The sequence below is a fragment of the Pagrus major genome, chromosome 11 (assembly GCF_040436345.1).
Source record: "Pagrus major chromosome 11, Pma_NU_1.0".
In the NCBI taxonomy this organism is placed as follows: domain Eukaryota; kingdom Metazoa; phylum Chordata; class Actinopteri; order Spariformes; family Sparidae; genus Pagrus; species Pagrus major.
The window spans coordinates 11,895,786-11,956,965 of record NC_133225.1 but is presented as its reverse complement, the minus strand read 5'-3'; the positions used below and the strand labels follow the sequence as shown (position 1 = coordinate 11,956,965).

General features: G+C 39.3%; 10 protein-coding genes across 11 annotated transcripts; 1 reads left to right on the top strand and 9 right to left on the bottom strand.

The window, feature by feature from the left end:
• Positions 1-10,477: 10,477 nt before the first annotated feature.
• Positions 10,478-16,860, bottom strand: hsd11b1la (hydroxysteroid (11-beta) dehydrogenase 1-like a). The gene is made up of 6 exons (XM_073476860.1): positions 16,720-16,860; positions 13,204-13,334; positions 12,884-13,087; positions 12,635-12,728; positions 11,661-11,826; positions 10,478-11,504 (listed from the first exon to the last, which is right to left on the bottom strand). The coding sequence occupies exons 1-6, from the start codon at positions 16,826-16,828 to the stop codon at positions 11,321-11,323; spliced, it is 888 nt and encodes a 295-aa protein (XP_073332961.1). The 5' UTR covers positions 16,829-16,860; the 3' UTR covers positions 10,478-11,320.
• A 398-nt stretch (positions 16,861-17,258) lies between these two features.
• On the top strand, positions 17,259-19,667 carry micos13 (mitochondrial contact site and cristae organizing system subunit 13). The gene is made up of 4 exons (XM_073476093.1): positions 17,259-17,413; positions 17,878-18,034; positions 18,912-18,969; positions 19,150-19,667. Exons 1-4 carry the CDS (start codon positions 17,385-17,387, stop codon positions 19,245-19,247), a joined length of 342 nt encoding a protein of 113 aa, XP_073332194.1. The 5' UTR covers positions 17,259-17,384; the 3' UTR covers positions 19,248-19,667.
• Positions 19,668-19,917: 250 nt separating this feature from the next.
• LOC141004540 (spindlin-Z-like) lies at positions 19,918-25,523 on the bottom strand. 2 transcript variants are annotated; one of them, XM_073476091.1, is made up of 5 exons: positions 25,429-25,523; positions 24,685-24,723; positions 23,765-24,012; positions 23,415-23,648; positions 19,918-21,773 (listed from the first exon to the last, which is right to left on the bottom strand). In XM_073476091.1, exons 2-5 carry the CDS (start codon positions 24,702-24,704, stop codon positions 21,568-21,570), a joined length of 708 nt encoding a protein of 235 aa, XP_073332192.1. In that variant the 5' UTR covers positions 24,705-24,723; positions 25,429-25,523; the 3' UTR covers positions 19,918-21,567. The 2 variants fall into 2 exon arrangements, with proteins under 2 accessions (XP_073332192.1, XP_073332193.1); XM_073476092.1 differs by lacking the exon at positions 24,685-24,723 and having other exon boundaries at positions 25,429-25,516.
• An 805-nt stretch (positions 25,524-26,328) lies between these two features.
• Positions 26,329-30,011, bottom strand: LOC141005179 (mast cell protease 1A-like). Its single transcript, XM_073476961.1, has 5 exons — positions 29,915-30,011; positions 29,673-29,826; positions 27,661-27,790; positions 27,287-27,541; positions 26,329-27,062 (listed from the first exon to the last, which is right to left on the bottom strand). Exons 1-5 carry the CDS (start codon positions 29,955-29,957, stop codon positions 26,910-26,912), a joined length of 735 nt encoding a protein of 244 aa, XP_073333062.1. The 5' UTR covers positions 29,958-30,011; the 3' UTR covers positions 26,329-26,909.
• A 1,722-nt stretch (positions 30,012-31,733) lies between these two features.
• LOC141004764 (granzyme B-like) lies at positions 31,734-33,147 on the bottom strand. Its single transcript, XM_073476423.1, has 5 exons — positions 33,090-33,147; positions 32,851-33,001; positions 32,561-32,690; positions 31,978-32,241; positions 31,734-31,892 (listed from the first exon to the last, which is right to left on the bottom strand). The coding sequence occupies exons 1-5, from the start codon at positions 33,145-33,147 to the stop codon at positions 31,734-31,736; spliced, it is 762 nt and encodes a 253-aa protein (XP_073332524.1).
• A 3,621-nt stretch (positions 33,148-36,768) lies between these two features.
• LOC141004763 (mast cell protease 1A-like) lies at positions 36,769-37,678 on the bottom strand. The gene is made up of 3 exons (XM_073476422.1): positions 37,568-37,678; positions 37,014-37,289; positions 36,769-36,927 (listed from the first exon to the last, which is right to left on the bottom strand). Exons 1-3 carry the CDS (start codon positions 37,676-37,678, stop codon positions 36,769-36,771), a joined length of 546 nt encoding a protein of 181 aa, XP_073332523.1.
• A 4,001-nt stretch (positions 37,679-41,679) lies between these two features.
• LOC141004761 (granzyme B-like) lies at positions 41,680-43,094 on the bottom strand. The gene is made up of 5 exons (XM_073476421.1): positions 43,037-43,094; positions 42,798-42,948; positions 42,507-42,636; positions 41,924-42,187; positions 41,680-41,838 (listed from the first exon to the last, which is right to left on the bottom strand). The coding sequence occupies exons 1-5, from the start codon at positions 43,092-43,094 to the stop codon at positions 41,680-41,682; spliced, it is 762 nt and encodes a 253-aa protein (XP_073332522.1).
• Positions 43,095-46,745: 3,651 nt separating this feature from the next.
• On the bottom strand, positions 46,746-48,157 carry LOC141004760 (complement factor D-like). The gene is given in 5 exon segments (XM_073476420.1): positions 46,746-46,904; positions 46,990-47,241; positions 47,561-47,690; positions 47,849-48,008; positions 48,100-48,157. Coding segments are annotated over 5 exon segments (759 nt in total).
• A 4,728-nt stretch (positions 48,158-52,885) lies between these two features.
• On the bottom strand, positions 52,886-54,386 carry LOC141005410 (cathepsin G-like). The gene is made up of 5 exons (XM_073477256.1): positions 54,329-54,386; positions 54,087-54,237; positions 53,797-53,926; positions 53,211-53,474; positions 52,886-53,124 (listed from the first exon to the last, which is right to left on the bottom strand). The coding sequence occupies exons 1-5, from the start codon at positions 54,384-54,386 to the stop codon at positions 52,966-52,968; spliced, it is 762 nt and encodes a 253-aa protein (XP_073333357.1). The 3' UTR covers positions 52,886-52,965.
• Positions 54,387-58,912: 4,526 nt separating this feature from the next.
• On the bottom strand, positions 58,913-60,446 carry LOC141005407 (mast cell protease 1A-like). Its single transcript, XM_073477254.1, has 5 exons — positions 60,378-60,446; positions 60,150-60,300; positions 59,830-59,959; positions 59,246-59,509; positions 58,913-59,157 (listed from the first exon to the last, which is right to left on the bottom strand). The coding sequence occupies exons 1-5, from the start codon at positions 60,433-60,435 to the stop codon at positions 58,999-59,001; spliced, it is 762 nt and encodes a 253-aa protein (XP_073333355.1). The 5' UTR covers positions 60,436-60,446; the 3' UTR covers positions 58,913-58,998.
• Positions 60,447-61,180: the final 734 nt, after the last annotated feature.

Below are 61,180 nucleotides of genomic sequence, written 5' to 3'. Positions count from 1 at the left end.
AAGGGGGAGAAAAATCTCTTCTAGAGTCCCAATCTTCATTTTCCCGTCTTCTCTGTGAAGTCAGAAACGTCGGCGGACCACCTCGGCTCATCTGGCCTCCTGCTCTCATCATGAAGATCTCTCTCGCTTTGCACTTTGCCAATTTCCCATGATTGAATGTAATTGGGACCAGATAACCCTCTCGCTCTCTCCCCCCTCCCTCTCTCTCTCTTCTCAGCAGTCTTTGATCACTTCTGACCTGGCTCCAGCTCAACTCTGACACACTGGCAACGATTTCTTGGGTGGTTTGTGATTGCTCACAGACAGACAGCGAGATATATTGAGTATTGATGTGAGAGCCTCGAAACATGCCGCAGTGAATATTACAACTATATTCTCTGGGAGTTTGTGCTACGAGCTCTCTTGCGAGCATAAATACTGTGCGATAGAATAGTGCGAGTTGTTTATGCATGCGTGCGTGCATTTCATGAGTGATTGTCTTGGGGGAATAGAACAAGATGTGCACATAGATTCCCAAATTCGATTCAGAAGATTTGTAAATCCTGTGCAAATTACTGTTGCCTCTTTCTTTTCTCCCCGCCATACTCTCCTCTTTGAAACTCGTCTTCTGAGGCAATCACTCCCAGATGGAGAATATTAGATGTAATCACTTCCATTTGCCGACTCTTTTACTCTCACTGCGAGGTGACATGCTGCCTCCCTCTGACATCTCCTCACAATGGACAATTACAGAGCACTCATCAATCACTTTCAGCGAAGAACTTTGACACCCCAGATCTGGTAGAAATCATTTGATAACTTAGTGAAACTCTACAAATCTGTGTTTGAAAGGTTCATATTCTCTGCTTTGAGTGTGACTGCCCCTATCAGTGCTTTCCTGTGCAGCACTTCAAAACTGTCAAGTGCACTCAGTACAACTTTCATAAGCCCTTTACTTATAGTCAAGAGCACATACATACTGGGAGAGTTGCTTTTGATCTACCGTTTGATAAAAATACTGTACCGGGAGTATTGGCTCAGCTATAAAGATAGCCATTCTGCTCAGGGGAAACTGTCTTCGAGCCATATGGAAGAGCTGAAAATCACATATGAGGGAGACTGACTTGTGGAATTACAGGTTTCCACCTCGCTACCTTCAGACCTTATACATTTTTTCCTCCATCTACCTACATGTCAAAACCTCTTCTTCTATCTGATTTTTTGAATACATTCCTCTTCTCCCTCTTCTTCTCCCCTCTTGCCCAACCTCCCTCCTCTCCCATCCGCCCTCACCTCCTACCATCTCTCTCTCTCTGTCTCTCTCTCTCTCCCTCTCTTCCCTCTATCCTTCATTCTCCGAGACAGACAATAAAGCAAGCTTTTCCATGGCTGACCTGCATTTCACCCCTACCTCCACACCATCCCAAACCACAGACAGAGGGTGAGTTACAACCCCATATCCAATGTGGTGCAGAACGGTCCTGGATTCTGAGCCAGATTTGGGTCCCACAGGGCTTTCGGCCCCCGTGGCCGGTCTGCTCGGCTCTGCTCAGCGCCGACGGGGTCACACAGAACTCACATCGCGGTCCCATCGAAGGAAATTCCTCCCGGTTCGGGAGGAATAGGGGATGCAGGATTGAGGGAAAAAAGAGAAGAATGTTGAAATGAAGGAGAGGGGAAATCCTGTTTCACAGAGAGAGACCTGCGATTGCACTTAGGCCGGAGTGAGTCCTCTCACATGTGTCCATTCTTGAGAAAGAAGCATAGTGAATTTTGACATTCGTCTAATTTGAGGCACGTGCTCCTTTCTGCTTTTCTCACGACCCTCATTTGACACAGCCACATCACTGACCTTTGGATCTGTCATTTGGCAAGCAGAAATTATAGTTCATGTGAATCAGATGTTACAGAGAGGAAACTGAGTGCTCCTACGCTGCCTGGCAGTTCAGCCAGAGGAGGAGCACCTGTTCCTAAATAAATCTTCAGATAAAAATGATATACTGTAGCTCGATCATATGTCTGGAAATGTGGAAATCTGATTCCTTGCGCATACATACTGTTTCTTCACTCCCACGTGAATTCTTCATCTATTGCCCCAAGTTACAAGTTCCCATTTAGCGCTAGCCTTATCCTAACTAAATCCCAGAATTCAGTATTAGAGTGAAAGTAGAGGCCGGAGTCACATGCCTTCTCCAGTCGCCTTCATCCCAGAGAGGCTACAGAGCATTTTGACCCCGGGGTCTCAGGGTTTGAGGTGGAGGCCCAGCCTGCTCTCACTGGTGGAACCATGAACCGTGTCAGGTCATGTCAGCTCTCTGCTCAGCTCCCCTTTCTTGAATGTAAATAAAGCCAGTCTGGCTTGGTTCCACACCACAAGTACCACTCACCCTCTATTATAGGGCCAACGGATGATCTCCTGAAAAATAATAATGGAGCGTAGCTTATGTCCTTTCTAAACAAAGCCACTGTTGCCATTAATGCTTATTTTGTGATCACGTTAATTGCTCAAATGTTTGTTAAAAAAAGTTTAACATATTAAACATACTGCATGCACGAAAACTATGCTGAAAGTATAACATGGCAAACTCAAGCACTTCAGCATAGTTTTCGTGCATGCAGTACCTGTATTTGATGTGTTGGGAGTAAGAATGGGCTGACTCGCTCTGTAACGTAAAAGTATGTTTTGCTTATAGATACAACCATTAAAAAGCGCTATTTAGCATTGCTCTCCTATAATATTCAGGTAAGTAGTGGCTAATGTAGACTTGAGCTGCTACAGGCTTACAGAGGTCTGGTAAGCTCTCTTCATTTCTAACTTTCAGGCACTGTCAGAATTTTTTTCGTTTTCAAACTCGTAGTCTTCAGCCTCAACCCAATCACTTCGGGCAGATGATCAGACTTAAGATAAAGCTTTAGATAACTTTTGTGTTCAGTGGTACTCCCCTGGACCTGTAAACAGACTAAGATGTGTACAATATGTACAGTTTTGAATTGATCTCACAGGATCCAAAATAAGCAATATCCAGTTCGAGCTGTGCTCCATACCCGAGAATCGCCCATTTCAACGGGGCACCTCAGCCCAAAGTAAAGAAAGAGAAGAGAGACCTGGTCCCAGGAGGTCATAAATTGTCGAGGCAGGCCCCGTTTGAGCAGGGAATTGAGTGCAGGCAGAAGCTCCCTTAAAGAGTCTAGTGGTCTCTGTTTCTCCCAGAGTTTAACCCTCTCACCTCTTCTCATTGGCCGCTCTTTTATTCAGTAGGCTGATTTATTGGAGTTCACGAGGGAGAAAAACAAGCACAGCACAGCCATCAGCCCTGCCTGTGATAAATGACCCACGCTGCTATCTTCATCTCAAGTGGGACCTACAGTTCCAGTGGGAGAGAGAGAGGGTGTGTGTGTGTGTGTACATATATGTGTGTATGTTCACTAGGGTAATGTTTGCTTTATATTTTTTGCGTACAATGTCCCGATGATGTAAGAAGAAAGAGCAAACAAAGCCTGGAGGAAGAACCCATAGAAATGTCATCTTTAGTGACAGAAATTAGAGTGAATTATTATTTCATGGGACAAAAGAATGACCAGCACACAATACAAATATATTGATTCAAATCTTTTCGCTGTCTTTAACTTCTTATTTATGGTTGTCTCTCTTTCTCTGCCTCACCAGGGTCCCCCCCACCCCCCCTCTTATCCTTGGTCCTGCCCCTGGCTGCCCCAATGCAACACAGCCCCACTTCTCCCCAAATGAAATTCTTTGGAAAGTCATTTTATATCACCCTTTGACTGTGCATTGAACTGTAAAACCACCCCATTGGAAACAAAATAAAAGGATAGGAGAGGGAGAGAAGGGGGGATGGGGCAAGGAGGAGAATTATAATTCTTTGCAGGCCTTTGGTATTAACCCAAACACCAGAGCTGTCAGCAGTTCAGAGAGGGAGGTGCGAGGGGCAAACATTCAGTGTTAATTGGCACTTTGTAAGCTCTGAGCCTTCCTTTTGTGAGGGAAGTGGAAGAGAGAGTGAGCGAGCAAGAGGGGGGAGGAGGTGGGGGAGAGGAGTGGTCAGCAGAGGGGGGTGAGAGAGAGAGAGAGAGAGAGAGAGAGAGAGAGCTCTTGTTCTTGTAGGTTTGTTGGGCCTTGTTGAGGGTGTTTTCGGTTCACTTCTTATCCTTTGTTAATTGGGCTTTCTCTCACCCAATGAAAAAAAAAAAAGAAGAATTCATGTAACCCCCAGCCTGCCACCCATGCTCCCTGTGACTCTCCCCACCAGCCTGATCAGCAAGGGAGGGATAAATGACAAGAACATAACGAAAGGATTGTCCTGCGAGCGTCATTAAACTCATACATGCGCTCAAATCACGCAGCGCGCTGTTTTTAAGCACTTCAGACGCCACTGAAAGTGTTTGGGTCGTGCTAGCTGCCGCTTTTGATGTTAGTTCGGCAAAAGTGACGGCTTTTAATTGGGTTGAATTCATCTCACTTGCTTCCACAGGTGCCAAATTATCTGCAGCAACCACTTTTGCATGAGTCAAAAGTGTGTTTCTGCATTGACATTTCAACCTTTTATCCCCTTTGCTCTGTGCTAATGGTGATACAGAGGAGCACACCATTAAGTACAGGATGTAAAAACACCTCGTCTCCCCTCGTTGTGGATCCTCTGCTTCCGCCGATGTGTTTGGAGTTATCTGAAATAATTAAAGAGGAAGAGATTGGCAGAGAGAGAGAGAGGGAGGGAGAGAGAGATAGGAAGGCACCTGTCTTTGAAAGAGAGCGGGGAAGCGGGGGTGTTGTTGGCATGAGGCTGGTGCACTCTGCTTCACAGCACCTCTGGCCTCTTTCTGTCTTTCCCTCTCTCTCCCACTGACTGATGTAAATAATAATAGTGCCAGTACTGAAAGGACACAGGTGTCAACCATTGTGCTGCTCTGAATGGACCTGGGGGAAGCAGGTCAGGGGTCACAGGGCCACCTCAGCCACCTCTCACACCCACAGTTTTTATTCACACTGACGCTCCCTTTCATAGGTTTTCATCTTGTCCCCCCCTCACTCTCTCTCTCTCTCTCTCTCTCTCTCTCTCTGTCTCTCTTGCTCACTCTCTCCTTTTGTTATCATAGCTCAATGTTTTGTGAAAACTTTTCAGAGGTCATGCACAAGCCCGGTGTTCGGGAAGATTAACATTCTTTTCGTAATTAATCGGCTCACACAACTACGCCGATCAACGGCTGGTTTCAACTAGAAGAGCCGACAAATGAAGGAAATCTGATTTTAGATAATATTGACACCACAGATGACTGGCTAAATATTTATGGGACTCTTCTATCAGTACCAGGACTAGCCTACTCGCATTCAGCAGCTAGTAAACTTACACATATGCTTCACTACTATGTCAAAATAATTCATATTTCCAAACAGTGAAAGCCTTTAAACAAACATTTGTGATTTGGGGAAATGCACTTACTCCCTTCACTGCAGAGAGAAGAAATGATCTTTTCTTTCTACCAAGTTAAACCCACCAAACGTATTACTGCTCACTAGAAGCGTGCATCTACTGATTGGCGAGAGACTCGTGCTAGTGACAGCGCGGGATGTGAACATTAATGGCGTTCTACTGGGCTGAGTCGTAATGTTGGCTAGCTTCGTTAGCTACTGTGCTAGCCTCTCGTACATGATTCGATGCACGCTTCCTACTGTGCTGTGACACAGTTAGTGGTTGCAGTTTGGTAGAAAGAAAGTAGTTCTTACGCCAAACCACTCACAACAAGGTCTCTAGATTACCTGGAGTGATTCGGTCATGATTTCTGTAAAGAGACATTGCCGATGAGTTTTTCAAACGTATTTTCATGTTGCTTTGAGCACCACAAGCCAAGTGCCATCTAGTTCTATAATATGGAGAGAAGGCAGACTTCTTTATGGCAGACACCTCCAAAACAATCTAGAAGGATAAATGGCACTACAAATATGTGTAATGTCCCTTTGAATCTGCAGGTTAGCTTAGCTTAGCGTAATGACTGTGTGAGAACGTTAAATTCAGCCATTTTACATAGGGCTAAGTGTTGGGGATTCTTAGCTGGGACCAGTTACCAGGCAACCAGTGGAGACTCAAGGAAGCTAGTAGTCTTTATGCTAAGCTAAGCTAAATGGCTGCTGCCTGTAGCTACATATTTACTGTGCAGAAGTGAGAGTGTTGGCAAGCAATCTCATGAAAGTGTCAGCTGAAAGTGTTTTATTGACCACACTGTTATAAAAGAGGATTTTATGTATTGTATATGAATGCATAATTGATTAAAACTAAAGCCTGACCGATATATCGGTTTACCAATATTAGCGACTGATATCGGCCTGTCACAGATATATCGGTATGTCCGTCTCAACTAAAAACAGTACAGTTTAGTGATCAATAAAATTACAGTGTGTTTTTAAAATCATATGTCTTCTTTGTGTGCAGTTCCTCTCAGTAATTACGTTCAGTTGCTTCTTCCATCTTCTTCGCCACACAGTAGACTTACACCAACATACACATACAACACACCTGTGTGTTACCTCTTGGTCACAGTTTCTTCCGCAGTCCCCGCCTCCACTTTCACACTGGAGGCTCCTGAGTCCCATTCTCACCAGTTGGTCACTCATTCCCAAGCCAGTTGGTGTTAAATATCACACACACACACACACACACACACACACACACACGACAACAACAGGCCATTGAACACGAATGACACGATGCATGTGACTGTACATCAAGGCCGTTCTTTCTGTTGCGCTCAAAGCAGCTGATGGATGAAGCTGGACGGAGACTTGTGGAGCGGCGTCCTTTGTGCTCAGAGAAGCAGGACGAGAAAGAATCATAAATTGGGACTGATGTATGATGGTTGAGGTGCGCCATACTATTGCCATGGATAGGTGACTATTTATGGTCTGTAACATGACATTTCTGCTGCATCAGCAAACATTGTGCGCAATTATAAAACCGAGGACATGCTGTATGCTATCTGGAAAAAGATTATAGACTTATTTTACATGTCATTTGATTTTACTACTGTAGCACATGGACAGATTGTCTCACTTTATCTGTCGACACAGAGATGAAATAATAAGCAGTATCACGGATATTAAAGCAGAATTCAACCTCCATTACAAACCTCTGTGAGTAAGAGTCCAATTGGCAAGTCACTCTGACACCTTTCAAGTTTTACAGTCAGTAAAGCAGCCAGCCTCAGCTTTGGTCTTGGCCTTGGCTGTTTATAATCATAATGAAAATGTTTGATCTTGATATAGAGCTCAGTCTAAAACGCTGAGGAAAACCTCCAAGATACCGAACCAACAGGACAGCGATTATGTAAGTGTAGTTTAATTTGCAGCGTGCATGGCAGTGGATGCAAACTGATAAAGACTAAATAAATACATCCACGAATGCATCAAGGTTTAAGTGTTCGAGACTATTTTGTGTTTGAGTGATGTGGGTGGATGCTCCTCAGCCTATGAGATCAATGCTTGGTGGAGATGGAGATGCTCGAGAAGGGTGAGAGGATTTATTACCTAGCATTAGGAACACTAATCTGTTGCAGGTGTTTCTGGCTGTTCTCCCAGGCCATGCCTGCTCTCCTCCCCGGGAGGCCCCTTCATATTTGTGTGTGTGTGTGTGTGTGTGTGTGTGACAGAGAGAGAGAGAGAGAGAGAGAGAGAGACAGAAGGAGCGAGAGGAGAGTTTTTTTTCTTTCCACGGCATCTGCAGGAAGATTATACCATCGCCACAATCCTCTCAAATCATGTCAAGTGATAAGGACACAGAGAACATGTATTCCAATGATGTCTTCCCATCAGTCATATAAAAAAAAAAACCCACAAAGGGCAAGAGAAGTGTGCAAACCTTTACAGAGCAGATTCAAGGCCACTCGGTCTAGCTCTGGGAAAGTCATTTCTGCGCTCTTCTTTTTGTTTCTCAACTTTTCAAATCACTTTTAGCGAGGCACTTGTTTTTGACCATGACATCTCACTCTGGGTATACAGTAGAAAACCACTCTATCAGCAGGATACAACCTCTAGGGTGTATTACAATAAAGACCACCAGGATGGATTGAGCCAACAGCTTCACAGGAAGCCTGCTGTGCTTTTGGGGGGGATGATGAACAAAGACACAAAAGAACCCAGTGAGAAAGTCCTGCTCCGTAGGAAGTCTGCAACGCCTACTGTGGCCGGCTTTGGAAAGAAGGAACTCAATGAAATAGAGGAGAATGGAGATGGAGAGGAATCCAGGGGAGGAGAACAGTGAAGACAGGAAGAGGAACAGGGAGGGTGAGGATTGATATGGTGATAGAGGTTTAAGAAAATTCAGACGGTTCAATCAGGACCTCATCAGTTCTTTTGTCAACCGAGGACTTCAGCATTTAAGATGAAACTATTTCAAACCAAAAAAGCCACATCACCGTCAAAAACATGGTGACCTGCTATTAAGGATTGGGATGGACTCCACTGGTTAGTGTAGATGGGATGAAGTAACCTTGCTACACAACTTTGGCACTACTGCCCTCATGTGGACATGGGAAGTACTACATTCAGATTGCTTCTATTAAACGTGTATGATTGAATGTTTTAATTAGAAAATCAGCTTTAAAAACACTTTCTGGATGTTCCAATCAGTTGTAAGACACTTTGAACCATAATGCGTTAGTAACCAGTAAATGCAGAGTTTATACTAGCTATACTATACTAGCTGTGAATCTGTTTATGGGGCGTAGCCTTTCAGTGTTACCATCCTTTTTTCATCCCCTCTTCTTATCAATGCAAATATCATAATAACATAACATACATTATAGATCGACTCATCAGTAAGTTTAGTCTGTATACTCGCTACACTATTATTGTGCTATTATTACTATTATATTGGTACAGGCCTGTTCAACTACTTTTTAAGACGGGACATGTTTTTAAAAAAGTCAAGTGCCAAGACACCTGACTTGCACACTCCCCATGTCTGACCTGTACATATTGAAATGTGTTAAAACAAGGTACTTATTTTCTCCACTTTGTTTATTAGTTTTCGCTAATAATAGAATAAATATCATGTCTACAAAAGTACAGGAAGATTCAGCCTGGGTTATTATTTTCTTTAATGGAAGAACAATATTTTTGTGCTTAGCAACAGACATAGCTAACAAATAGGCTAATTAGACTACTAACAAAACAATCAATGGGCCGGAATGAGGTCGTTTAAGGGCCGTATTTGGCCCACAGGCCGCCAGTTGATTACTTCTGTATTAGTGTAACAATGTGTAAAGTCTTTTTTGCACTGTATGTGACATAATGCGTAACTCTAAAACAGCAATGCGGCACATGGTGTGTATTTCTATTTTTACATATTTTTAAATTTTTCTGTAGTGAGTTGAATTGAATTCTTTCCTGACACCTCAACTATCCCGTATCTAATAAGGGCAAAAACACCCCTCAAGACAAACGTTTTACAAATAAGAGAAATACAATGTTAATGGGTAAGGTCCTTTATTTGTTGTTTTCTTTCACCAGGTGTCTCTCACTTTTACCACAGAATTACAGTGATGTCCAAATGTTGGTGTTCTAACCACCACATTTCCATCAAAACTGGGCTACCTGCTTGAAGGTTTGGCTTAAAACAATGACGCGCTTGTCCCAATCCCCTCAGTACTATCGAGGAATCATCACTAACAAAGTGGCTCTGCTAATTCAGTTACAGATACATTTCATTTACTATAACTTCTTCACAATAAAATCCCCTTGTTATTTAGTCATTTAAAAGCTTTTATTATTTTCTGGAGAGCAGCAACATCCTTCTTCTGACATGTCTCTCAAGCAGCTTGTTCTTCTACTGTGAACCACTGCTGCATGGTGCATTTATTTTATTTGCACCTAATGGCACTAAAGCTGTACTGTGCAGATACTGATAACCCCCTTTTAAAGGAGACCTAATATGCTTTTAGTTTTTTTCCTTTCCTTCAGAGTGTCATGTCGGTTCATGTGCATGTAAAAGATCTTGAAAGTTGAAAAGGTGAAAGCCCTCACCAACAGAAGCTCCTCTCTCCCGCAAAAAACACTGCTCCTGAAATGCCTCAACAGTCGTCTCATCTTTTCTTTTGTGACATCACACAAAGCCAAACATATTTTATGCCTAGCAGCTAGCTTGGCATGTAAAAATTGATTTAGCACAACTGCTGCGGTGCTGGGTCAGGCATGTGTGAGCTGGCCAATCAGAGCAGACTGGGTATTCAGGAGCTAATGCTGTTTTTCCATTACATCTGCCGGCCTGGCTCTACTCAGTTTGACTCAGCGTGGCAGCCAGGCACGGCCGGGGTTGTGCATTTCCATCACAACTGGGCTACCTGCTTGAAGGTTTGTCTTAAAGCAATGACGTGCTTGTTCCGATCCCCTCAGTAGCCTACTACGGAAGAATCACCGCAAACAAAGTGGCACTGCTAATTCAGTTACAAACACGTTTCATTTACTATAACTTTTTCACAATAAAAGCCCCTCGTTATTTAGTCATTTATTATGAAGCAGCATTACAGGAAACGTTATGTTTTCACAAACAGTAACTAAACATGACTCCTGAAACAGCTGAAAGTGAACACGACGAAACAGTAAAGTACAGCAGATGTGTCTGAAAGTACAAACAGGACGAGAGAAACTAAACAGATTCAGTTAGAAGATACAAAAGTACTGAGAGCTTTTAAAACAGACAGACTTTTAAAAACATCCTTCCTTCAGGTTTCCGGCACAGACATGAATTTAGGATACATTTTAAGGGGAGATGGTGATGGTAACAGTTTGGCTGCAGTCGTGAGACATCACGCGGCTTGGCCCTACTCCGGAGCAGCTCGGTTTGACCTGTCACGGCCCAAGGTGCTAGTGGAAAAACTAGTGTGCTGCACTGGTCAGAATGAGTAAACTGATGTGTTCTTTGAGCACTAAAGCATCAACAACCTATTTCAGTAATAACCCAAAATAAAATGATGAACCTGAAAATGAGCATAATATGTCTCCTTTAATCTTTTCAAGGTAGGCCAAAATGAAACAAAAAAGCCACAAGCTTTTCTCCCGTGTGGGCATTTTTTTTAACTGGACCTCACCCAAAAGCAAAATGAGGACAGGAGGACGAGATTCAGTTTGTTATTTATAGTAACCTGATCCATTTGTCTGTAAGGAAAGAAAGTTAAATATAAGGGCAAAATGTGTACTAAAATTTTAAGGCTAAATTTGGGTAGTGGAATACATTAATATCCACAGCATCATCATGCCCAGTGTGTATAAATGTATGATTAATAACCCATGTATTAAAGATACAGTATGCACAATGGTACTACAGTTGGTTTTTTTTCATGGGCTATAGTTGTAGGAGTTCTGGATAATATAGTTTGTGAGAGAAGGGAACCAGTCCTCGCTAAGAGCCACTCCGCGGGTGAACCAAGGGTAGAAGAGCTCCTGCTGTCTCGTCGCTCCTGTCATGATGATGTTCAAGGCTGCATCTGAAGCAGGGTAGGCTGGTACCTTAGTGACACCCCTAGGAGAAAGAAAATACTGCTCTTAACTACTGTGGATGGCAGTAGTCAAATAAATATGCCCAATAAGGTGCAGAATTTCAATTTGAGAGTATCCCTGATTATTTTGGTGGAGTTGTGAGACACTGGTTAAATAATTAACTGTATCATTGACTCACCTGACTTTCTCCATAGCTGATTCTGTATCAATGAGCCCCAGTGTACATATAGAGATGGACACATTGCTCTTCTTCATAGCCAGCTCATGATGGAGGGCCCCGAAGAAACCATTCAAGGCAAATTTAGTTGAGGTATATGGTGCCACGAAGGGACTGGGCATTTTACCTGTGAAGCATCAGTAAGAGTCAGATTTTCTAACTTCACTTTCACTGTATTGTTTAGCCAATATTTCTTGGAACAATATAAGGAACTAGTAAAAAAACTAAAAACATCTACATCAACATCTACAATCCTATGACTGCTGATGAAGATCATGTGATCAAATGTATGGGTCGACTGATATGGCTTTTTCATGGCAGATACTGATTATTGGAAATCAAGAAGACAGATATTTGTTTGCAGGAAAATGTCAAAATTTAGAACAACCAGTGATGAAATGAACAAAAGTACAATTTACTCGAGTACTGTTGTTAAGTACAATTATGAGTTACTTTACTTGAGTATTTCCTTTTTCTCTACTTTTCGACTTTAGCTGCATTTATTTGCTAAATTTAGTTATTAGTTACTTTACAGTCATATTATGTTATTGTTTATAGGCTATTAATTGTGATGTGTTACCAATCAGATAGTGTTTTGGGTGCAACATTGTGTGAGAGGATGTTGCATCAGAGCCAAAGTAGCACATTTTTATTTTATCGGCAGTCTGAAATCACTGATACTGATAATCGGAAAAATGCTGAATATCGGCCCAGATAATCAGTGCATTCGAACTTCGGGCTGTAGTCTGTAACATTGCATTTTTATTATTTCTTTATCTGAAAAATAATGAGGTCAAACACAATATCATTTGTCACATAATGAGGGAATACATTTGCAAGTAATAATGTATACAGTATATACATATATGTTTCACAGTTTGCTGTCATCAACATGCGTATGGAATTAGGTTTCTATATATGTGTGTTAAACCTACCTAAGAGTGATGAAACAATCACCAGTGATCCTTGATTTTGTTCAAGGGAGGCCATAGCTTTCCAGGCCATCTGAATATAGCTGAAGAAATTGACCTTTGGAAAGCACACACACACACACACACACACACACACACACACACACACACACACACACAGAGAGAGAGGGAGTGAGAAAGAGAGAGAGAGAGAGATCAGTGCATTACCCTCATTTAATGTGTTGATAGACCTAAATCTAAATGCTGCACTACCTTCATCAGCCATCTGGTGTGCTCCACATCTCCCTCCCACATGCTGAAGGGACTCGGGCCAATGTGGTTGAGAACCACATAATCCAACCCTCCGAGCTTTTCTAGAGCAAAATCTATCACTTTGTCTGGGTCTGACTCATTGCTCATGTCTGCTGCTATGTAGAGAGCTCTCTCGGCTCCCAGACTCAGGCACTTCTCTGCCACCTGTGAAGCAAAGATCAGAAAGCGTGCATTAACTGTCCCATGTAGCTGCAGAAAAGAGAGATAGAGAACGCTAGGTTGAGCTTTGAGACCATTTATACGTTTTCAAGTTCACTGACCTGCTGTAACACTTTCTCTCTCCGGGCTGTAATTACTATCTGGGCTCCAAAGCTGGCGTAGTGATATGCCATTTGTTCACCAATACCTGTGCTGGCCCCAGTCACCAGCACCCTGGCGCCTCTGAGAGATTCTGAGGGACACACAGAAAAAGACTTACTTGTGTACCTTACCAGCAGTTGTGTTGATGGTTGAGAATGATGTTGCAGGTTTATACTTTTGGTTTTGAAGCAGAATTTGTTTACGCAGAACTGTTATTTTACTACTATGAAACCACAATCCCTGTTTTTGTTGGAATCAGCACCAAGACCTTTGCCATAAGAAGATAACCCAATCAAAGTCCTCAACGTGTTGTTTGTATTTAACCTCTTTGCTTACGACTTACTGCTCATTGGACTCTTAGTATACCAAACCTCTGACCCTGAGGTCGAAGGAGCTGGTACAAAATACAAACAGCCATAAAATCCTCTTTTCCCTCTTTGCACACGGTGGTAAAATGGTCCGATATTGTGTTTATCATTTAACCTAACTCTTTTATGTCCAGGAAACCTTTGGAGTCCACAGGCACAACAACACTTCCAAGATATTTAACCTTTGAACAGTCCGTCTATAGATCTAGAGTGCATCTGAAATTATCCGTATGTAAAATGCAGCCATAAAATGTTAAAACATTATCTTTAACAAGCTATAAAATCAGCTGTGGTAGCAGCTTTATAATGCTACAGTTGTTGAAAAAACCATTCATGGGGCTGTCCTATTACATGACCACTAACCAACTGACTCAAACCGAATCATTTCATTACTTGTGAAGCCTCAGCTGTACACAGCCTCCTCACAATATGGATAAATGCTGCATTCTCTCTCTTGTAAGGCCTCCGTCACAAGCAAAAGATTATCAGCAATTGGTCGCGGAAGTTTGTGTGTCTTTTCCCCAGGGGAGCATTAAACTTTCATGATCATTATACACATTTTGTGCAATGCAGAGCAGAAAGCATGTCCAGCATCACGTCACCTAAATAGTCACATTAGATGAGTTGACATGGTCCATATTAAAGTCTGGAACATGCAGTTGATGAAAGGAAAGGAGGGAGGTAAAGGAAACTTAAGAAGGCGAAATTCCTGTGCCAAGTTCTTTTACAGAGGAGTCAAAGAAAGCATTTAGACTGGAAACAACACAAATTGACCGTATTCACACAGTGTGTTGATATTTTAGGCTTAATGTAAGCCGCACCTTACTGTTAAAGCTAGGAAGTGGTTTGATGCTAACGTTAGCTGTTGGCTAAGGGTAAGTAACAGGTTATCAAATCTGTCGTTGATCAATATGAAAGTGGTGAAATGATCACTATTTGTCAGATGTTCTACATTTGTATGAGTTGCAACCTGAAAAAAACAGTATAACATTTGAGCCTCCCACCCTGAGTGTGTTGTCAGAAGAAAATGGCAGCCATGTGAATATGGTCTACTGACATGGTTCGTGAGTGGCCGAGGACATACACAGGTTACTAAAAGTGCCCTGAACATTACTGGTACCATCTACCGAGCATCGGTGATATCGGTGAGGTGAGGTGTCTGCACAGAGCCCAAAGGATACTACAGGACAACATTGCCGTCTGGCAAGAGATACGGGCTACGGAGCGACTTCTGTCTTCGGGGTGGGGCGGCTTCTCAACTCATCGTCCACGTTTCACCATAAAAATATATGTTTATGACTTGCTGATTATTTATCCATGTGTTTAATTTTTGTTTTGCGAGTAGCACAAAGGGACTACAACTTGCATTTTGTTGCAAAAACCTGTGTGTGTGTGTAGGGTGATAAATAATTAACTTTTTGCTGTAACTACAGTATCTCACTAACACAATCTCCTGTGTCACATTTCAGCAATATACCAATTTTGGTTTATGGTCTTGATGGCTGCTTATCAGTGAGGAGGTAATCCTATCTGAACTTATCTAAATTAGCTGGATCAACAAAATGAACAGTGCGCATGTAATCGTTTCGTCATCATATCCTACTTCAAAAATGCTTTCATTCATTCAGTCATTTGTTTTTCATGATGTCATCATATCTTGACAAAAAAGACATTGAACATACCATAATGTAAGTCATCACATATAAATCCGATTTAAATCATTTTGAGTATAAACAAAAAAGTCAAGAAAATAATCATAATCACAATGAAGGGAAGTCAGTTATACATAAGTACTAATAGATTAAACAATAGATGAAAAGCTGATTGTGAAAAAGTAGAACAATTGAACTATGTAGTGTTATCTCTATAATTCCCCTTCCTCATCTTAATAATAAGACACACTTCCTCAGAACAAAGAACAAAAAAAAAGAGAAGAATCAAACCAAAACAAGAATAAGCAAATCGTCACAACATAAGCTATATATGAAATGTCAGTTTAGTTCACATATTTGCAGTTTTCAGTCCATTTTCTCCATCTGTTATAGGCTATGTTGTCTTTATTTATCCTTTTCCCTTGCATGTACTTGGTTGCTCAGCTCCCTCCATGTCTGTATTTGTGGCTTCTATGTTTGACACAAATAGTGTCTTCTTCTACTACAGTATCACGTGGTCTCATACCAAGAAGATAGTTGATGCGTAATAAGAAAATTACCTTTCGGTGTCATTCCTTCATTATCCACTACCTCCCAAAATGAAATATGAAAAAAGTTGACTTTGTCCCCACAGTTCCATCAGCACTTTGAGGTGATCTAATCTTATCTTTTGTCTGTTGAATTAGTGTCACAAAGTAATGGAGTTCTGTTACATTAATTTCTTAATCCCCCTTCCATTTTTTCTTTGCCCTTGTTTCATTTTGGCTTTTTTTAATTAAACACATACTATGGTTTTCAAAAACAAGCTTAACACAGGCATGTATGTCTTTAATATATTACTATATATCTCATCTCATGAGATGAGAGATGAGATGAGACTATATATATATTATTATATATATATATGTATATATATTATATATACATATTTTCTAATATTGTCTGATTAAGTATAAAACACAGTAATGCAATATTTTCACAAATGTTCATTTGAAATCATAAATGCCTAATGCATTAAATAGACACATTAATGTTATTTTGCATTGACAACACACGAAAAATGTTGCTAATTATGGAGAATTGGCCAGTCACTGTACTTAACCACATTACAGTAAGTAGAAAAAAAAACAAAAAAAACGTCCATTAGCTTTTTTTATGATCATGACTTTATCACTTGACATTTATACTCTTTATTGGGCTATCCTATTTCAAGATTGCAATTTTTTTTATTATTATTATCTCACTGAATTATCACAGGTCATCTTCACCTATAAGCCTTTAAGTGTGTGTTTCACACCGTCCTGTCACTTATGACATGACCACCTGTACATCTGTCATCACACTGAGCAAACATGAAAATAGAGTTCTGGATATTAACAGCTACAGGAGTCTAAGTATCTGCACTTTACACTGGCACAAACCACAACACTTTATCTTGCAGGAGCGTCTCTCTTACCTGCATTAAAACTTGGTGCGGTCCACTTGACAGCTAGGTAAGCAACAAATAAACTACCTAAAAGGATTTTTGTTGAAGTTCTCATGTTGTAATGTTTTTGGTAGTACATTCTATGCACTGACTGATTAGGAGTGAGCCCAGGACAGCCTGTCACGAAGATATGAAGAAACAGCATTCCAATTATATAACGTAACCCCTCCTCTCTTTCTCTTGACATGTATGAGCGGGGTGCGTTGATTAGATAACAGGTTTATTGATCTCGAATCTGCAGCAGCGCCAAGATCGAAAAGTGGCCGAAGGTATGTAAATTGCTGGACTGGTGAACCGATAACAAATTATATGTATTGGTATTTGAACACTTATTCTAAAATAACTTTTTAAAAAATATATATTATTTTATAATTATAAAAAAATGATTTACATGGCTACAAATATAAATGTATGCCTTTAAATGTAAAAAAAAAAATAGTAATAATAACGAGTCTGACGTACCTAAATGACGCAGGTACTACGTTTTGAACGCGCAACTTTATTGACACAACTCTCGTGTACATGGCTGAAGCAGGGTTGTCCTTCAGTGGAGCTAACTAGACAGCCTGAACCCCAGCTCATTCCTGGCGTAGTTAAAATACCAGCACGTAAAAGGAAACTACACGCTGTGGAACATGGCGGCAAGGATTTTGCCCGTAGTGAAGTTAGTATTTTTAATTTCATTCGCAATTCCTTTTAAATTAACCCTGCTGTAGGTGCTAGCTGCCCGATTAGCCAGTTAGCTAACTGTCGCTACGTTAGCTTAGCTAACTGTCAGTGTGCCCGAGAGCACTCCAGTTGTCATTGTTCCCCACTTTGCTTCGTAGTTTAACGAAATTTAGTTTACTGAAGAAATCGGCAGCAACGTATTTATTCAAAATCTGTTAGATTTGGACGTCGGTTCAAGTTAAACGAATTTTCTCAGTTAACTATCGCTAGCTAATGTAATGTAAACAGCTCACTAAAGTCCCTAGCCAACCCTAATGTAAGTGATCATGTCTTTGCATTAGAGGACACTCGTTAAGTACTATAACGTTACTTCAGTAATCGTAAAATGTTTTCAGCCATGGATTCAGGGGTGGCTAAACCTGGTTCATAGCCTGACTGTCTCTGTTCTTTCATTATCAGACTGGCCACCAAGGTGACCATTGCAGGAGGAGCCCTTTACGTTGCCTGTGACTCTGGTCTGTTGGGAAGCAGTGAGCAGGGCTCAGAGGCCCTGGGGAAGGCCAAGGCTGCTATACCCCCCGCCATAGAGGAATGGATGAAGTACTTTGGCCTGGAGGTACAGATAACATGTGTTGCTTAAACATAGTTATGATCCAGGCAGCCCTGGATGTAGGCTAGCAGGCATGATAATACAACATAAGGAAGGAGAATATGTAGATCAGTTTTGTACACAGTCCTGATGATGCTTTTGATGATTCATACATTAAATGATTGAATTAATTGAATTTCATTCAAGTGTCCTGCCATCTCATGGCCTGTTTCCTTATGGGACTGGAAGACACCTTCACAAAACGGAAATATTGTATTCACAGCTCAACTCTGAACAGCTTTACTGGCCAGGAAAACAAAATGTGCCTGTTCATTATTTCTCCCTGATGACAAACTGGATACATTTGTCTTTGTTCTTTCAAAACAGCATAGGGACCCATTTCAGTAGGAACAGGCAGTACGCCAGCTCGAAATCTGAGTGCAAATACTGGTGGACCTTTTAATCTTTGGTTTTAAGAAAAAAAAATTAAGAAAGAGAACACTATTATTGGTGAAATGTTATTGTTGACATAAATTATGCAGCTTTGATTTACTCCAGATCTCATTTTGCCAGTTGTGTGTGTGTTTCAGAAATGACAGTAAACATTAGATATTGTAGTTAAAACTAGTCAATAACTAGGTGTCAGTTAAACATTTCTATGAGAGATCACACTGATTTTCATCATATGATTCATATACCTATTCTGGTGTAATTCTGGAGTGATATGCCTATTCCACGTTTTAGTGAAACGCCACACTACCACTACTACTCAATCGCTATTACCACTGGTGGACATGGTGCACAATTCAGCTGCAAGATGTTCAGTGTAAATACAATATAATATTCATAACTACAAAGCCTTGTACAATCTGTTTCAAACTAACAGCCCTCCCCCTCTCCTCAGGCTCAGCTTCCAACCATGCCTCACATTGAATTCTCTCCTGTTGAGTCGTGGAACTCTGGTAAGAACTGAATGAAAAGCTCGTCTCCAAGGGCAAACACATTTTGGAATGTAATTTGTTAGATACAGATATATTTCAAGCATTCTATTGGGGCCATATTCAATTTTAGCATCACTATTGTGAACCTGCATACATGATTTTGGAGTATCAAACCTAAACCTTGGATTTTTTTTATTGTAGGAGTGCGGTGGACGATTTCATCTCTTTCAGAGGCTCCAACAAGAGCAAGCGATTACACAAATCAGGGTTTGCAGTACCTGAAAGACCTCACCAAGTGAACAGGAACTCTCTGGTCAACCTGGCATTTATAAATCTTTTTGAGTTTTGCACTTAAGAAATGACATTACTTCATCAAAAGTTGTCGCCCCTTACAAGAAAGACTAAACACCCAGCATAAGAGAAAATTTTCAGATGAAAAGAAGTTGTGAAATTTGGCTGCAAGGAGTGTAGTCTCCTGATTGGGTACTGTGGTTCTGTAAATGATCGTGGCATTGGTTGGGAGTTGTGTTGTACATAATGCTAGGAAGCAAAATGTATTTTAAAAGTTGTGAAATTTGGTGTGAACCACCACATTTCGACACTGTCTGATATACAATATTTCACTCCCTTTTGTTCTCAAACCACCCAAATGTTATGAAGAGAATGTTTGTTGTATATATGCAGTTTGTGACTTAATAATACATCAATCTTAAAACACATCCAGTCTGTAGTTTGATTTATTAAGGCAAAATATAAACTGCGTGTGTGTGTGTTCAAAGAAAAAAACCAAACAAATGTGCAAAAATCTTTAATACTTATGACAGAATACCAATGGCCTGTTGATGCTGCTACAACTTCAGGACAGGAAGAGGTGACTGAAAACATGAAGAGTGCGCACACAGCCATTTGTAATTCCACTGTACACAACATAGAAACACTCCACAGCACCCCAAGCGGTGATGTACAGTATTAAACTTTTTTTTTTCTTATTTTATTTTTTATGTTGGTTAAACAAATGGTACTGCTTCTGCCACACACTGTCACTTCTCTACTGTCAAAATAAGGCTTGAAAATCTCCAGACACTGTCAGATGATGCATGCAGAGTTTTTACAGCTAAAAATAATAGTAATAGCATATTTTTGCTGATTGACTAGTTTATAAGGGATATGCTGAATGACTTGAAGACCAATTCAGCAACCAGGACATGGCGACTAAGTTGGGATGAAATACCAATACCATAGTGCAAGCATACATGTCAGACAGAGTAATAAAGACTAGAACCAGAGTTAATTAGTTACTGTCAACAAACTGGTTTGTCAGTTGATTATACCTGTTTAATATTCAGTTTATTATATATTAATGACCCTTTCACCAAAAGCTGGTGGCGTTTTTATGAGATACTTGTATAAATGAGCGTTATCGCGACAGGCAACATTACAAGGCATTTTACACTGTCATCTGTATTGCAACAAGAATTTTTTTTTTTTTTTTCTTCATGCGTGTGATACAAAGCATTTATTTTGCCACGTTTGCTCTTAAGGAAAAAGCAATTTGGGGAAACTACTTAACGTACCATAACATGTAAACTTTATACAATAAAGTGCTCCCCACAATATCAACAGTGAGATTTATACAACAAAGGATGGTGTGTGTTATACTTATAGAACATTTTCATACCGCATTAAGAGCAAAACACTGCACTACTATAAACTGATGGTTAGGAACTTTCCTCGAGTTGTCAGCGTTACCACATCTGAATGAAAACCCAAGAGCAACCTTCATACACAATAATTCATTAAGAGTGTAGATAGTCAGAGACAGAGTATGTACAATATTGCAGAATGACAAGCCGGAAGGCACTTTATGATTTGTGTGGGATCAAATTGCAATGAGAATTTAGCTAACTGCATCTTCATCACCAGCACAAAGGATCTGATCTGATGCAATGCTAAACAGGTGCAAAAGTGCAGGAGTATATTTCCACATGAGAATAATACATCTAAAAGGCTTTTGAAAATAAAAGGGCCCATTCGGTTGATTTGACAGTGCTGCTTCCATTCATCCCATCCAGTGCTCACATTAATTAAATATAATACATGACTCAATCTGCCCATTCAATTCAGCAAATGCCTCCGTGGAAGACATCTCTCCCAAACAATGTGTATATCCTGCTTAATAGCTATTTAGATAATCCCCCCACCCCCAAGAAATGGCTCCAAAAGGAAATTTTGAGCAGCTTTTTTTAGAACACACTGGCTTTTAATTAAGATAATTACTTTAAGGACAAATCAGTGTCTCTCTCAGGGACAACAACGCAAACGCAGTAACAGCTGCACTCTGCAGCTGTTGGGCAGTGCAATCTTGGACTGTCCAAACTTAAAGTGTAAAGTAGAGCAGCAACAATAAAACAAGGTGACTCCCTCTCCTGGAAATAGCCAAGCATAGCGGTGCTACAGTTCTGCTGTGCGTATGAAACACAGATTGCACTTTATTCCGAACATTAAAGCATATTAACTATTCAACCCTGCCATGGCTTTGAATAACAAGATTATAACAATGAGTGGAACCGAAGCAGATGGACGGAGGCTGGAGAGTGAGATAAAGTGTCCGATATCTCTCTAGGTGGTTTTGACCAGGTCATAGACATGGATATGAAAGTCATCATCATATTTGATATAGTAGACAGAGGGCTTGGCTGGGACCTGGTAGATGACCAGGCCCGTTCTCTTCACACCCTTGTCAGTAACATACTCCACTTGTTTCCCCACCAGACTCTCCGTCTCCTCTCCGGGCTTCCTGTCTGCAGGCAACAGGTGCTTGTTTTCTGAAGAGTGAAACATTAGAACATTACAATTACATTGTGTAAAACACCACCAACTTCAAATATCACAGAGAGGTTATAAAATAATGTCGAATCTGGTTTTCTGAGATGTTCTGATCTGGTTTAAGAGGTTCTGTATTATTATTGTATATGGTCTATCTCAGTTCACCAGTTATAACATTACTCTTTATCACAAAAGTAATGAAATGTGCCTCCACTCAGCATCCACTCAAGTATACAGCACAATTATTTCTCCGGCCCTATTTTCTCAATTGTAGTAAGTCATTTATTCAGTAAGAAATAGTTAACCCCCCCCCCTTCAGTCATAAATAAGATTTTCTTCTTGTTCCTACAATTGAATATTTGTGCATCACTGTGTAGAATGATGTATGTGCAGAGTTGGACACTAGAAGTTTGTTGTCATATTCATTGCTCAAAGTGTAAAATGTGTCTTTGTTCATTTGCTCACATACAATGTGAATGGACTTTAAAGTAATTAATATACAGTATACATATATTGTTCATATATTCTGGAGTAGGTACCATTTGATGGATATTAATGTGGTAATTAATAAATAATACATTTTTCCGCAATAACCATGTCAGACACACATTAGATAATTATTTTACGCCTTAATATGTGTATGGATCTTTAAGATATTAATCTGTAAATTGAAAATTACAATGATACAAAGCTCGAACAGACTAGTGAAACCACCAGTTTTTCAGGTTTTAACATCTTGCATAATGCCTCATTATTCTGATATTTTTTTAAATATTATTATTATAATTATAATCTTTCACACAATCTGAATTTGACTTGATTATTTGCTGTGAATGTTTATGTGTGCTAAATAACTTGAATATTCTCACACTTGAAGCAGCATTTTGTGCATGTCTAATCATACCCATTAGCCAGAAACGATAATGAAACCACTGTCGAGAGTTTTGGCTCTCATCAATGCACTTTACACAACTTTTTGCAATATCTAATCACCCCCTAAGGGCGCTGACATTCAGCAGTCAGCCAATGTCAGGGCTATCGGTTAGCCCTAGTTGTTGCAGTGTGTCTTGCACTGTTGTCACTGGTCGACCCTTGTAGACATCTTTTCGGCCAACTGAGCATCATGAATCGGTGGTGGAGACCGTTGGTGGGAGAACTCCCTCTGCCTGACTGTTCAGCTAAACGAATCGGTGCGTGAGAAGAGAAATGGGAAGAAAAAAAAAGTCCACTGAGCCTGACGCTGTTGCTTCTAGGTCTTTGATGTCAGTTTGGTGTGCCTGGGCCCTAAAAAAAACGTGTCTGGTTTAACCCCACTTAAACTTTTACTCTTTAAAGCTTACATCAAGAGTGTCTGTGTCCATGGCTGCAAGAAGTTCTTGTGCAAAAATGTGCGATTTGCCTGCTTTATTACAGGAGCTCAAACACAGGAAGACTTGTAATAAATACAGAGCACTGTAGCTGTTGGTGAGCTCACATGCTATCCATGTCAAATGAATTGAGTGGAGTTGAAAACATGATTTTACGTCACATTGCGGTTCCTCCTGATTCTATCTATAAAGCCTTTAGGACATGATTAACACGACCTTAATAAACCTTTGTGCATAATAAATCTGTCTTTGTTCTATCCAAATGACCAGTACCTGCTTCAGGCAGAATCCTGAGGTCTCCGTCAGCGTAGTCATCCCACAGCTGATACATATAAAGAACGGGGTCCTTTTCATAAGTGATATAGTACCAGTTGGTCATGATTGGAGCTCTGGAGAGGACCATGCCTCTCCACTCGTTCTTCTCTCCATCCTCCTTTTCAAACAGGTGCTCCACAGCTTTGCCCACCAGCTCCTCCGCCCCTGGAGGTATCTTGATCTTATTGTTTACTGTGAAGACACAGCCGCAACAGGAGAGAAAATATAAAAGTGAGAATCGTGGAAGCCTGTAACCCAACTGTTGCGAACTAGCTGGCGCAAATAACAAGTGAGGCTAACTAACTCACCAACTTTTTCCGACAGCACCTGCAGGTTCGACACCCTCTCGTCCTTGAACAGCTCGATGCCGTAGACGCAGTCAAAGCCGTCATACTTCACCATGAAAAGAGAAGGGTTCACACTAAGCCTGTCGAGTACTGTTCCCTTCCATTTGCTCTGGTTCCCTTTCTCGCGCCAGTTATGCTGAATGCGGACTCCCAGAATGCTGTTGGGGTCTGGGGTCAACATGTCACTCAGCTCCCCGCTACTCCGCTTTCTGGTAAAACAGGAGGAATATGGAGGTCCGTGGTGAGGGTTTAAAACAAAGTATGCACCTTACACTTATACAAAAGGCTTTATGATATCAGGCTACGTAATGATCACATATGAATTGCATTTCAGACATGTCAAAAAAGTTACTGTAGGTTCACCTGAGGCCACTTTTTTATGCAGCCGATTATTTTATTCAGAATACAATATGAATTTCTATCATTCACTGCCGCCGTAAGTCAAATATAAATTAGAGCTGCAACAGTAAGTCGGTAAATCCAAAGATAGAAAATGAATTGCCAATTATTTTGATTTCTGATTGATCGTTTCAGTCATTTCTGAAGCAAAAATGTCAAACTTTTGTTGCTTCCAGCTTCTTAAAAGTATGGATTTCCTGTCTTTTATGATAATAAATGAAGAAAAAAAAAGTAAAAAAAAAAAGATGTCACTTTAGGCTCTGGGAAATTGTGATGAGCATTCTTCACATTTTTGTTTTTGACCAAACTATTGTGAAAGTGATCGATAATGACAATAATCTTTGGTTGCAATTGGATCACAACATACGTTCATTCCTGAATTATCCACTTTCCCCTGCATGCTTTACTGTCACATTGCAGTCTAAAAACCACCATTAATGGCATCATGTGATGGCATTTACAGTAGCCTTGTTTCTACATACCTGCCCCTTTTCTTGGACATGCCTCCAGAAATTCAATGGCTATTGATTAAGAGAAAGACAGGGTAATGTTTAGTTATGATGTGAGCGAATAGAACAGCTGTCAAAGTTCACATGTAATGTAAACTACTTAGCATGAGGAAGGCCTCTACTTCAGCTGAGAGGCTGGGCTGTGTGAGGAGACCTGTGACAGGCTGCAGCCTTCTCAGCTCAGACTGACAACTCCAACAGCCAATAGATTAACATGATGGAGTAACTTCCTGGGTATTTTAGTCCAACTGCACAACATGGAGGTCACTGTTTTCCTACTCAGGCGAGACTGTAGCATGTCATATTTAGTTAGCAGTCACTTAAGGATTAAAAAAGCCCATACTTCATCTGTGTGACACAACTTCAAGAGAATACGTCAGCCATTTCTATATCTGACGAATTGCAATATGTAACCAACGTTAGCCGGTTAACTTAAGTGTAATATACATTAGCAATATTACGGTACATATAATATACAGGAGGGGGTGAGCCGTGCCGTACGCCACCTGTCCTGGACTGAATCCAACACACCTACACCTCACACTGTAGGTTACCAGCACCACTCGTTTGTCCTAGCTCTACCCCAATGCAGATGTTACTGTAAGTGGAGGCGGCTAGCTACATCCGCTCGTCGGTGTCCCTGGTGGCAGGTAACAAACACCAACAACAACTGCGTGTTAACGGCTTAATTCTGTCTTCGGAACATATATTCATTACCTTTACGCAGATTGCATATCAGTATTGTTCAGTTCGTCTGGCTGAGAAATGTTGCCACACACCGCCAACCCGCCTGTGTAAATCTCGCGAAACCTGTGGAAAATGGGCGACGCGGAGGGGAGACTCTAGTTCCCAGCGTGCCTTCGGTTACCATGGCCGCAGAGAAGGACGTGTGCACGCGCGCAGTGCATGCTGGGAATTGACGTTTTCGCCACAATGATGTGGACTTTTAACGGCCAGAGTCGAACAGGTGTTGCAAACTGCCGCATGTTGCGTTTGATGGTTTTCGGAAATAGCGCAGTTAGGGTATTAGCGTGCAGGATTCACGTGGAAAAGGCACACAGCCCACACACAACCACGCAAGTAAGGTCGGGATTTCCTGTGACGCAAGTGTTGCCTGAGCTTAAAGTGGCAGACAGCATTTTAGAAGTGCTATAGTGTAGTAGTATAAACATAAAATCATTATTATGTCTCGATGTTTACTCTTTCTTTAACATTTAAATAGCTCTGTTAGGCCGATGACAACTTTGAGCACCGAGTTTCAGAAAATCAACTAACGCAGCACTAAAATGCTTGGTGCGCACTTGGTAACTCTTTTTCACTCTTTCTTAAATTGGTTCATTTCAGTAATTATAATCTCAGCCATTAGGATGCATGCTGTTAGCATTATGTTATTATGAATGACATTATAAAGTTGTACAATACAGCTCGGGCCAGTGGTGGAAGAAGTATTCAGATCCTTCACTCAAGTAAAAGTAGTAATACCATGTTTTGAAAATGCTCGACTGCAAGTAAAGGCCCTGCATTCAAAACCTTACTTGAGTAAAAGTATGTAAGAGTTATCAGCTAATTTTCTTTTGGTATCAAAAATAAAAGCACTCATTGTGTTTTACTATTATATATATGTTTTTTTTTAGGCACTTACATAAAGTGACAACCTTTGGACTGTCTTTGAAAGTCCTTCATAAAGAAGTCATGCAGCATTTAACAACTTAAACAAATTGGCCACAGGCTTGTATAGGCAACCGAAAGAGAAAGGTGACTAATACATGTAAATAGCTACACATTGATTGTTACATAGAGCCCCTTTAAGTAGAGTACTTGAGTAAATGAAATGTATTTAGTTACATTCCACTGCTGAACATAACACTGACCCATAAAATAAACAATTTTTTTTCCCCAAAAAAAGTGTAAAAACTACAGAATTCATGGTTTTATTCATCATGTGATGGTGCCGTCACCTTCATTTTTTACATTCAGCTCAGCATTCTTTAAAACTTTAAAGAGTTCTGCCCAACCCAATTCAAATGCAGACACAAATTGTGGGGGTGACAAAAACATTATTTATGACATTGTTTCTCAGCAACCACAGCACTGATTTTAAACAACATAACACCAAAACATGTTTGCACATAATGAATAGCCTTGTCTTGAGAAGTGCATCCTTAATAGGCAACACATTACCATTCAATCTAATTTGCCTAATTGTTGTTTAACACGCTTGTAATCCAGTCCCTGAAGGAGGATACGCGAGTGTAGACATCAGGGGTCCTGGGGTCTCCGCAGCGCCGGCCAGAGAAGGAGACAACTCCTGCTGCAGCTCCATCACACACCAAGGGCCCACCTGAATCCCCCTTAAACAGAAAAGATATGAGATTCTTAACATAAGGTTAAAAAACTCGGCTGTGGGATTTTGCAGCAAGAAATAAAAGTAATCTTTCTATTAACAAGACAATCTCAGATCTTAGCAGTGTCTGGTTTGCTTATTTACTGGATGTGAGTGTCTTTCTGACTTTCCAAACTCCTTCAACAGTCAGTTTGTGTGCATGATCAATGACTAGCCGTTGTATTTTCTTACCGAGCAGAAGCCTTGAAAGATGCTGTCCCCAACACCACAAACCATCGACCTGTTTATGGGAACATTTCGCCATCTCCTACGACAGGTCCGCTGTGCCAGGGAGGTTACATTGACCTCCTGAAGCCTGGCTGCAAAGGTCTTGTTATCCCCTACATCGCCCCAGCCAGCTGTGATGCACTTACTGGATGTACTCAGCCTGCCCCTTTTCAGAGGGATCAGCTGCACTGCTTCAGTCAGCTGAGCACTGCGGTTGAGCTGAGACGAGGAGATTAGTTGTCAAAAAGCAAAATAAAATGTTTATTATGTTTTGTTTAATCTTAACATGTTATGCCTTTGTTCAACAGTTGTAAAGCACTGTTTGACACTGTCCTCACCTTCAGGAGCATTATATCATTTGCATGTCCATCATAGTTGGGATGTGGAAAGGACCTGATGGTGCTGAACTCCTGTCTTGTAGACTCATTACCAGACAGGGAATCAGCTCCAAGTACTGCCGTGTACGGTCTACAAATCACAATTGAAAGAAGATTGGATATTAGACAAGACAAGAAAAGAAAAGAAAAGAAAAGAAAAGAAAAGAAAAGAAAAGAAAAGAAAAGAAAAGAAAGTACTTTTTAAAATCCCAAAGGACATTCTTGTGCCAGGGAATGCTCAAAAATACAATAACATCAGAATAAAATACAAAAACGCAATATACTAATCATTTAAAAAAGTGTAAAACGAGTAAATTCTGACGTCAATGCCTAGTAGCATATATATATATATATATATATATATATGTATATATATATATATATATATATATATATATATATATATATATATATATATATATATATATATATATATATATATTTATATAAATATAAAAGGTAGTATATACAATGATATTGAGAAGTAATAAAAGGTAATATTGCACATGATATCAGATATATTTCACCTGATGGACAATGACAAAGTAATATTGCACCTGATTTTATTGCAAATGTTATTGGACAGTGAAAAGTTATATTGTGCATTGCATTTCCAGTAATAATGCACAGTATATCGATATCAATGATGTTAAGGGTGCTAGTAATCTCTCATTTTCCACATCCGTCTCTGTGTCTGTTTAGAGAAAACACAGATCATTTTTGAAAGCATGATATAAGCTTTAAGATCGATTTCCTATCACATTAGTGCAGTGGAACAATCATCTTTCACAGACTTGAAACATTTACGTTAATTCACCACAGTGAACATTTAACTGCCTACATTTATGTCAAAGCGAGCATACCTGCTTTAACCAACAATGTTTCTGCAAAACTCCTCCTGCTGACAATGAAAAATAAAGCTTACTGTGATGGATTATGGTCAATTCATCCTTAACTGACATTAAATGATAAAACTAGCAGCAGTGAAAATAGTGGAAAACTCATAAACAACTAGGAAATTGAGTTATTGCACGGTAAAAAACATTGTCTTCACTTCACTTCACTTCACAGAGTTAGTGTCTGAACTGCTGGAAAATTTTAAGTTGACTGAATTTGAGAAGACAAGTTGAGTTAATTTTGTAATGATTCAGAACAAATTAACCTTTCTACCGATATAAATTTGATCTTTTCAGCTCCCAGTTTAATTTAAGGAAGTGTGAGAGTGTAAATACTGAATTCAATACTAACTTGTACTATGGTTATCAATTTTTTTATTATTGTAAAAAAAAAAAAAAAACGACTGACTTTTCTCAGAATGTAATAAAGTCAGACAACACCTTTCCATCACATATGTTTTCTTTAAACTAGGAAAAAGAAGGATCTCAGGAGAGTTTTGGCTCTCAAACGATGCATTCTGCTATTATGTCGATCATGCTGCTTCCGAAACTTACATAAATGAGTAGATTGAACTCTGAGTTCATTCGTCCGACTCATCATTTCAAGTCAAGACTTCAAGTAAGAAGAACACATTTTTATTTTTTAAGAAAAATCTTCGCAAATTGATTTTCATGACTGAATAAACTGAATAAACAATCTGTGCTCAAAGGACAACACAATTTTATACTGTTTTAATGTTTATATATGCAGAACCCTATTAAGTATAGCTTCCTATAGCTTCAGAACTGTTTTGTTTATATGGAAATATATCACATAACTATATGTGAGTTTGTGTTATTACCTCATTAATATTGTAAATATTAACTTTCTAAGCACCTATAATTAACTTGAAAAAAAATACGGCTTGTATATTTCTGTTGATCATGTACTCAATGGTACATGATCAATGGTCAGCATGTTCTCTCTGAGACTCTCATATTCCTGAAGACATTGTCATTATGAAGAAAAAAAGCATGTTCAAAGTTGATAAAGTAGTTATTACTGCTGCAGATATTGTTCTGATAGTGAATTCTTACACAGGTATCTGACAGTGTGCGGCTGTGAGCACAAAGTCCTCTCTCACCAGGGTTCCCCCACAGTTCAGGCGACCACGGACGTGCAGCAGAGCCATGTAGGGGCGCGAGTGTGGGGCAGCTTCTCTGCCGCCAACGATGCGAGAACCATCAGCTCCTGAAACACAAAATCATCCTTCATTGCTATGTTTATCCACGATTTTTGAGGTTTGTAGTGAATGTAAATTTGTATGTAGATAGCTTACCTTCCAGGACAAAGAGCAGCAGTAGCACAAAGCTGATTGCCATGGTGGTCTCTGGTCAAATCCGCAACTTCTACCCTTGGTCTTCTTATTTTAAAGGAGAGAAGTCTTGCTTATTTCGTGGTCTTTGTTGCTTCAGTGCATTTGCTAACATGCTGCTGGGTTGGTGTGATTACAAAAAATGTGGCTTCAGGTTTTCAAAACAGGGTTTCAAAAGAGGGTGCATCAAGAAACAGCGTCTTGATCAAGATCAGGAAACCAGAGTTACAACAGCTTTGTAGCTACCGAGGGGCAAAGATTGCACTGACGGTTCAAACTGCTGTATGTGTCACCCAAAAAAAATGTTTACTGTTGAACTTTATTGATAATGGTGAACATTTTGGATGAAGGGTAGTTAAAGTCCACGTTGTCTGAAAAACAAGTCAAGTCAAAGCATTTATCTTCATATGCGCAGTTAAAAAAATGTTTCCCTTGATAATATAATTCTCCCTTTGCCTTCAAGTCTGAGAGCCGTTGGCAATGAAACGCAAGGTATATATAAGAATAATAAAATAAAATATATCACAGCTGATACCTCAATAACTCCATGTACAAAATGCATACAGCATCATATTGTATATACAAATATACGATATTATGTCAGTAGAAATATTCATTACCAGTGCAAATAGGCATTGTCAGGTGGCGACAATCTGCATAATCTGTACATACATGTAGTAATTGTCCATACATGTGTATCTACATGTGTATGTGTGTGTGTGGAGTGTGGTAGAGGGGCAAGGATGAATGATTGTTTGTATCATGTTATGTTTTCTTGTCCTCATCTTGACTGTGTGTACTGTTTATATTTTGACCTGTAAAGCATCAAGTAATTAGTCGACTTCATTTAGATGAATTTAACACAGATGCAACACTAAGGCTCGTCTGTGTGGATCTACATGACACAGCTCCCTCAGACACTGCTTTGAATTGTGTGACAGACTAACTGAACCAGAGGATACTGTAGACCAGAAACGTACAGGTAATAGCAAAAGTGAAATATGTTAATTTTTACTGTATCGGTGACATCGTTTAGATTTTTTTTCTTTGGCCTAAATGAACATGTTGCAAGATGTTCTTTGTCCTAATGGAGGTGATTTACTGCACACGAGGAGGACTGTTTCATTTTTAATTGATTCTCATTAATCATTGAATTAGTGTAAATGCACTGATACATTTGTTTTTCTTGTTTCTATTCTTTATTTAATGGTCTTTTCACCCAGACCGTATTCTGGAGCTCATAGCTGCTTAACATTGTGCAGGACCTTCATTCTGGAGAGCTGAGGTTACATTAGGAGGCACTGAGCTATAAAGAAACGTAAATAATGATGATATGATAATAATTGTTGAAAGGTTTAAATAGCTCTGTCCCTTCTCCAAGTTGTTTAATTCACGTTTATTAATTGTTCATCTTTTCACCACACTTCTTCTCTAATGATGTGCCTTTCTGTAATAAAGTCTCTGTTAACAAGTGTTCATCACTGACCTGCTTCTCTGACTAAAGTCAAATGAATGAATATTTTCCAACACAAGCCAGTTACAGTAGCTCTACTGCATCCTACATCTAATTCACCCAAAGACAGTTTGTGGATATGTTGCTGGAAAAACAACTAAAATGCCATTTGTGTCGTCAGATGAAGGAAAGAGAAAACAATATTTGAACCATTTTTTTATTTTGCTTTGCGTTAAGGAGCAAACACTGACAGAGCGACTCAGACACGTCCACACCTTCTAAATACAATGAAGGTATGCTGAAGCAAAGCTTTGTGTAAGGTTGTTGCATTTAACAACCATTTTGCCTGAGAATCTGGTCGATCCAGGGACGGAACTTGGACACGTCCGTGTAGACATTGGGAAAGCGTTCGTCCCTACAACTTGGATCCCCGAAAGATACAACACCAGCAGCCATACCGTTGCACACCAGAGGACCACCAGAATCACCCTGTAAAATGGAAATATTTTGATATTTAGATCCAAAAAATATGTAATGTGTTTGTAAACTATCCAAAAACAGACAGAAAGCTTACCTTGCAGGCTCCTTTGAGTGTTCGATATCCACCTGCACAGATGACATTGGCAGGAAGACGACCAATCAATTGAGACCATTGCCGTCTACAGACGTTCTGGTCAACGACAGACACACCCACCACTCTCAGGTCAGTAACACCTCTACCAGTTTCGGTCCTACCCCATCCAGCTACATGGCACTTTTGGTTGGGTCGTAGGTTCATGTTAGGAGGGGGAAGTCGAATGCGTCGTATTGTTCCACCCTCTGGAACACTCTCAGACAGCTGGAGACACAAAACCAGAATGTAGAAATGAACAGTGTCTGAACATGGTTTTACTCTTCATCAGGCTTCAGTTAGACAATCACTAGAAGTCGGAGCTGATGAATCTTTTAAATGAAAGTTAACTCTACAATATAACAGCTTTGATAGAATGTGTCTTGGCTAGAATTTCAGGGACATTTGAATTTGATATTGGTTTCTTGCCACTTTTGACATTTACCCTCACAGGAAAAAAAATAAGCAAAACTTAAATGCATCTAATTTGACTGTAAACACACAAGACATCATCTGGGACAAATGGACTGAAAGAATATATGCTTACTTTGAGGAGCATGATGTCACTTCCTGTTGTGACCTGACGATAATCAGGGTGTTTGCATCTCTGCACAATGTTCCTCACTGTCCCAGTGTTTCTGAGATTGTGGGTGCCAAAAACAACCTTCACCAGTCCGCTGCAAAAAGTTAGAATTGAGAGGTTGTCAGTAGATTTTCTCAGGTTGTTTTGCCAACAACGAAACAAAGCAACAGATTATACATTTCTTTTGAAAAAAGTGAGTTTTTTTAACTTTAAATTAGAAAAAAACAATTGCTGGAAGATGAAACTTAACTCACTCATTATCACAGTGCGCAGCAGTGAGGACAAAGTTGTTGCTGATGAGGGAGCCTCCACAGAAACGATGACCATTGTAGTTTTGCAACGAGGCCATATACAGCATCCGGTTCCGTGGAGCAATTTGCCCGTTTATGATTTTGCTCCCAAGTGCTGAAAACATAAGAAAAAGAAGTGACGTAAATATTAGTTAATATCACATTGGCAGGCTGGAGAAAAGCAGTCAGATTGAGCAGCTTACCGTTCGGTCCGAGACATGTCAGAGCATGAAAGAGCAGAAACTTCTGCAGAGCACGCATCATGGCGGCAGGAGCCTCAACCTGTTGCTTTGGGGTTGTCAGTCAAGTCGACCCTTTCATACAACAGTGTTTGATCCGCTTTATATTGACTTCTGGCCACATCCTTTGGGCAATGCTATTTTGCAAGTTTGTGAAACATTATGATCATGTGATTATTAGGTGTCATCATAGTCAGTGTGACACTTACTTCTATAATTTCTTCCTTCTTTTGTTCATGTGATAACTATTCATATTGTATCCATTTTGTATAGACAGCACTAAATACAGTGAGCGTCTAGAGCTGTTGTTCACTGAGAAGTCCTCTTTGTTTTTTCTATGTTGGGTGCAGGATGACATCTAGCTTTGACTGTTTTTGTTTTTCCTTCTTTTATCCAGACTGACTTTGAGACCTTGGCCTTTGTCTCCATCGCCAGCACTTTGTACCTCAGGCTAATCTATACCTTACATTGTTTCTGTGTCAGTGAGGCTATGCAGTTGTTTGGCACGTGTCAAAGTCAGTAAAGACATTAACTGTCTTGCAGCCTTGCTATTTTTTGCTTACTTTTTGCAGCTTCATCTCTATCAGTATCACCCAGCCAAATGAGCAGTTTGACCTGGGTAATGTCCTTCAACTTTCTAATAAGGAACCCTTTATTAAAAGTTCAAACAAATAATTCATTAATGCTTTATAGATGAGTTATACTTATTATTTAGAGCGATGTTTGGGTTGCCATGGTGTTTATCCTCCCCCTGCATGACACATGCTTTTAAAAATAAATCTAGTTATTTAGTTTGTAAGACATCTTATATTTGACCACTTAGCCAATGGAAAAGCTCTGCAGAGTATCTTGACCTTAGTCCGTATTTTCTTATTTTCTTAGTATTTTTCTGTGTTCTTGATGTTTCTGGGCATCGACAATTCTGAAAAAAGATACTATGAAACATGCTATTTTTCTTGGATGGCTTGCCAACCCAAAGCATCGGTACATGACGACCTGGGAATGAGGCTCAACAATCAGCTATCTTTCACCTTTGAATTGTGTTTTTACCAACAGCGATGGATAAATCCTGCATAGTATCCCTTTAAAGTCCACATTACCTGAAAAGCAAATATATTCAAGTCATTAATGGTTGGCAGAGAGAAAATTCTTACTCAGTTGTGGTTTAATAAATCTTGCAAAGTGTTTTTTCACTTTCCTCTTTTCAGCGTGTTACATCAGGTTTGAGTTCAAAAGAATTCTTAAGAAACAATGTGGTTTTCTAGTGAAACGTTCTGCAGTTTCTCAGCTGTTTGGGATTGAAAGTATCATTTAAAAAATGTATTAAATGTTAACAAGTGTACTTATTGCCACTTTTGGAGGGACAGAATATGAAGTACATTGACAACAGAACACTCAGCAAGAAAGAACAGCCTTTCACTAACACTGTTGAGCTCAAGTGAACATTGGAAAAAGAAGAAATGCACTTGTTTTATTCATTTAAATCCCATTTTATATCTCCACAAAGCAAAGAAAGTATGCTGAAGCCAAACTCCTCGTAGGATCTTTTAGTTAGTCGTGGTTTGAGTTTTTGGTTGAATTATTTCCTGTTTTATTTTGTAATTCTCTCCTTTCTCTCCTTCTCTCCTCTGTCCTGTTTCCCCATGTCGTCTCCTGTGTTCCTGCCTGTGTTCCCTGTGCTTCTTTGGTTTGTACGTTATTTAGTTTTTGTCCTTGACCTCGGCGTTTTGTTCTTTACCCTGCCTGCCTCTTGAGTGTCTTGCGTTTGTGTCCTCACTATCTTTGCTGCGTGTTACAGTATGAACTGACCATAATATGGACCTGACAGAGACTATGTCTCTAGTGGAGCAGTTTAAGGACGTCTGTTCCATTTTCAAAGGACTGAACTCTGCCATCACAGGGTCTTTGGACGTAGAATACAGGCTATTTGTTTACAGCCTCATGGAAAGGACACTTTTGTTATGACCCAGGCTGTTGGTCTTTCCATTAGAGACTCACAATGTAACAGTAATTACTGACCTCAAGAAGAGCCTCCAGTCTCAGCTAGCCAACAGCCTGCTAGCTTCCTGCCCAGCTCATTGTACCAGAGCCTCCACTGCCCAGCACCCCAGCTCAGACTTCCTTTTGTATTTGCTTTTTGGATTTCTTAGAGACCTCAGCTTTGTTATAAAAGATTACCTTTTGTTCTTTACCCTGCCTGCCTCCAGAGTGTCTTGTGTTTGGGTCCTCACTATTTTGCTGCACGTAACAGAGTTAACTTTGTTTGAGACCTCTCTGATCCAGGGAAGGAACTTCGACATATGTGACATGACTCCACTCTCTGTCTTCTTCCCTTCATGTCATTCACCTTTTATGTTTGCTTTGCATTTTGTATTCATGACACTTTTGTATTTACTGTTTTTGTTTTGTTCTGAGCCTTTTTGCACCCCTGTTTCTCTGTGTATGAATATTTTTATTCCACGTAGTTTTTAGGGGTTCCACATGAGTGATTGGCATTTGATTGTTTGTAAATCCATTTATTTTTTGCTCTTGTTTATGTCACATGCATCTATAAATATACAAACAAAATGATGTTAATTATCCTCTTCATTCTGTTGTCTTTGTCAGCGTTGACTTTTAATGTCTGCATTTTGTTTTTCTTGGCCTTTAATGTATCTCTCCCTGCTTTTGACTACTAAATTGACTAAACATTTAATATTAAGTGAACTTTATTTGGATGAATTTAACATACATGCAACAACATGGCTCTTTGGTGTGGATCTACTTGACACAGAAACTTCAAACATCGCTCTGAATTGTGTGACAGACTAGCTGAACCACAGGATACTATAGACCAGAGACGTACACACAATAACTAAAGGGCCCTCTTCAACAAATTAAATAAATACACGTATGTTATTTTTAATAACATCTATGACATCATTGGGAACTTTTTGCTTTGCCTGAATGAACATGATGCTCTTTTTTCTTGTCCTAATGTAGGTGATTTACTTTACAGTAGGATTAATTTATTCTCATTAATCATTGAATTAGAGTCAACGTACCGATACAGATGCGATTTTTGTTGTTTTTATTCTTTATTTAAATTGTCTTCATACCCACTCTGTGTCATGGAGCTTAAAGCTGTTCAACATTGTAACAGGCCCTTCACTCTGGTTAGCTGAGGTTACATAGCTTTATGCTAAGGAGACACCGAGCTATACAGTAAATTCAATTATAATAATGACATTGTTAAAATCTTTATAAAGCTCTGTTTCTTTTTCTGTTCATTCACACGTTCACTGTTTTTTAATCTTCTTCTTTCTGTAATAAAGTCTCTGTTAACAAGTGTGACCTACTACTGACCTGCTTCTCGGACTAAAGTCACATGAATGAATATTTTCCAACACAAGCCAGTTACAGTAGCTCTACTGCATCCTACATCTAATACACCCAAAGGCAGTTTGTGGATATGTTGCTGGAAAAAACAACTAAAATGCCATTTGTGTCTTCAGAAGAAGAAAAGAGAAAACAATATTTGAAACATTTTTTTATTTTGCTTTGCGTTAAGGAGCAAACACTGACAGAGCGACTCAGACGCGACTACACCTCCTAAATACAATGAAGGTATGCTGAAGCAAAGCTTTGTGTAAGGTTGTTGCATTTAACAACCGTTTTGCCTGAGAATCGTGTCGATCCAGGGACGGAACTTGGACACGTCCGTGTAGATATTGGGAAAGCGTTGGTCCCTACAATCTGGATCTCCGAAATTTACAACACCAGCAGCCATCCCGTTGCACACCAGAGGACCACCAGAATCACCCTGTAAAATGGAAATATCTTGATATTTTGATCCAAAAAAATATGTAATATGTTCATAAACTTTCCAAAAACAGACAAAAAACTTACATGGCAGGCCCCATTGAGTGTTCGATATCCACCTGCACAGATGACATTGGCAGGAAGATGAGGAATCCATTTAGAGTTAGACCATTGCCATCTACAGACGTTCTGGTTGACAACAGACACATGCACCACTCTCAGGTCATCAACACTGACATGATTACTGTCTTCGGTCCAACCCCATCCAGCTACATGGCACATTTGGTTGTCTTTTACGTTCATGTTAGCAAGGGGGAGTCCAATGCGTTGTATTCTTCTGCCCACGGGAACACTCTCATTTAGCTAGAGACACAAAATCAGAAAGAAGAAATCAAAAACTATCTTTCTGACCATGGTCTCATTCTTAGTGAGGCTTCAGCTAAACAGCTTTGGTAACACTGTGTCTTGGCTAGAATTTCAATGTAAATCATTATATTTCAGGGACACTTTACCCTCACAGGGAAACTGTTTGAAATTTATTGACGCGTTTTTTTTTTAACCACAGCTTAAATGCATCTAATTTGACTGTAAAAATACATAATGTCATCTAGAACAAATGGGCTGAATGAATATATGCTTACTTTGAGGAGCATGATGTCACTTCCTGTTCTGACCTCCTGATAATGAGGGTGTTTGCATCTCCGCACAATGTTTCTCACTGTCCCAGTGTTTCTGAGATTGTGGGTACCCATAACAACTCTCACCAGTCCACTGCAAAAAGTTGGAATTGAGAGATCGTCAGTAGATTTTCTCAGGTTGTTTTGCCAACAACAAAACAAAGCAACAGATTATACATTTCTTTTGAAAAAAATGTAATAAAAATAGAAAACCAGTAATAATATATTTCTTATTTATTAAAAAATGTGCGTTTATGAGTGTTGAAGTCTTTTTGAAATTGATTTGTAATTACATGGATCAAAGATTGCTGGAAGATAACTCACGGTGCGCAGCAGTGAGCACAAAGTTTTCTCCGATGAGGGATCCTCCACAGTCATGAATACCATTGTTGTACTGCAACGAGGCCATATACAGCATCGAGTTCTCCCGGACTTTTACCCCATTTATGATTTTAGCTGCAAGTGCTGCAAAAATGAATTAAAATCAAAATTAACTATTTATCTCATTCAATGGAATTAATGAAAATATTATGTTAGCTTACCATTTCGTCTGAGACATGTCAGAACATGAAAGAGCACAAGTTTGTGCAGAGCATGCATGATGGCAGCAAGTCAACTGACCGGTCCTCTTGGGGGTGCAAAGATGACCCTTTTATACAGAGTTTTGCTTCGTTTGCATTTGTGGTCATCATCTATTTTAACTTGACTTCTAACCACGTCCTGTGTGCAATGGAAAATGCAAAGGTTTGCAACTTGTGTTATCTTTGCACGATCTTGTTTATCGGCTGAAGCACATACTTTATACAATCAGTACATGATAAGTATAACAATTAATGTATAACACATTAGTTAATTCTTCTTCTTCTTACTTTGCTGTGTTACAGTTACTCTTAATAAAATGACTGCTTGCAGATCTGGTGGTGCTGCAGGGTGAAGCACATGTAGGCTGTGATGGATCATTGTATAAATCTTTTTTCCCTTTTCATTTTTCATTTTTCATTTGCATTTCCTTGACATGTTTTTTCTGGACCTTTTTGGACCTTCTTGTCACATTAAATGAGTTTTTATTGAATTGAATCTAACAGGTGAAAACCACATATGCAACTTTGTAGAAATACTTGCCACAGCCGTCTGAGACATTTCTTTGTAATCTACAGACTGGGTGAGACATAGGAACCACAGTTTCCACAGTCAGATATGAGCTTTCGTGTGCTCACAGTTGTGAAACAAATGCTCTAGTTAGAACATGTAGGGGAGAACGAACATACACAGACAGCAATATTTTAATATTGCTGTCAAAATAACAATATGTAATATAAAATGCATTGAAAATACACTCATACTGTCATTAATTTTTTTCAAACTTGAATTTGGCATTTAATAAGTAACACATTTACATTTGTTATATTAACTATATTCAGTGTTAAACAGATCTGACTACATCATTCAGTGTTTTCTCTCTACAAATCTACAATTAGGTAAGTATCAACAAATGTAGTATTTATTGTACATAAATGCAAGCTGATGCTGCCTAGTTAGCACGTCTTTATAATCAGCAGAGAGCCCCATGAGTCATGTCATAGTTTCTCTGCTTTTTGACCATTAGTGGGCGCTGCATCATCAGATGCTACAGCTACAGTCTTCTCTATCAGATGTGTTACAGAACAAAACCATTACCTTAAGAGAGAGTTGTACGTGGGGTCGTTGCAGCCTGATGTTTCTATGTTAGCAAGTGCCAACATGTCTGTCTTCTATGAGTCATTCCTAGAAGTCCCCTGTGAGCCTGACTCTGTCCAAAAGGTGACAAAATCCACCTAGCAGCACCTCAAAAGCTCACTAATCCATGTTTTATCTCATTTATTGTAATCCATACAAAAACCAAAATCTCAGACTTTGTAAAAAGAAATGTTTCTTTGGAAGTATTCCTCTCTACAACTTTTTGTTTACCTTGTATGTCTTTATAAATCTGCAAAGTAGATATTAAGTCTGGTTGTGCAATCTCTTTACAGCAGGATTTACTTTCTTGTACACACACTCAAAGACACAAGAAAGGTTTTCTTTGATGTGGATCTACTTGACACACCCTGCTGACATATTCATTTGAATTCTGTGACAAACCACAGAAACCACAGTTTCCTCATTTAGATTTGAACATCAGTGTTCTCACAGACGCCGTTATGAAACGTGATCGAGTTAAATTTCTTTCATTATTAGCAGCTTACGGTTGCTATTAGTACTCACTAGTAGTTGTCTGTTAATGTTTCATTTGATCAGAATCCAAAATATGTTAAAGGTGAAGTGTTGGAAAATGTTATTGAGTTGTGCAAACATGAACATCTGTACTAAAACAAATACACATCCAAGAGCCAGACACATACACAGACTCAGGTAGGAATTCTACATAAAACTTACCTTTTAGAAAGAAAACCATATATATAGTTTTTTAAATACCATTTCTTTATTCAGATGAAGAATTTAAATGAATCAATAGCTCTTTATTTTGCATTTCATATAAAGACCAAACACTGACAGACTGACTAAAACATGGCAGAACCTCCACAATAATAATAGTTATATAATATAAAAGTTTTATTCATAGAACAGGTTTGAAGCAAAAGGCACAAAGAGATTTCCAAAGAAATGAGAAAGTATGTCAGATGTTAAGACAGGCGATTGTGTTGAAGTGAAACACATTTTTACAGAACTTGGAGGCAGCGACAGTGTCAGCCGAACTGCTGCTAAGTGAGAATGGATGACATACGTAGTATGTACAACAGGACAATTCAGCTAAATAAAGCAGTCTTAACATACAAAGACACGCTGACACGCTGGCGCAGCCATGTATTGCGTCTGACTGACGAAATCATCTGGCAGCAGGTAGCGTGAAGACCAGAGCTCATCAGCAGAAGCTGATTGCCAACCTGCTGCAGGTGCATGTTTGTCAGCAGCTCTGGTGAATGGAAAGCTCCGCCCAGCCTCTCAGTGCACCTCTGCAAGTACAACAGAAAAACAAACCCCAAAACACAAAATCTCCGCCACGGAATAAAGACAGAGTGTAACATTCTTGTCCTTATCTTGACTGTGTGTACTGTTTATATTTTGACCTGTAAAGCACCAAATATTTAGTCCACTTCATTTAGATAAATTTAACACAGATGCAACACTAAGGCTTGTCTGTGTGGATCTACTTGACACAGCTCCCTCAAACACTGCTTTGAATTGTGTGACAGACTAACTGAACCAGAGGATACAGTAGACCAGAAACGTACAGGTAATAGCAAAAGAGAAATATGTTAATTTTTACTGTATCGGGGACATCGTTTAGATTTTTTTTTCCTTTGGCCTAAATGAACATGTTGCAAGATGTTCTTTGTCCTAATGGAGGTGATTTACTGCACACGAGGAGGACTGTTTCATTTTTAATTGATTCTCATTAATCATTGAATTAGTGTTAATGCACTGATACATTTGTTTTTCTTGTTTCTATTCTTTATTTAATGGTCTTTCACCCAGACCGTATTCTGGAGCTCATAGCTGCTTAACATTGTAGCAGGACCTTCATTCTGGAGAGCTGAGGTTACATTAGGAGGCACTGAGCTATAAAGAAACGTAAATAATGATGATATGATAATAATTGTTGAAAGGTTTAAATAGCTCTGTCTCTTCTCCGGTTTGGTTAATTCACATGTTTATTAATTGTTCATCTTTTCACCACACTGCTTCTCTAATGATGTGCCTTTCTGTAATAAAGTCTCTGTTAACAAGTGTTCATCACTGACCTGCTTCTCTGACTAAAGTCAAATGAATGAATATTTTCCAACACAAGCCAGTTACAGTAGCTCTACTGCATCCTACATCTAATTCACCCAAAGACAGTTTGTGGATATGTTGCTGGAAAAACAACTAAAATGCCATTTGTGTCGTCAGATGAAGGAAAGAGAAAACAATATTTGAAACATTTTTTTATTTTGCTTTGCGTTAAGGAGCAAACACTGACAGAGCGACTCAGACACGTCCACACCTTCTAAATACAATGAAGGTATGCTGAAGCAAAGCTTTGTGTAAGGTTGCTGCATTTAACAACCATTTTGCCTGAGAATCTGGTCGATCCAGGGACGGAACTTGGACACATCCGTGTAGACATTGGGAAAGCGTTCGTCCCTACAACTTGGATCCCCGAAAGATACAACACCAGCAGCCATACCGTTGCACACCAGAGGACCACCAGAATCACCCTGTAAAATGGAAATATTTTGATATTTAGATCCAAAAAATATGTAATGTGTTTGTAAACTATCCAAAAACAGACAGAAAGCTTACCTTGCAGGCTCCTTTGAGTGTTCGATATCCACCTGCACAGATGACATTGGCAGGAAGACGACCAATCAATTGAGACCATTGCCGTCTACAGACGTTCTGGTCAATGACAGACACACCCACCACTCTCAGGTCAGTAACACCTCTACCAGTTTCGGTCCTACCCCATCCAGCTACATGGCACTTTTGGTTGGGTCGTAGGTTCATGTTAGGAGGGGGAAGTCGAATGCGTCGTATTGTTCCACCCTCTGGAACACTCTGAGACAGCTGGAGACACAAAACCAGAATGTAGAAATGAACAGTGTCTGAACATGGTTTTACTCTTCATCAGGCTTCAGTTAGACAATCACTAGAAGTCGGAGCTGATGAATCTTTTAAATGAAAGTTAACTCTACAATATAACAGCTTTGATAGAATTTGTCTTGGCTAGAATTTCAGGGACATTTGAATTTGATATTTGTTTCTTGCCACTTTTGACATTTACCCTCACAGGAAAAAAAATAAGCAAAACTTAAATGCATCTAATTTGACTGTAAACACACAAGACATCATCTGGGACAAATGGACTGAAAGAATATATGCTTACTTTGAGGAGCATGATGTCACTTCCTGTTGTGACCTGACGATAATCAGGGTGTTTGCATCTCTGCACAATGTTCCTCACTGTCCCAGTGTTTCTGAGATTGTGGGTGCCAAAAACAACCTTCACCAGTCCGCTGCAAAAAGTTAGAATTGAGAGGTTGTCAGTAGATTTTCTCAGGTTGTTTTGCCAACAACGAAACAAAGCAACAGATTATACATTTCTTTTGAAAAAAGTGAGTTTTTTTTAACTTTAAATTAGAAAAAAACAATTGCTGGAAGATGAAACTTAACTCACTCATTATCACAGTGCGCAGCAGTGAGGACAAAGTTGTCGCTGATGAGGGAGCCTCCACAGAAACGATGACCATTGTAGTTTTGCAACGAGGCCATATACAGCATCCGGTTCCGTGGAGCAATTTGCCCGTTTATGATTTCACTCCCAAGTGCTGGAAACATAAGAAAAAGAAGTGACGTAAATATTAGTTAACATCACATTGGCAGGCTGGAGAAAAGCAGTCAGATTGAGCAGCTTACCGTTCGGTCCGAGACATGTCAGAGCATGAAAGAGCAGAAACTTCTGCAGAGCACGCATCATGGCGGCAGGAGCCTCAACCTGTTGCTTTGGGGTTGTGAGTCAAGTCGACCCTTTCATACAACAGTGTTTGATCCGCTTTATGTTGACTTCTGGCCACATCATTTGGCAATGCCATTTTGCAAGTTTGCGAAACATCATTGATCATGTGATTAGTAGGTGTCATCATAGTTAGTGTGACACTTTTATACATTCTTCCTTCTTTTGTTCATGTGATAACTATTCATATTGTATACATTTTGTATAGACAGCACTAAATACAGTGAGCGTCTAGAGCTGTTGTTCACTGAGAAGTCCTCTGTTTTTTCTGTGTTGGGTGCAGGATGACATCTAGCTTTGACTTTGTTTTTCCTTCTTTTATCCAGACTGACTTTGAGACCTTGGCCTTTGTCTCCATCGCCAGCACTTTGTACCTCAGGCTAATCTATACCTTACATTGTTTCTGTGTCAGTGAGGCTATGCAGTTGTTTGGCACGTGTCGAAGTCAGTAAAGACATTTACTGTCTAGCAGCCTTGCTATTTTTTGCTTACTTTTTGCAGATTTATCTCTATCAGTATTACCCAGCCAAATGAGCAGTTTGACCTGGGTAACGTGCTTCAACTTTCTAATAAGGAACCCTTTATTAAAAGTTCAAACAAATCATTCATTAATGCTTTATAAATGAGTTATACATTATTATTAAGAGCGATGTTTGGGTTGCCATGGTGTTTATCCTCCCCCTGCATGACATGTGCTTTTTTTAAAAAAAATCTAATTCTTTAGTTTGTTAGACATCTTCTATTAGATCACTTAGCCAATAGAAAAGCTCTGCAGAGTATCTTGACCAAAGTCCATATTTTCTTATTTTCTTAATTTTTTTTCTGTGTTCTTGATGTTTCTGGGCATCGACAATTCTGAAAAAAGATACTGAGAAACATGCTATTTTTCTTGGATGGCTCGCCAACCCAAAGCATCGGTACTTGATGACCTGGGAATGAGGCTCAACAATCAGCTATCTTTCATCTTTGAATTGTGTTTTTCCAACAGCAACGGATAAATCCTGCATAGTATCCCTTTAAAGTCCACATTACCTGAAAAGCAAATATATTCAAGTCATTAATGATTGGCAGAGAGAAAATTCTTACTCAGTTGTGGTTTAATAAATCTTGCAAAGTGTTTTTTCACTTTCCTCTTTTCAGCATGTTACATCAGGTTTGAGTTCAAAAGAATTCTTAAGAAACAATGTGGTTTTCTAGTGAAACATTCTGCAGTTTCTCAGCTGTGTGGGATTTAAAGTATCATTTTAAAAAATGTATTAAACGATGACGAGTGTACTTATTGCCACATTTGGAGGGACAGAATATGAAGTACCTTGACAACAGAACACTCAGCAAGAAAGAACAGCCTTTCAGTAACACTGTTGAGTTTGTGTTGAGCTCAAGTGAACAATGGAAAAAGAAGAAATGCACTTGTTTTATTCATTTAAATCCCATTTTATATCTCCACAAAGCAAAGAAAGTATGCTGAAGCCAAACTCCTCGTAGGATCTTTTTGTCAGTCGTGGTTTGAGTTTTTGGTTGAATTATTTCCTGTTTTATTTTGTAATTCTCTCCTTTCTCTCCTTCTCTCCTCTGTCCTGTTTCCCCATGTCGTCTCCTGTGTTCCTGCCTGTGTTCCCTGTGCTTCTTTGGTTTGTACGTTATTTAGTTTTTGTACTTGACCTCAGCGTTTTGTTCTTTACCCTGCCTGCCTCTTGAGTGTCTTGCGTTTGTGTCCTCACTATCTTTGCTGCGTGTTACAGTATGAACTGACCATAATATGGACCTGACAGAGACTATGTCTCTAGTGGAGCAGTTTAAGGAGGTCTGTTCCATTTTCAAAGGACTGAACTCTGCCATCACAGGGTCTTTGGACGTAGAATACAGGCTATTTGTTTACAGCCTTATGGAAAGGACACTTTTGTTATGACCCAGGCTGTTGGTCTTTCCATTGGAGACTCACAATGTAACAGTAATTACTGACCTCAAGAAGAGCCTCCAGTCTCAGCTAGCCAACAGCCTGCTAGCTTCCTGCCCAGCTCATTGTACCAGAGCCTCCACTGCCCAGCACCCCAGCTCAGACTTCCTTTTGTATTTGCCTTTTGCATTTCTTAGAGACCTCAGCTTTGTTATAAAAGATTACCTTTTGTTCTTTACCCTGCCTGCCTCCAGAGTGTCTTGTGTTTGGGTCCTCACTATTTTGCTGCACGTAACAGAGTTAACTTTGTTTGAGACCTCTCTGATCCAGGGAAGGAACTTTGACATATGTGACATGACTCCACTCTCTGTCTTCTTCCCTTCATGTCATTCACCTTTTATGTTTGCTTTGCATTTTGTATTCATGACACTTTTGTATTTACTGTTTTTGTTTTGTTCTGAGCCTTTTTGCACCCCTGTTTCTCTTTGTATGAATATTTTTATTCCACGTAGTTTTTAGGGGTTCCACATTAGTGATTGGCATTTGATTGTTTGTAAATCCATTTATTTTTTGCTCTTGTTTATGTCACATGCATCTATAAATATACGAACAAAATGATGTTAATTATCCTCTTCATTCTGTTGTCTTTGTCAGCATTGACTTTTAATGTCTGTATTTCGTTTTTCTTGGCCGTTAATGTATCTCTCCCTGCTTTTGACTACTAAGTTGACTAAACATTTAATATTAAGTAAACTTTATTTGGATGAATTTAACATACATGCAACAACATGGCTCTTTGGTGGGGATCTACTTGACACAGAAACTTCAAACATCGCTCTGAATTGTCTGACAGACTAGCTGAACCACAGGATACTATAGACCAGAGACGTACACACAGTAACTAAAGGGCCCTGTTGAACAAATTAAATAAATACACGTATGTTATTTTTAATAACATCTATGACATCATTGGGAACTTTTTCTTTTGCCTGAATAAACATGATGCTCTTTTGTCTTATCCTAATGTAGATGATTTACTGTGCAGTAGGATTAATTTATTCTCATTAATCATTGAATTAGAGTTAATGCACTGATACAGATGTGATTTTTGTTGTTTTTATTCTTTATTTAAATTGTCTTCATACCCGCTCTGTATCATGGAGCTTAAAGCTGTTCAACATTGTAACAGGCCCTTCACTCTGGTTAGCTGAGGTTACATAGCTTTATGCTGAGGAGACACCGAGCTATACAGTAAATTCAATTATAATAATGATATTTTTAAAATCTTTATAAAGCTCTGTTTCTTTTTCTGTTCATTCACACGTTCACTGTTTTTTAATCTTTTCAGCACACTGCTTCTCTAATAATGTGCCTTTCTGTAATAAAGTCTCTGTTAACAAGTGTGTCCTACTACTGACCTGCTTCTCGGACTAAAGTCACATGAATGAATATTTTCCAACACAAGCCAGTTACAGTAGCGCTACTGCATCCTACATCTAATTCACCCAAAGACAGTTTGTGGATATGTTACTGCAAAAACAACTAAAATGCCATTTGTGACTTCAGAAGAAGAAAAGAGAAAACAATATTTGAAACATTTTTTTATTTTGCTTTGCGTTAAGGAGCAAACACTGACAGAGCGACTTAGACACGACTACACCTCCTAAATACAATGAAGGTATGCTGAAGCAAAGCTTTGTGTAAGGTTGTTGCATTTAACAACCATTTTGCCTGAGAATCTGGTCGATCCAGGGACGGAACTTGGACACGTCCGTGTAGATATTGGGAAAGCGTTCATCCCCACAACCGCGATTTCCGTAAGATACAACACCAGCAGCCATCGCGTTGCACACCAGAGGACCACCAGAATCACCCTGTAAAATGAAAACATCTTGATATTTTGATACAAAAAATATGTAATGTGTTCATAAACTTTCCAAAAACAGACAGAAAACTTACATTGCAGAATCCTCTGAGTGTTTGATATCCACCTGCACAGATGACGTTGGCAGGAATCCTATACCACTGCCGTCTACAGACATTCTGGTCGACGACAGACACACCCACCACTCTCAAGTCATCAGCAGCTGTACCAGCTTCGGTCACTCCCCATCCAGCTACATGGCACATTTGATTGGGTTGTAGGTTCATGTTAGGAGGGGGAAGAGGAACGTGTCGTATTGTTTGAGTCTCTGGAACACTCTGAGACAGCTGGAGACACAAAATCAGAATGTAGAAATGAACAGTGTCTGAACATGGTTTTACTCTTCATCAGGTTTCAGTTAAAAAATCACTAGAAGTTTGAGCTGATGAATCTTTTAAATGAAAGTTAACGTTACATTATAACAGCTTTGATAGTGCTGTGTCTTGGCTAGAATTTCAGGGACATTCGAATTTGATATTGTTTTTTTGCCACTTTTGACATTTACCCTCACAGGAAAAAAACAAGCAAAACTTAAATGCATCTAATTTGACTATAAACACACAACACGTCATCTGGGACAAATGGGCTGAAATAATATATGCTTACTTTGAGGAGCATGATGTCACTTCCTGTTGTGTAATGCCGATAATGAGGGTGTTTGCATATCTGCACAATGCTTCTCACTGTCCCAGTGTTTCTGAGATTGTGGGTGCCAAAAACAACCCCCACCAGTTCACTGCAAAAAGTTAGAATTGAGAGGTCATCAGTAGATTTTCTCAGGTTGTTTTGCCAACAACAAAACAAAGCAACAGATTATACATTAATTTTGAAAACAGTGAGTTTATGTAACTGATAACTTTGAATTAAAAATAAATAATTTCTGGAAGATGAAACTTAACTCACCCATAATCATTACAGTGCGCAGCAGTGAGGACAAAGTTGTCGCTGATGAGGGAGCCTCCACATACATGTCCACCTCTGGTCTGCAATGAGGCCATATACAGCAACTGGTGCTGTGTAGCAATTTGCCCGTTTATGATTTCACTCCCAAGTGCTGAAAACATGAGAAGAAAATGAAGAGACGTTAAAATAAGTTAACATCACATTGGCAGGCTGGAGAAAAGCAGTCAGCTTGAGCAGTTTACCATTCAGTCCGAGACATGTCAGAGCATGAAAGAGCAGAAACTTCTGCAGAGCACGCATCATGGCGACAGGAGCCTCAACCTGTTGCTTTGGGGTTGTCAGTCAAATCGACCCTTTCATACAACAGTGTTTGATCCGCTTTATATTGACTTCTGGCCACATCCTTTGGCAATGCCATTTTGCAAGTTTGTGAAACATTATGATCATGTGATTATTAGGTGTCATCATAGCCAATATGACACTTACTTTTATACATTCTTCCTTCTTTTGTTCATGTGATAACTATTCATATTGTATCCATTTTGTATAGACAGCATTAAATACAGTGAGCATCTACAGCTGTTGTATGCTGAGAAGTCCTCTTTGTTTTTTCTGTGTTGGGTGCAGGATGGCATCTAGCTTTGACTTTGAATTTGGTTTTCCTTCTTTTATCCAGACTGACTTTGAGACCTTGACCTTTGTCTCCATCGCTATCGCTCTATCAGTATCACCCAGCCAAATGAGCAGTTTGACCTGGGTAACGTGCTTCAACTTTGGAATAAGGAACCCTTTATTAAAAGTTCAAACAAATCATTCATTAATGCTTTATAGACGAGTTATACTTTATTATTTAGAGCGATGTTTGGGTTGCCATGGTGTTTATCCTCCCCCTGTATTATTTAGTTTGTTAGACATCTTCCATTAGACCACCTAGCCAATGGAAAAGCTCTGCAGAGTATCTGGACCAAAGACTGTATTTTCTTATTTTCTTAGTATTTTTCTGTGTTCTTGATGTTTCTGGGCATCGACAATTCTGAAAAAAGATACTGAGAAAGATGTTATTTTTTCATATATATTGCCAACCTAAAGCATCAGTACATGACGACCTGGGAATGAGGCTCAACAATCAGCTATCTTTCACCTTTGAATTGTGTTTTTACTAACAGCAATGGATAAATCCTGCATAGTATCCCTTTAAAGTCTACATTGCCTGAAAAGCAAATATATTCAATATTCATCTTAATGATTGGCAGAGAGAAAATTCTTACTCAGTTGTGGTTTAATAAATCTTGCAAAGTGTTGTTTCACTTTCCGCTTTTCAGCGTGTTACATCAGGTTTGAGTTCTAAAGAATTCTTAAGAAACAATGTGGTTTTCTAGTGAAACGTTCTGCAATTTCTCAGCCGTGTGGTGTTGAAAGTATCATTTTCAAAAATGTATTCAACGTTGATGAGTTTACTTATTGCCACTTTTGGAGGGACAGAATATGAAGTACATTGACAACAGAACACTCACGCCTTTCAGTAACACTGTTGAGCTCAAGTGAACATTGGAAAAAGAAGAAATGCACTTGTTTTATTCATTTAAATCCCATTTTATATCTCCACAAAGCAAAGAAAGTATGCTGAAGCCAAACTCCTCGTAGGATCTTTTAGTTAGTCGTGGTTTGAGTCTTTGGTTGAATTATTTCCTGTTTTATTTTGTAATTCTCTCCTTTCTCTCCTTCTCTCCTCTGCTCTGTTTCCCCATGTCGTCTCCTGTGTTCCTGACTGTGTTCCCTGTGCTTCTTTGGTTTGTACGTTATTTAGTTTTTGTACTTGACCTCATTGTTTTGTTCTTTACCCTGCCTGCCTCTTGAGTGTCTTGCGTTTTTGTCCTCACTATCTTTGTTGCATGTTACAGTACGAACTGACCATAATATGGACCTGACAGAGACTATGTCTCTAGTGGAGCAGTTTAAGGAGGTCTGTTCCATTTTCAAAAGACTGAACTCTCATATGGAAAGGACACTTTTGTTATGACTCAGGCTGTTGGACTCGCCATTAGAGGGTCAGAATGTAACTTTGTTGTGTCTTGTGTTAGGGCTCTTACTACTGTGCTGCACGCAGTGCTGGTCCTGATCAATTTGGTGTCCTAGGCAAGATTTTGGCTGGCGCCCCCTTGCATCGCAGTCAATTTCACAATCAATTTTCATACACTCACACAGAAATTACATGTATGTATTCAAGATTTTATTTCTTTTAAGTCAAAAATATCACACCAAATAAAAACTGAAGAAAAAAAACAAGTGATAAATTAAAAATACAATATAAATAATGTATTGCACAAACATATTAAAGAATATTCTATTTACATACAAAATAAAAACAGTCTGTATTCTTTGGGAGGAAACCTTTTGCAGCACAAGCAGTGCAAGCTATCATTCTTTTTTGAGTACATCAGCCAGCTTCTTTTGATTTTTCCCCACTGACTAAGACTCTGGTAAAAAAAGTCATGTGGACACTTTCTCCCATCTTTGTTTTTGGGAAATGTGTAACTGTTTTTTATTTGAAATGGTCCTCTGTCAACTAACTCCTTTCTTACTTTGTCAGTTAGAAGACATGGCCAGTCAACAGGGTCTATTGGTGCAGCCTTTAGTCCTGATGCTGTGTCACTGCTGTGCTGAGGTAGAGGACAGGAGCACTTGATGCTGTGTCACTGGGGCTGGTGGTGAAATATTTTAAAAGTGTATCTGAAGAGAGAAGAGAAGTATATGTGACCACTGGATGTTACATTTTAATAAAAAACAGATGCTTGGTGTGTGCTATACATAAGACTAATATAGACTAATAATGAAAATACGATGAGATTCATTCAACTTTATCGTCATTACTATGCAATTCAGTCTAACCAGAGTGCAAAAAGCAGTGACAAGTGCAGTGACATATATATATATATATGTAGCCTATGAATGATATGGAAAAGCTAAGGTATGTAGTAATAACAGTAATACACTATAACTGCACTTTAAAACTGATGTAAACTTTAACAAACATAAACTGTGACACAATAAACCAAAGTCTTACAACTGCCCTATTACTTATAAAGTGGATGGAAAACTAATAGCATTTTAACTGACATACAAGCAGGAAAACACAGCCAACAGGTTAAAATAACACCTGAACAGGCCTGACGTTAACTTTCCAAATGTCCCTGATGAATTTAAGGTGGAGTAACATTAACTTACATCGACTCAGCTATTTACTGATTATCAAACAATGCTACTTTCGTCCGAAGTAAGCTAGCAAGTTAACACTCTGCTCCAACAACGGTAACTATGATGCATTAAACTATTCATTTCATTCGCTTCATCACATTGACGTTACTGTACCTCTTTCTTTTTCACGTGTTTCTTCCTCTTCTTTCCTTCTTTTCCTTCCCTGGGCGCCGGATGGTTTCAGTCTTTTGGACATTGTTGTTCCGTACAGTATCAATAAATGTCTCTCTTGGGTCACGGTCCAGTCAGATTCAGGCAACTCGCCTCTCGACCCCGCCCCCCCTCACAGAGGGCAGGTGCAGTGCAACGAGCCAGGAACCCAGAAAAAAGGCCTCTCCATTATTTAATAGGCTTTGCTATGAAGTTATGTTGCTGTGGGCTTATATAATATTTCAAAATAATAGTAGTAATAGCACTGGTAAAAAATTGTTGTTGTTTTTTTTTTCTCCTCCCGTTTGCGGCGCCGTGGATGACGGCGCCCTTAGCATTCGCCTATACTGCCTATGCCCAGGGCCGGCCCTGCTTCATGTCATTCACCTTTTATTTTTGCTTTGCATTTTGTATTCATGACACTTTTGTGTTTACTGTTTTTGTTTTGTTCTGAGCCTTTTTGCACCCCTGTTTCTCTGTGTATGAATATTTTTATTCCACATAGTTTTTAGGAGTTCCACATTAGTGATTTGCATTTGATTGTTTATAAATCCATTTATTTTTTGCTATTGTTTATGTCACATGCATCTATAAATATACAAACAAAATCATGTTATCCTCTTCATTCTGTTGTCTTTGTCAGCGTTGACTTTTAATGCCTGTATTTTGTTTTTCTTGGCCATTAATGTATCTCTCCCTGCTTTTGACTACTAAGTTGACTAAACATTTAATATTAAGTGAACTTTATTTGGATGGATTTAACACAGATGCAACAACATGGCTCTTTGGTGTGGATCTACTTGACACAGAAACTTCAAACATCACTCTGAATTGTGTGACAGACTAGCTGAACCACAGGATACTGTAGACCAGAGACGTACACACAGTAACTAAAGGGCCCTCTTGAACAAATTAAATAAATACACGTATGTTATTTTTAATAACATCTATGACATCATTGGAACTTTTTCTTTCGCCTGAATAAACATGATGCTCTTTTGTCTTGTCCTAATGTAGGTGATTTACTGTGCAGTAGGATTAATTTATTCTCATTAATCATTGAATTAGAGTCAATGCACCGATACAGATGTGATTTTTGTTGTTTTTATTCTTTATTTAAATTGTCTTCATACCCACTCTGTATCATGGAGCTCATAGCTGTTCAACATTGTAACAGGCCCTTCACTCTGGTTAGCTGAGGTTACATAGCTTTATGCTGAGGAGACACCGAGCTATACAGTAAATTCAATTATAATACTGATATTTTTAAAATCTTTATAAAGCTCTGTTTCTTTTTCTGTTCATTCACACGTTCACTGTTTTTTAATCTTTTCAACACGCTGCTTCTCTAATAATGTGCCTTTCTGTAATAAAGTCTCTGTTAACAAGTGTGACCTACTACTGACCTGCTTCTCGGACTAAAGTCACATGAATGAATATTTTCCAACACAAGCCAGTTACAGTAGCTCTACTGCATCCTACATCTAATTCACCCAAAGACAGTTTGTGGATATGTTGCTGGAAAAACAACTAAAATGCCATTTGTGTCGTCAGATGAAGGAAAGAGAAAACAATATTTGAAACATTTTTTTATTTTGCTTCGCGTTAAGGAGCAAACACTGACAGAGCGACTCAGACACGACTACACCTCCTAAATACAATGAAGGTATGCTGAAGCAAAGCTTTGTGTAAGGTTGTTGCATTTAACAACCATTTTGCCTGAGAATCTGGTCGATCCAGGGACGGAACTTGGACACGTCTGTGTAGACATTGGGAAAGCGTTTGTCCAAACAATCCGAGACTATGAAAGATGCAATACCAGTAGCCATCCCGTTGCACACCAGAGGACCACCAGAATCACCCTGTAAAATGGAAATATCTTGATATTTTGATCCAGAAAAATATGTAATGTGTTCATAAACTTTCCAAAAACAGACAGAAAACTTACGAAGCAGACTCCTTTGCGTGTTCGATATCCACGTGCACAGATGACATTGGCAGGAGGACGACCCATCACTTGAGACAATTGCCGTCTACAGACGTTCTGGTTGACGACAGACACACCCACCACTCTCAGGTCAGTAGCACCTCTACCAGCTTCGGTCCTACCCCATCCAGCTACATGGCACATTTGGTTGGGTCGTAGGTTCATGTTAGGAGGGGGAAGTCGAATGCGTCGTGTTGTTCGACCCTCTGGAACCCTCTGAGACAGCTAGAGACACAAAACCAGAATGTAGAAATGAACAGTGTCTGAACATGGTTTTACTCTTCATCAGGCTTCAGTTAAAAAATCACTAGAAGTTGGAGCTGATGAATCTTTTAAATCAAAGTTAACTCTATGATATAACAGCTTTGATAGTGCTGTGTCTTGGCTAGAATTTCAGGGACATTTGAATTTGATATTGCTTTTATGCCACTTTTGACATTTACCCTCACAGGAAAAAAAAAAAAAGCAAAACTTAAATGCATCTAATTTGACTGTAAACACACAAGATGTCATCTGTGACAAATGGGCTGAAAGAATATACGCTTACTTTGAGGAGCATGATGTCACTTCCTGTTGTGTGATGCCGATAATCAGGGTGTTTGCATCTCTGCACAATGTTCCTCACTGTCCCAGTGTTTCTGAGATTGTGGGTGCCAAAAACAACCTTCACCAGTCCGCTGCAAAAAGTTAGAATTGAGAGGTCATCAGTAGATTTTCTCAGGTTGTTTTGCCAACAACAAAACAAAGCAACAGATTATACATTTGTTTTGAAAACAGTGAGTTTATGTAACTTTGAATTAAAAATAAACAATTTCTGGAAGATGAAACTTAACTCACTCATCATCACAGTGTGCAGCAGTGAGGACAAAGTTGTTGCTGATGAGGGAGCCTCCACAGAAATGATGACCATTGTAGCTCTGCAACGAGGCCATATACAGCATCCGGTTCCCTGGAGCAATTTGCCCGTCTATGATTTCACTCCCAAGTGCTGAAAACATGAGAAGAAAATGAAGAGACGTTAAAATGAGTTAACATCACATTGGCAGGCTGGAGAAAAGCAGTCAGATTGAGCAGCTTACCGTTCGGTCCGAGACATGTCAGAGCATGAAAGAGCAGAAACTTCTGCAGAGCACGCATCATGGCGACAGGAGCCTCAACCTGTTGCTTTGGGGTTGTCAGTCAAGTCGACCCTTTCATACAACAGTGTTTGATCCACTTTATATTGTCTTCTGGCCACATCCTTTGGCAATGCCATTGTGCAAGTTTGCGAAACATTATGATCATGTCATTATTAGGTGTCATCATAGCCAATGTTTTTAAAAAGAGGCTCAAGACCCATCTTTTTAATCAGGCATTTAATTGAGCTCATTTAACTCTTTCTAATTACCGGCATTTTTTATTATTTATTTATTTATTTATTTATTTATTTATTTATTATTATTATTCTATTTTATATTAATTCTTAGTTAAGCCAATCCTGTTTTATTACTTACTTGTTTTATCTCAATGTTTTATTTCAATGTTTTAGTCGTTATTTATGGTCTATTTTATACATTATATTGTTCTATTCCCTCAGTTTTAGCTTCTATACCTTTTATCTTATTTTACTGTTTTAGCCCCTCGATTCTCCAGTGTTTCCTCCTGGGGGCCTACCACACCGGGAGTTGCTTCTGGTCCACCGTTGGGGGTGCTGTCCCGAGGACGGCCCTGGCCGGAGTGGCGGGAGAGCTTTACGCCTTGGTGTGGAGCCTCCTGTCTACCTGGGCTGGGGCGGTCCTTTTGGTGGCGCCCCTGCAGTCATGGACCTTGATTCCTCTCGGTGTGCACGGCCCCCAAAGGTAGCTGTTCCTCACCTCTGATCTTTGTGCCGAGCCATGTCTCCTTAGCAATAACTAGTGTATGTCTGTGGGTGTGTGTATGTTTGTGTGTGTGGGGGTGTATGTATGTCAGTATGTCTATGTATGTACGTGAGTGTGTATGTAACTGTGTATTTGTGTGTATGTTTATGGGTGTGGGAGGCTTGGGGTTTTTATGATGTTGTCTTGCTCTGTTTGTTTGTTTTTATCCTCTGTGAGGCACTTTGTGCTGCAAAACTGCATGAAAAGTGCCATATAAATAAAGATTGATTTGATTTGATTTGAATATGACACTTACTTTTATACTTTCTTCCTTCTTTTGTTCATGTGATAACTATTCATATTGTATCCATTTTGTATAGACAGCACTAAATACAGTGAGCATCTAGAGCTGTTGTTCACTGAGAAGTCCTCTTTGTATTTTCTGTGTTGGGTGCAGGATAGCATCTAGCTTTGACTTTGTTTTTGGTTTTCCTTCTTTTATCCAGACTGACTTTAAGACCTTGGCCTTTGTCTCCATGGCTATCGCTCTATCAGTATCACCCAGCCAAATGAGCAGTTTGACCTGGGTAACGTGCTTCAACTTTGGAATAAGGAACCCTTTATTAAAAGTTCAGAAAAATCATTCATTAATGCTTTATAGATTAGTTATACTTTATTATTAAGAGCGATGTTTGGGTTGCCATGGTGTTTATCCTCCCCCTGCATGACACATGCTTTTTAAAATAAATCTAGTTATTTAGTTTATTAGACATCTTCCTTTAGACCACTTAGCCAATGGAAAAGCTCTGCAGAGTATCTGGACCAAAGTCTGTATTTTCTGATTTTCTTAGTATTTTTCTGTGTTGTTGATGTTTCTGGGCATCGACAATTCTGAAAAAAGATACTGAGAAAGATGCTATTTCTTTTATATATCTCGCCAACCCAAAGCATCGGTACATGACGACCTGGGAATGAGGCTCAACAATCAGCTATCTTTCACCTTTGAATTGTGTTTTTACTAACAGCAATGGATAAATCCTGCATAGTATCCCTTTAAAGTCTACATTGCCTGAAAAGCAGATATATTCAATATTCATCTTAATGATTGGCAGAGAGAAAATTCTTACTCAGTTGTGGTTTAATAAATCTTGCAAAGTGTTTTTTCACTTTCCTCTTTTCAGCGTGTTACATCAGGTTTGAGTTCAAAAGAATTCTTAAGAAACAATGTGGTTTTCTAGTGAAACGTTCTGCAGTTTCTCAGCTGTGTGGGATTGAAAGTATCGTTTAAAAAATGTATTAAACGTTGACGAGTGTACTTATTGCCACTTTTGGAGGGACAGAATATGAAGTACATTGACAACAGAACACTCAGCAATAAAGAACAGCCTTTCAGTAACACTGTTGAGTTTGTGTTGAGCTCAAGTGAACATTGGAAAAAGAAGAAATGCACTTGTTTTATTCATTTAAATCCCATTTTATGTCTCCACAAAGCAAAGAAAGTATGCTGAAGCCAAACTCCTCGTAGGATCTTTCAGTTAGTCATGGTTTGAGTTTTTGGTTGAATTATTTCCTGTTTTATTTTGTAATTCTCTCCTTTCTCTCCTTCTCTCCTCTGTCCTGTTACCCCATGTCATCTCCTGTGTTCCTGACTGTGTTCCCTGTGCTTCTTTGGTTTGTACGTTATTTAGTTTTTGTACTTGACCTCAGCGTTTTGTTCTTTACCCTGCCTGCCTCTTGAGTGTCTTGCGTTTGTGTCCTCACTATCTTTGCTGCATGTTACAGTACGAACTAACCATAATATGGACCTGACAGAGACTATGTCTCTAGTGGAGCAGTTTAAGGAGGTCTGTTCCATTTTCAAAAGACTGAACTCTGCCACCACAGGGTCTTTGGACGTAGAATACAGGCTTTTTGTTTACAGCCTTATGGAAAGGACACTTTTGTTATGACCCAGGCTGTTGGTCTTCCCATTAGAGACTCACAATGTAACAGTAATTACTGACCTCAAGAAGAGCCTCCTGTCTCAGCTAGCCAACAGCCTGCTAGCTTCCTGCCCAGCTCATTGTACCAGAGCCTCCACTGCCCAGCACCCCAGCTCAGACTTCCTTTTGTATTTGCCTTTTGCATTTCTTAGAGACCTCAGCTTTGTTATAAAAGATTACCTTTTGTTCTTTACCCTGCCTGCCTCCAGAGTGTCTTGTGTTTGGGTCCTCACTATTGTGCTGCACGTAACAGAGTTAACTTTGTTTGAGACCTCTCTGATCCAGGGAAGGAACTTCGACATATGTGACATGACTCCACTCTCTGTCTTCTTCCCTTCATGTCATTCACCTTTTTTGTTTGCTTTGCATTTTGTATTCATGACACTTTTGTATTTACTGTTTTTGTTTTGTTCTGAGCCTTTTTGCACCCCTGTTTCTCTTTGTATGAATATTTTTATTCCAGGTAGTTTTTAGGAGTTCCACATTAGTGATTTGCATTTGATTGTTTGTAAATCCATTTATTTTTTGCTCTTGTTTATGTCACATGCATCTATAAATATACAAACAAAATCATGTTATTTATCCTCTTCATTCTGTTGTCTTTGTCAGCATTGACTTTTAATGTCTGTATTTTGTTTTTCTTGGCCTTCTTGGCTTTTGACTGCTAAGTTGGATGAATTTCACACAGATGCAACAACATGGCTCTTTGGTGTGGATCTACTTGACACAGAAACTTCAAACATCGCTCTGAATTGTGTGACAGACTAGCTGAACCACAGGATACTGTAGACCAGAGACGTACACACAGTAACTAAAGGGCCCTCTTGAACAAATTAAATAAATACATGTATGTTATTTTTAATAACATCTATGACATCATTGGGAACTTTTTCTTTTGCCTGAATGAACATGATGCTCTTTTGTCTTTGTGGGACAGTGGCTTAAAAGGACACCCCCCTAGATATTTGTTTATTTATTTTGATATGGACTGTTTGGTAATTGTGGCTCAAAGGACAAGAGTTAGACATTGTAATCCCAGAGTTTCACCACAAGAGGGAGTTTGTGGTTTAGGGTCGCTCTTGGTCGGCGCAGGTCAATACATACATTGTGTTGTTCAGATGAAGCTCAGAGAAGAGCGCATGAGTTACAATGCTGCGTCACGTTTATGTTTACAGGAGAAAATAAACAACATACAACTCCAAGCACACTGTGGATGATTCAAGTGTGCTACATCTTGTCCTAATGTAGGTGATTTACTGTACAGTACGATTAATTGATTCTCATTAATCATTGAATTAGTGTAAATGCACTGATACATTTGTTTTTCTTGTTTCTATTCTTTATTTAATGGTCTTTTCACTCAGACCGTATTCTGGAGCTCATAGCAGCTTTACATTGTGCAGGACCTTCATTCTGGAGAGCTGAGGTTACATTAGGAGGCACTGAGCTATATAGAAACTTAAATAATGATGTTATGAAAATAATTGTTGAAAGGTTTTAATAGCTCTGTCTCTTCTCCGGTTTGGTTAATTCACATGGTCATCAATTGTTCATCTTTTCAACACACTGCTTCTCTAATAATGTGCCTTTCTGTAATAAAGTCTCTGTTAATGAGTGTGACCTACTACTGACCTGCTTCTCTGACTAAAGTCACATGAATTAATATTTTCCAACACAAGCCAGTTACAGTAGCTCTACTGCATCCTACATCTAATTCACCCAATGACAGTTTGTGGATATGTTACTGGAAAAACAACTAAAATGCCATTTGTGTCTTCAGATGAAGGAAAGAGAAAACAATATTTGAAAAAATTTTTTATTTTGCTTTGCGTTAAAGAGCAAACACTGACAGAGCGACTTAGACACGACTACACCTCCTAAATACAATGAAGGTATGCTGAAGCAAAGCTTTGTGTAAGGTTGTTGCATTTAACAACCATTTTGCCTGAGAATCTGGTCGATCCAGGGACGGAACTTGGACACATCTGTATAGACATTGGGACGGTCTGGGTCACTACAATTTTCATCTCCGTAAGATACAACACCAGCAGCTGTCCCGTTGCACACCAGAGGACCACCAGAATCACCCTGTAAAATGGAAATATCTTAATATTTTGATCCCAAAAAAATATGTAATGTGTTCATAAACTTTCCAGAAAACAGACAGAAAACTTACATAGCAGACTCCTTTGAGTGTTTGATATCCACCTGCACAGATGACATTGGCAGGAAGATGAGGAATCCATTTAGAGTTAGACCATTGCCGTCTACAGACGTTCTGGTCGACGACAGACACATTCACCCCCATCAGGTCACCAGCAGCTGTACCAGCTTCGGTCTCTCCCCATCCAGCTACACAGCACGTTTGGTTGGGTTGTAGGTTCATGTTAGGAGGGGGAAGTTGAATGCGTTGTATTGTGTCTGGAACACTCTGAGACAGCTGGAGACACAAAACCAGACTGTAGAAATGAACAGTGTCTGAACATGGTTTTACTCTTCATCAGGTTTCAGTTAAAAAATCACTAGAAGTTTGAGCTGACGAATCTTTTAAATGAAAGTTAACTCTACTATATAACAGCTTTGATAGTGCTGTGTCTTGGCTAGAATTTAAGGGACATTTGAATTTGATATTGTTTTTTGCCACTTTTGACATTTACCCTCACAGGAGAAAAAAACAAGCAAAGCTTAAATGCATCTAATTTGACTGTAAACACACAAGACATCATCTGGGACAAATGGGCTGAAAGAATATATGCTTACTTTGAGGAGCATGATGTCACTTCCTGTTGTGTGATGCTGATAATGAGGGTGTTTGCATCTCTGCACAATGTTTCTCACTGTCCCAGTGTTTCTGAGATTGTGGGTGCCAAAAACAACCCTCACCAGTCCACTGCAAAAAGTTAGAATTGAGAGATTGTCAGTAGATTTTCTCAGGTTGTTTTGACAACAACAAAACAAAGCAAAGCAAAAACAAAAAAACAAAAAAAAAAGATACATTGTTTTTGACAAAATGTGGGCTTGTATAATTTATTACTTTAAATTAAAAAAAAAAAACTGATGGAAGATGAAACTTAACTCACTAAACATCACAGTGCGCAGCAGTGAGGACGAAGTTGTCGCTGATAAGGAATCCTCCACAGAAATGAGCACCGGTGTAGTTCTGCACTGAGGCCATATACCGCATCGAGTCGTCGGCGACTTTTACCCCATTTATGATTTCACTCCCGAGTGCTGCAAAGATAAGATAAAATCAAAATTAGTTAAATGTCTCATTAAATGGAATTAATGAAAATATTCTGTTAGCTTACCATTTCGTCCGAGATATATCAGAACATGAAAGAGCAGAAAGTTGTGCAGAGCATGCATGATGGCAGCAAGTCAACTGACTGGTCCTCTTGGGGGTGCAAAGACGACCCTTTTACATACAATTTTTGCTTCGTTTGCATTTGTGATTACCAGCTATCTCATCTTGATTTCTAACCACGTCCTGTGTGCAATGGAAAATGCAAAAGGGTTGCTATCTTGTTTATCGGTTATCAGTTTCCTGCGTTGGCTTTGAGCAATACTGCCTCCCACCCAGTCATCAAACTAATAAGATAGATTAATCCCATAAATGCCATAATTAAGGATCATTACTGAGTCTGTTAATGTTTTTGATTGACCAATATGAATTTGATGAAAATCTGCTGTTGTATCATTTCAGAAACGTACGTGTTTTGTTTTGTTGTCCCCAAAGTCATAGTCTTGGTCAGACTGACTGACTGACTGTTGTCAAACTGACCTTGGCCAGTCTTGGAGGCTGTGTTCTGATTCAGTTCTGTGTGTTCACTCTCATGTCAGGCTGCCAAATCCAAACTGGGCCTTGTCCCCCGTGCTGACTCCCCCTGTAATGTAAGGCCCACTTTGCATTAAATGTGACACAATTGACCAAACAACACTCAAAGGTGCAATGTGTAAGAATATTAATTGAAAACATAAAAAAAAAAAAAAATACAATTATCAACAACATGTAAATAACAGTTCTGACGTTATGACATCTATTTATTGTGTTGCAAAGATATATGGAAGTTGGCATGGTAATCAGCTAGCCCTGACCCTGATCCAAAGCTCC

What these genes read in the sequence shown, in the direction of transcription:
- LOC141004764 (XM_073476423.1), bottom strand. Translation starts at nt 33,147, where the DNA reads ATGCGTGCTCTGCAGAAGTTTCTGCTCTTTCATGCTCTGACATGTCTC. An exon ending in GACATGTCTCGGACCGAACG is followed by an intron (nt 33,002 to 33,089) that starts GTAAGCTGCTCA and finishes TTATGTTTTCAG; the next exon opens with CACTTGGGAGCAAAATCATA. An exon ending in GTGACATCATGCTCCTCAAA is followed by an intron (nt 32,242 to 32,560) that starts GTAAGCATATAT and finishes TTGTGTCTCCAG; the next exon opens with CTGTCTGAGAGTGTTCCAGA.
- LOC141005407 (XM_073477254.1), bottom strand. Translation starts at nt 60,435, where the DNA reads ATGCATGCTCTGCACAACTTTCTGCTCTTTCATGTTCTGATATATCTC. An exon ending in GTGACATCATGCTCCTCAAA is followed by an intron (nt 59,510 to 59,829) that starts GTAAGCATATAT and finishes TTGTGTCTCCAG; the next exon opens with CTGTCTCAGAGTGTTCCAGA. An exon ending in CACTCAAAGGAGTCTGCTAT is followed by an intron (nt 59,158 to 59,245) that starts GTAAGTTTTCTG and finishes TCCATTTTACAG; the next exon opens with GGTGATTCTGGTGGTCCTCT.
- LOC141005179 (XM_073476961.1), bottom strand. Translation starts at nt 29,957, where the DNA reads ATGGCAATCAGCTTTGTGCTACTGCTGCTCTTTGTCCTGGAAG. An exon ending in GCTGCTCTTTGTCCTGGAAG is followed by an intron (nt 29,827 to 29,914) that starts GTAAGCTATCTA and finishes TTTGTGTTTCAG; the next exon opens with GAGCTGATGGTTCTCGCATC. An exon ending in GCACACTGTCAGATACCTGT is followed by an intron (nt 27,791 to 29,672) that starts GTAAGAATTCAC and finishes TGTGATTTGTAG; the next exon opens with ACCGTACACGGCAGTACTTG.
- micos13 (XM_073476093.1), top strand. Translation starts at nt 17,385, where the DNA reads ATGGCGGCAAGGATTTTGCCCGTAGTGAA. An exon ending in AGGATTTTGCCCGTAGTGAA is followed by an intron (nt 17,414 to 17,877) that starts GTTAGTATTTTT and finishes TTTCATTATCAG; the next exon opens with ACTGGCCACCAAGGTGACCA. An exon ending in TGTTGAGTCGTGGAACTCTG is followed by an intron (nt 18,970 to 19,149) that starts GTAAGAACTGAA and finishes TTTTTATTGTAG; the next exon opens with GAGTGCGGTGGACGATTTCA.
- LOC141004763 (XM_073476422.1), bottom strand. Translation starts at nt 37,678, where the DNA reads ATGGGTACCCACAATCTCAGAAACACTGGGACAGTGAGAAACATTGTG. An exon ending in GTGACATCATGCTCCTCAAA is followed by an intron (nt 37,290 to 37,567) that starts GTAAGCATATAT and finishes TTGTGTCTCTAG; the next exon opens with CTAAATGAGAGTGTTCCCGT. An exon ending in CACTCAATGGGGCCTGCCAT is followed by an intron (nt 36,928 to 37,013) that starts GTAAGTTTTTTG and finishes TCCATTTTACAG; the next exon opens with GGTGATTCTGGTGGTCCTCT.
- LOC141004540 (XM_073476091.1), bottom strand. Translation starts at nt 24,704, where the DNA reads ATGTCCAAGAAAAGGGGCAG. An exon ending in ATGTCCAAGAAAAGGGGCAG is followed by an intron (nt 24,013 to 24,684) that starts GTATGTAGAAAC and finishes CTGTTTTACCAG; the next exon opens with AAAGCGGAGTAGCGGGGAGC. An exon ending in GGTGCTGTCGGAAAAAGTTG is followed by an intron (nt 23,649 to 23,764) that starts GTGAGTTAGTTA and finishes GTGTCTTCACAG; the next exon opens with TAAACAATAAGATCAAGATA.
- hsd11b1la (XM_073476860.1), bottom strand. Translation starts at nt 16,828, where the DNA reads ATGTACTACCAAAAACATTACAACATGAGAACTTCAACAAAAATCCTT. An exon ending in GAGAGAAAGTGTTACAGCAG is followed by an intron (nt 13,088 to 13,203) that starts GTCAGTGAACTT and finishes TTTGCTTCACAG; the next exon opens with GTGGCAGAGAAGTGCCTGAG. An exon ending in GATTGTTTCATCACTCTTAG is followed by an intron (nt 11,827 to 12,634) that starts GTAGGTTTAACA and finishes GATGCTTCACAG; the next exon opens with GTAAAATGCCCAGTCCCTTC.
- LOC141005410 (XM_073477256.1), bottom strand. Translation starts at nt 54,386, where the DNA reads ATGCGTGCTCTGCAGAAGTTTCTGCTCTTTCATGCTCTGACATGTCTC. An exon ending in GCTGCACACTGTGATGATGA is followed by an intron (nt 53,927 to 54,086) that starts GTGAGTTAAGTT and finishes AACTTTTTGCAG; the next exon opens with CGGACTGGTGAAGGTTGTTT. An exon ending in CACGCAAAGGAGTCTGCTTC is followed by an intron (nt 53,125 to 53,210) that starts GTAAGTTTTCTG and finishes TCCATTTTACAG; the next exon opens with GGTGATTCTGGTGGTCCTCT.
- LOC141004761 (XM_073476421.1), bottom strand. Translation starts at nt 43,094, where the DNA reads ATGCGTGCTCTGCAGAAGTTTCTGCTCTTTCATGCTCTGACATGTCTC. An exon ending in GTGACATCATGCTCCTCAAA is followed by an intron (nt 42,188 to 42,506) that starts GTAAGCATATAT and finishes TTGTGTCTCCAG; the next exon opens with CTGTCTCAGAGTGTTCCAGA. An exon ending in CACTCAAAGGAGCCTGCAAG is followed by an intron (nt 41,839 to 41,923) that starts GTAAGCTTTCTG and finishes TCCATTTTACAG; the next exon opens with GGTGATTCTGGTGGTCCTCT.